General features: G+C 34.4%; 3 protein-coding genes and 1 long non-coding RNA gene across 8 annotated transcripts; all 4 read right to left on the bottom strand.

Annotated features, from left to right (window-relative positions):
* Window positions 1-23,689: 23,689 nt before the first annotated feature.
* Window positions 23,690-37,501, bottom strand: LOC123710681 (cytochrome P450 CYP12A2-like). Of its 3 annotated transcripts, XM_045662757.1 has the most exons (11): window positions 37,386-37,496; window positions 37,154-37,261; window positions 36,463-36,581; window positions 33,537-33,664; window positions 32,210-32,322; window positions 31,854-31,970; window positions 30,648-30,926; window positions 29,714-29,870; window positions 29,075-29,287; window positions 24,467-24,638; window positions 23,690-23,887 (listed from the first exon to the last, which is right to left on the bottom strand). In XM_045662757.1, exons 2-11 carry the CDS (start codon window positions 37,204-37,206, stop codon window positions 23,736-23,738), a joined length of 1,503 nt encoding a protein of 500 aa, XP_045518713.1. In that variant the 5' UTR covers window positions 37,207-37,261; window positions 37,386-37,496; the 3' UTR covers window positions 23,690-23,735. The 3 variants fall into 3 exon arrangements, with proteins under 3 accessions (XP_045518713.1, XP_045518712.1, XP_045518714.1); XM_045662756.1 differs by having other exon boundaries at window positions 37,154-37,498; XM_045662758.1 differs by lacking the exon at window positions 33,537-33,664 and having other exon boundaries at window positions 37,154-37,501.
* Window positions 37,502-37,847: 346 nt separating this feature from the next.
* On the bottom strand, window positions 37,848-44,932 carry LOC123710682. The gene is made up of 7 exons (XR_006753852.1): window positions 43,872-44,932; window positions 42,981-43,108; window positions 41,101-42,439; window positions 40,338-40,483; window positions 39,342-39,555; window positions 38,442-38,612; window positions 37,848-37,942 (listed from the first exon to the last, which is right to left on the bottom strand). It is a non-coding gene; the product is annotated as an uncharacterized LOC123710682 (long non-coding RNA).
* Window positions 44,933-46,137: 1,205 nt separating this feature from the next.
* On the bottom strand, window positions 46,138-52,516 carry LOC123710680 (cytochrome P450 CYP12A2-like). 2 transcript variants are annotated; one of them, XM_045662753.1, is made up of 10 exons: window positions 52,413-52,516; window positions 52,049-52,167; window positions 51,349-51,479; window positions 50,386-50,510; window positions 49,836-49,952; window positions 49,286-49,561; window positions 48,973-49,129; window positions 47,471-47,683; window positions 47,018-47,189; window positions 46,138-46,417 (listed from the first exon to the last, which is right to left on the bottom strand). In XM_045662753.1, exons 1-10 carry the CDS (start codon window positions 52,469-52,471, stop codon window positions 46,257-46,259), a joined length of 1,530 nt encoding a protein of 509 aa, XP_045518709.1. In that variant the 5' UTR covers window positions 52,472-52,516; the 3' UTR covers window positions 46,138-46,256. The 2 variants fall into 2 exon arrangements, with proteins under 2 accessions (XP_045518709.1, XP_045518710.1); XM_045662754.1 differs by lacking the exon at window positions 52,049-52,167 and having other exon boundaries at window positions 52,413-52,496.
* Window positions 52,517-62,476: 9,960 nt separating this feature from the next.
* LOC123711092 (carboxypeptidase Q-like) lies at window positions 62,477-64,491 on the bottom strand. 2 transcript variants are annotated; one of them, XM_045663502.1, is made up of 3 exons: window positions 64,263-64,491; window positions 64,070-64,199; window positions 62,477-63,986 (listed from the first exon to the last, which is right to left on the bottom strand). In XM_045663502.1, the coding sequence occupies exons 1-3, from the start codon at window positions 64,448-64,450 to the stop codon at window positions 62,898-62,900; spliced, it is 1,407 nt and encodes a 468-aa protein (XP_045519458.1). In that variant the 5' UTR covers window positions 64,451-64,491; the 3' UTR covers window positions 62,477-62,897. The 2 variants fall into 2 exon arrangements, with proteins under 2 accessions (XP_045519458.1, XP_045519459.1); XM_045663503.1 differs by having other exon boundaries at window positions 64,070-64,191.
* Between the last annotated feature and the right edge of the window lie 7,374 nt (window positions 64,492-71,865).

Genomic DNA, 71,865 nt, shown 5'->3' with positions numbered 1-71,865 from the left:
TGTGTGTGCTTGACTGCGATAACAATTAATAAATCAAAAACATGATATTGTCAAAATAACCTTTTTTTTGTCCGATTATAAAATAATTTGATTAACCCATAACACGTAGGCAGTGTGAAGACATGTTGTGTTTAAATAAAACTAATTTACATAACGCGTCTCGCAGATTTTCGTCAATCGCGGTTAGCGAGATATATATTATGGTGTAATTAGAAATAGTTTAATATTGATATATATTATTACGCTTATTTTTGGCATAGGGTAAGGCGTCGTATGAGATGAATTGAAAGAAATATAGAATACCAAGTCTCCTTTATATATTAATATATTTTGGTATGCTCCATGCATCAAAATAAATGTAGGTTCTTAAATATGTATATCATTTAATTTGATTATTTCGCGGAATGAGGTTTTATTTATGTTTTATGGTACTTTTGCGTTTTTTTTAATGTGACACTCCCACGCCTCATATGAGCAGGTAAAGCGGCAGGGTACACAGACTACATTGGTTCTACAAAGCGCATCGGGTGCCACATCATTGAACAAGAATCCTTTTACGTTTTGTGTGTGTGTGTTGACGTGTAACAGACAGTTGACGTCAGTGTCAGTCAGTGCATACAATCCGCTCCAAATGCTGCTTTGCTGACCACAACACTCAGGTGTGTTCTTGAGTTCGATCCCTGGCTGGTAGCCGATTAGAAATAAGAAATGTTTTTGTAAGGCACATAATTGTCAAAAGAAACAATAAAATATATTTCTACGCTCCATTTCTTTTATTACACACACAAATATTACAAATTTAAAGGTGTTTTGTTGTGAATATTTATTATATTGTAAAAATTTAATGGAATCACCAAAGTTATATTTGAAATTGTATAAGAAATGTACTATATTTGAAAATGTGTATGAAATGGTAAGGGCGAAATAGGTTTCCGGGTTTAAAGAAATCGAGGTTGCTGTTTATTTTCCTGCAATATAGTGGTCTGTGCCAACGCCCTTCAATCTTAGTCGCTTCAGTTCCTCTGGGAACTACTTGGGATAGGACTTAAGTTAAGTGATTTTCTATGTTATATTTCTAATCACTCATACACTGAGTTCATTACATACATATTGTTACGAAGACGGGTTGAAATGTTTCTCGATTTTTCCACAAGTTAGAGACGTTTTGTGATTTATGTAAGTAGTTTTTATAAAACTTATCGAACTTATATATGTATTTGTAATATAACGACGTAGATATACATACCGGCAACAGTGACAGCAGTGTGAGTGCAGTTTTATTAAATTACCTAGGAAACACATACACTCGGTTATCCCAACAAAAAGTGTATCAATACTTTATAAAGGTACTGTCAATCAACTACTTATATTGGAGATTCTTCCGACACATCCCAAATTACTGAGTAAACTAAAAATCTATCCGACACATTCTATGAATCATTTTTAAAATACCCTCACATTCTTTTGTCCACAAAAATAGAAACATTCAAACACGTCAGTCAACACCATTGTTAAAATTGATTTTTGGGAACTGACATCTGACTGCGGCACTATTGCCATACCTAGTAGACCTATTGGCTTGGATACAAGGATTTTGGACCTATTTATTTTAATATAATCTTTTGATATAATCCTACATTAGGTTTTCAGTAGAAACTATAATAATGGATTGCAGTAAGTGTTTAAAAATTGCACCTGATACGGAGAGCATCAAATGTACCTCCTGCCTAGCATGGTTGGGTCTCTAACAGTTGATCAATTGCTCGGTGGATCTGCGGCTGCCTCTGGCGTTACAAATAATGATCGATTCTACGTCAATCCTTGAAAAACAAAATACTTTTCAGTAAGGTCAGGCGACTTGCAAAGGAAAAAGTGGTACAAGTATGCATGGATAAAAAACTGTTGTATTTTTGTTTGAAGCTAAAGCCACCCAAGTGCGATCCAATGATGATCTAGCCAAAAAAGTATGACTATAATCCCGTTTTTATGGTTTACATATATTTTATATTGTATTCAAATATTCTTAATTTTTTGTTAGTATCTTGATCTTTATATATTAATTTACCTAATCTCATCTGGTCATCCTCTCCAGATACCTTACTACAATCTGCAAATACTGAATCATCTAAAAAGTTGTTGCATACCATGTCTTTTATGAATTTGAAACAAAATAATGTTATCCACAATAACATTGGGCGGCTCCTGGACTTAGTCCTAAAAACACTTCCCGGGTGTATTGATTTCTCCGATGAGCCTTTGCTTGGTCCTGTTCCTCATGACCCGCCTTTAGATATTCTTAGTACTGTTAATAGGTTAACTGTCATGACATCAGCCATTTTCAATCAAATAATTTTTTTTAAATTCAGATTATGACTTAATAAATCATCCTATCGATAAGGTAGATTATAGATTATATTAGTAGACACTACTAGCCTCGTCCCATTCTGAAGATGCTGTTACCGTCTTTTACTAAAAAATAAATCCAATTATTGCTGCTTACGTACCATTCTCTGAACCTAAATTCTGAGTATCCAGTTTTGTTTAGCTGAGCGTTGATTAGAGCTCTTAATCGTAAGGAGAAACTCTGATGTCGGAAGACCTACAAAGGCTTGCTCGACTATCAAGAGTTTTCTGTATTAAGGGCGCGTGTTAAAAGTTTTATGAATCTATATATAGTCTTTGTTATAATCGCTTCATAGAAGGGATTGAACTATCCCTAAAATGTAATGTCAAACATTTTTGGAAATACACGTCTACTCAAAAACAAAGTAATTTAGGATACCCTAAACTAATGAAATATGGCAGCATTTCATTCAACGATCCCAAACATATAGTTGAGTTGTTTTCACATTTGAACCTCAAACTGTCTCGGATGGAGACGCCGCACTCTGTACAAAGTTGAAGAGAGCCTTTCCAGTGACTCTCAGATCTTTGTGCATAATTTGTATTTCGATGAAGACGAGATCAGCAAGGAACTATATTTGCTTGATCCAAGTAAAGGTACTGGTCCAGATCAAATTAGACCAGTTTTTCTGAAGCATACACATCGTTCATTGTGTGTCCCTTTACAGATTATATTCAATAAGTGTATATCCAGTGGCACTTTTCCTGATTGCTGGAAATTATCATATATAACGCCCATCTTTAAGACTGGTGAAAGGATTTCGAAAATTACCGACCGATTTCAATACTTTCTGCAATCTGTAAGGTCTTGGAAAGATTAGTTCCTTCCTTGGGCCGTTGCTCTTTTCTTTATTTATCAATGACATATCTAAATGTTTTTTACACTGCAAGTACTGTTATACGCAGACGACTTTAAGTTATGTAAAACGGTAGTTGCACTTTCTGACGTGGAACTTATTCAGGAAGATCTCGATAGGCTAGATGACTACTGCAAAATAAACAAATTATTCTTAAAATACAGTAAATTTCAGCATATCGTGTTTACAAGGAAAATACAATCACGGTCAACTTCAACCTTGGATACCATTCCCATGAACGTGTGGGCTCTGTAAGGGATCTTGGAGTCCTGCTTGACTCCAAATTATCCCTAGATAAGCACATAGGCTTGATTATTAATAAAGCCTACCGTATGTTGGGTTTCATAACGCACCAAACCCTTCAAAGACAAAACCACATACATTCACCTCTATGAGACGCTTGTGCAGTCTCAGTTGGAATACGCCTGTCCAATCTGGAATCCCTACTACGCTATATATGTCACACAACTAGAGGCTGTATAAAAGAATTTTTTACGTTTTTTAAATTGTTGCATGAATGGTGGTACAAGGTACTTTAAAAAAAATATAATTTACTTTCTAAGAGTACTAGGCGTAATTTGATAGATTGTGTCACTATAAGAAAAATATGCGTACATGAACTAACTTTTTCAGATCTTCTCGAACCCATAACATTAAATGTTCCTGCCAGATCTCTACGCTCGCACAGAACCTTTAACCTTCCGACTCCCAGAACCAACATTGGGTTCCGCGAGCCTCTTCACAGGATGTGTTCTACTTTGGATTCTGCTACTAATATCGATCTTTTTAGCACTCCCCTACTGCCTCATTTAAGAATAGGTTAAAACAACTATGAAAGTCTCTAACCCGTGTATCTTTCTTCTTTATTATGGCTCTAGAAGCCATGTATGTTTGTTGTTCTCCTATTTATTCTATTTTAAATTTTGTATTGTAATGTCTACTTAAATATTTTGTATTGTACTGTCTACTTAAATAACATTCTACTGTCATGTTTTGTTTTGTTTTCCTTTATATCTTATTCTTTTATCAGTGAAACTTTTAGTGAATATATCCAATGTGTTAATTTTATGTTTTATTTTTTGTTTTTTACTTTTACGGATTTATCTGTTTTGTTTGCTAAATTAATAAATAAATAAAATAAATAGGTGTTAGCGAAAATTATTGTGCACACCTACGATTTTCCATTCCCACAAAATATAATTTCATTAAAGAGAAGTGTCAGCCAAGCAGTTACATGCGGTTTTCAATCTTGAGACTTTTAAACGAAACTAGTACAAGGAAATCGACATGTGGTCGCGCCAAAAATATACATATACATATAGGCATATATATAATATATAGACTAAAGATTTACCAATAGCTTGTTTGCTAAACTAATGTTATCAACCAAAATCAAACAGCGTGCCCCTCCGCTCCTCTCGACTATTTTTAATACTAAAATATGAAGTATAAACCTTTAAATGTTAATTTCTTAAGTCGAAATTTTGTACAACGATTTAAAGCGAACAAAACTCTCAGTATTTCGGCATAATTTCAACCCTTTCGTATTTAACTTTACGGAGAATTTAAATAGAAATTATTCAAAGCCATTTATAACGTTTATCAATAACGAAATGCCAACAAAAATATGTTCTAACTTCTAGAATTTGAATAAAATAAGCTAATCCTTTAAGCAAATGCGAAAAGTATTTATTTTATTTAAAGGTATTTTAAAAAACCTCAAAAAATGAGAAAAGCTAATGTACAATTATATAAAAATGACAGATTCCAAATTCAAATTTATATTTTGTTAATTTTCAATTGTAACAGCATTTATGGTTAGACTAAGTATAGTTATAGTAGTATGTATATTATGTATAGTATGTATTACAAGTCTTTTTTCGTTATTTGATGTTGGTCATGGTCATTACAACATATCTTGTTGTGTTGTTGTTTCCATTTCGGTTAGAAACGTCGCGTATTAATTATTGCGACCGAATAAGTGCAACGCGCTGACGCAGCGCCGCGATCGCGTTACGATGAATCGTTGACCTAATATTTGTTATTGTGTAATAAATAAAGGCGAGGTTTTGTCTTTATAATTTTAATTATTATATTAAATTTATGATGTCATCTCCAAGTGTTTTTGAAATTATAACCCAAAACGAGCAATTTCTAGTGGCTGAACTGAAAAAGGAAAGAGCCCGATGCTCGGACCTGGAAACTATTGTCTATCAACTGAAGGAACGAATAGCTCAGCTCGAGAAAAAAATAGAGCAGCCCTTAACACAAAGGGACGAGGCAGCCGCTGAATCAATTCAGTATGAGACGGACGAAGAAGAACTGGCTAAAGAAACGGAATGGGTGCGACAAAAAACCAGAAAGAAAAGGAAACTAAATACCTCCCCATGAAAGAAGTTACTTGTAATAAAGTAACCAAAGAAAAGCCTAAAAAGGAACCCCTTCCACCCCCGATTATTGTCGAAAATGTAATTGAATACCAATCATTCTACGATTCCTTACTTAAAAAAGAATTGAATAAAGACTCGTTCACAGTAAAAATGCTTAGAAATGGATCGGTGAAGATTAACACCAATAGTGAAGCTACCTACAGAGTGATCACAAAACATCTTAAAGAAGAAGATGCCTCGTGGTTCTCTTACGAAAACAAGCAGAGCAGGCCAATAAGAGTAATGGCAAAAAATCTTCATGCTTCTTGCAAGCCTGAAAGGATAGTTGAAGACCTTACTCGCCAAGGATTTAAAATTTTAGACGCAGCCGTCAAATATAGCTGGAAAACCAAAGAACCGCTTAACATGTTTATTCTGTCTTTCCACCATCAGGAAAACATAAAAAATATCTACGAAATAAAATCCATACTTGGCTGCAAAATTGATGTACAGCCACTGAAATCACCGAAATTGATTCCCCAATGCAAGAGGTGTCAGGCTTATGGGCATACACAGAAATACTGCTCCAAGGAGCCGAGGTGTGTGAAATGCACTGCAAAGCATCTCACAGTCGATTGTAACAAGCCACAAGACGCGAAACCGAAGTGTGTTCACTGTGGTGAGTCACATCCAGTTAATTACAGAGGCTGTGTAGTAGCAAAAGAATTACAGAAAATGAGAAATGTCTTAAAATCAAAATCAATGATAGAAACGGACAAATCGGTAAAACCAGCAAAATTAGTTTCCAAAACTGTTTCCTTTGCCCAGGTAACTAAAGGTCCTAAGACTCCATCCCCAACACAACAAAATGAGATAGCTAGCACAGGCATGGATGAAAAGATTAACACCATACTTTCATTATTGACATCCTTTGATGAAAGACTTAAAACACTAGAAAGCGGCACCAAAATAGCTGCTCCCAAACGTCTTAAGCAATAATGGCTTTAAAAATAATGGCATGGAATGCTAATGGGCTTTTAAAACACCAAAGAGAACTTCAAATAATTCTTAAACATGAAAACATTGACATCTGCTTGGTATCGGAAACACATTTTACCAGGGAGTCATACATTCAATTTAAAGGATATAATGCCTACCATGCCCTTCACCCAAGTAATAAATCCAGTGGGGGAAGTACAGTTATAATAAAGGATAGCTTAAAACACCATGAGGTCTTTAAATATGAAAAAGAGCATATACAGGCTGTGGCTGTGAGCCTATCAATGAAGCGGTATCCATTAACAATATCATCTATTTACTGCCCACCAAGACATGCACTTAAGTACGACCAGTACAAAACCCTGCTAGAAAGTCTTGGAAATAGATTTGTGTTGGGAGGCGACTTCAATGCAAAACATACCTACTGGGGATCAAGATTAATATAGACCAAAGGAAAAGAACTGTTCAATGCTATGAAAAATTTGAGATGTGATGCAATTTCCACAGGAAGGCCCACATACTGGCCAACAGACAAGAATAAAATACCAGATCTTATAGATTTCTTCATATTTAGAGAAGTATCACCAAATGTTCTCCAAATAGAGGAAGCCTATGATATGAACTCAGATCACTCACCAATCTTACTCACAATTGACGAAGACCCTATAAAGCGAAAACTGAATCCATCTCTCGTGAACACGCATACGGACTGGGACAGCTTCAAAATTTATCTTGTCAATATGGTAGACCTTAGAGTACCTTTAAAGACTGAGGAACAATTAGATTTAGAAGTCAATAGATTTACAAAGAACATCCAACAAGCTGCTTGGAGTAATACTCCAAAATTTAAGAAAAAGGTACAAAACAACTACTTCCCAAAAGAGATTAAAAATTTGATAAAGACAAAATGAACTCAAAGAAAAAGGTGGCATTCCACAAGATGTCCAGAAGACAAAAAACATCTGAATAACCTCACTAAACAACTGAGGAGAGAGATTAAAATACATAAAGATACTTCAATAAAGAGATACCTAAACCAATTAACTTCTGATGGTTCCACCGATTACTCCATCTGGAAAGCGATAAGAAATATCAAAAAACCTACAACACATATTCCTCCCTTACGAGAGTCTAATGGGAATTGGGCTGCAAGTAACATACAAAAAGTTAAGAGGTTTGCTGATCATCTAGAAAATATATTTCAAATCGATGAAGAAGATTTACTTAACTTCGAAGAAATAACGTCAGAAGAGCTGAACATCCGTCTAGTCACACCAAAAGAGGTTTTAAGTGAAATTAAATGTCTAACTAAAAAGAAGGCACCAGGTTTTGATCTAATTACGGGTGAAGTCCTTCAGCATCTCCCCCGTAAAGCCGTAGTTAAATTGACAACCTTAATTAATGCCTCATTTCGACTTCAATATGTTCCCAATATGTGGAAAGTTGCGGAAGTTATAATGATTCCCAAGCCAGGAAAACCTCCACACGAAGTCACGTCTTACAGGCCAATCTCACTGTTACCTGTTATAGCAAAGCTATTTGAGAAAATCTTTCTCAAACGTCTTAACCCTATTATTGTCAAAAAGCAGCTCATACCAGATTACCAATTCGGTTTTAGAGAAAAACATTCTACCATAGAGCAAGTACATAGAATCACAAATAATATTGAAAAAGCACTAGAAGAACAAAAAGTCTGCTCCACTGTCTTTCTGGATGTAGCTCAAGCATTTGATAAAGTGTGGCATCGAGGACTTGTTCATAAATTAAGGAAATTACTGCCTCGTCAATTTTCAAATATCCTTGAGTCATATTTAACACAAAGAATGTTTAGAGTACGACAAGATGATGATTATTCAGAACTAAAAGAAATAAAAGCTGGGGTGCCGCAAGGGAGTGTATTAGGTCCGGTCCTGTACCTCTTATACACATGCGATATTCCTGATCTAAAAGATAACGTTATCGCGACCTTTGCCGATGATACTGCTATCATGTCTACGGCGACTACTGAAAAGGAAGCGGTAGTAAAATTACAAAAAGCCATAAATATTGTTGGCTTGTGGACCAAAAAATGGGGGATAAAAATAAATCAGTCTAAATCAGTTCACATAAACTTTTCCAACAAAACATCAAATTACCTGCCAGTATATATTGATAACGTCAAAGTGCCGTTCCAAAATTCAGCTAAGTACCTAAGTATGACGCTAGACACCAAACTCCGATGGAAGGTCCATGTTAAAAAGAAACGCGAAGAGTTGGATCTCCGTTACTCTAAATTGTACTGGTTGCTCGGAAGGCATTCCACGTTATCAGTACAAAATAAATTATTGATCTACAAACAAGTCCTGACACCTGTATGGACTTAAGGTTGCCAGCTGTGGGGCTGTACCAGTAATAGTAATATCTAAGTAATCCAACGATTCCAAAACAAAGTGCTCAGGGGAATAGTCAATGCTCCCTGGTACATTCGCAATTACGACCTCCATCGGGACCTTAATGTAGAGGACGTCACCACATTAATAAAAAAGGCTGCTGGAGCACACGAACATAGGCTCCACCATCACGTGAATGTCGAGGCTATTCAACTCCTTGATACCACTGACCTAGTGAGAAGATTGAAAAGGATAAAACCATTTGAGCTAGTGAATTAGTGTTAGTGTACTTTAATATTAAGTGCTAAACAGTGAATGAAAAAATGAAAACACAAGAACAGAGTGTCTTCCCTTTAATAGAGACTATAAGTAGCGTTATTGGACACTTACTTATTACAATCCTTTTTAGTAAATTAGGTTAGACTTAAATTACTTATTAGTCTTAAATTAGGCTAGATTGTAATGTTCCATGATGTCGTAGTAAAGACACATGTATAAAAAAAAAATATCTTGTAAAAATATGGTGCTAGACCTTAAATTGATGGTGTATAGCATGTTTAATAAGCCATTGAATCCAGCATTCGTTAATAAGAGTTATCCGCGAGGGTCGTCTTGACCCTATCAAAACTAGAAGTTATTATAAAGTAATTCTGGTCCGAAATACCCATCAATATAGTATTGACGAAGTTGCAGGCAACTTTAATTGGATCCTGACTTCTCGCGCCCTCGGGTCACGCCAAACTTACAACTTGAGAAATGTATCCAAAAACTTTTAATGTAATTTCAACGTTTTTGTAACATTTATTTAAGACAAACAAGTGATACAAATCAATATTTCTCTGAAATTTTTACTAAATTTTGCCAAGATAGGTGTTACAATAAATCTTAAATTTAAATAAATATAAAACAGTAAAAATCTTTTCAAATAAATTTAATGTTTTTTGTAAAATTTTCGGTTTTCTCTATTAAATATTGTTATCACCTAAAAGTACATCATAAATATTCAATGACAAACCTCAATAATAATATATTTAAAAAAATATGTTATATTTTTTTTAGACTGTGGCACAGTTTTAGCGCATGCGCGATGTTGTGTTAAGTTTTGGCGCAAATCATAGATTTATCCTTTGTAATTGGTTTTCTAGTAGAGTTTTTTTAGTCTTTATTTTACTATATTAGTTGAAGAAACTGATCGAATAATGGGATTGATTTCAGGGCTAGGTTGCGGTGGTAAAATAATTTCGTAGGTAAGCGAAAAATAAGATTATTGAAAAGAAACAACATTCATAAAAAATCTACCTGAACTATTTAGCAATTATGCGAAAGTAATTCAACTAAATCGTTTAAGTCGAAGTTCTCAACACGTTCTATATTTATTGCGGTTTAAATACTAAATGGAACTAAGTTTGCGTTTAATGATAATTGCCTATATGAAACTTTAAAAGTCCTTGCTATATTTAAAGTACCTACTTTTGCTTGCAATTCATGTTCTACTTTCATTAAAACAATTTTTTAAAATTTTATTCATTATGACATTTGAGAAAATGCTTATAATGATTAAATTGCTTCGGTATTGAGTATAGTTTTAAGTGTTAGGTTATATAGAACCGTATACTATATTTAGTATCATGAAATGTCAAACCATTTTTACAAGTCAAGTGTGAACTGAGTTCGTTGTGAATGCAGTGGAATGTATAGGACATATTTATTCAAAGTATTATATATTATTTTGACATAAATTAAAGCGATCTAGATATTGAATCTTGTTGGATAATCTATAGACAATTACGAGAAACATAGATAACAAATATGTTTTTTTACTTGCCTTTCTGCTTTGTATGACGTGTAATTTTCTTTGAAACTTTTACTTAATATAACCTATATACCAAAATTTGTTTCCTAATTAAACACTAATATGAATAACATAGTGTGGATGAAGTGGGCTCAGTACTCCATTTATCTGTTGACAGGGCTTCACTGTTTGCGGTGTGATCCAAATTTCCATTATTCAGTGTTTGGTTACACGAACCCTATCGCCTCGCATAATTATAATAAACCAGCGAATAATACCAAACATATCTTTGAATAATAAAATAATTATAAACTTCGTCATATATGTACCGATTACTTGTTATATTATATTTATTGATTATTATAATAGATACAGAGTGATAGAAAGTTTAATCTCAAATCAAGGGCATTTAACGAAAGAGAAGAACTGGCAGTAAATGTAAATTTAGACGCATTATTTTTCACTGACGTACATAAGTATAATGACGTTCGTAATATAATTTACCCATTATGAATTAAACTAAAAAATATATTTTGATCGGATTTTTTAATTAAAAGTTAAGCAAAACTGGGATAAATAAATATTACATTTGATTTCCCTTTAATTTGACTACGTGAAAATATCATTTTTATTATTATAAATGTTTTAACTGCTTTAAATTAAAAAAAGCAATCGCCTCTTAGGTAAAATTGAGTTCACGCTGGAATAAGACAAGATATATTTTTGAATAAATTCATAATTCGTACACATATTATGACCGCCTATAATTACTTAAAGTATACATAAAGACGATACTAGTTTGAGGATCAAACCTCTCAGTCTCATTCGCCTCGCGATCCACGATCGAGTTCAACATAATACGCAATTCCGTGAAATTGCCATTCGCCTTTGACAGTAACTACATCGGGCTTAATGTCAAGTAGAATCGTGAACTTATTTGCTTTCCGCACGTCGGGTAATGGGATCTGGAATAAGCCGTTCCGCGTACTCATAAGCTTCATCCCTTATATCCATTTAGCTTAAATATGGCTTATGTAGCTGACGACTGATTTCATATTATTTCAACATATTGTTAAAATAGGTGACGTTCGACTTTAGGATGCTTCAGTCAGTAATCTAAAGCATTCGCAGAGGTATATATGTCGCAGCCAACTAGCTTAATTAGCCGTTCAATTACCAGCCTAGCCGCTTAACTAAACGGCGCCGTTTAACTAGCGGCCTGAAAGATTGGACAGTTGATCAAACAGTTAGGCAAATGACTTGGATCGAAGGCGTTTCATTACTTGCCTAGTCTGTTGACTATTCATTTAACTTTAATTCCCTGCCACTCTCAAACTCGAAACGAAACTCTTAAAACTGTCAATTTGGCGTCGGCGTATTGATGTTGTTTACCAAAGTTTCATGAAATACAAGAAGTACAATGGAAGAGTGTATTAGTTGTATTAGTTCATCTTTTTTATTTCTGCCAAATTATGACTCTATCATACGAATGGCATAAGAATTAGCCAGCCTAGTACAAACACTACGGCGGAATATCTTTCAGGCCGTTAGTTAAACGGCGCCGTTTAGTTAAAAGACTAGGCTCTTAATTGAACGGCTAATTAAGCTAGTTGGCTGCGACATATAAATAGCAATTCTGTTCCTATATTTTCGTTGCTATATATTTATACAAATAGGGACCCCTACATCATAGCCTAACAGGCACGAAATCAGGCTGGCGTGTGACTGAAAAGCTAAGCAGCAGAGGAGTGGCGAAATCTCCCCTTTTCTAAAAAGGCACTTTGTTAACTTTAAGGTTTGGTGTCTCCCACTGGGCCCGGGCGACAACTACTCCCGAAATATCCTCATAATATTAATGGGCTTGTCGGGGCCCGCTACCCGGTGCTAAGCGTTACCTCCGCGTCAGATTTCGAACCCTAGACATTCGAGTTTATTTTATAGATTTAACTTTAATTCAAATATGTAAGAACTATCGATATACATAATTCCAAAGAAATAATAAATTTGTTACTGAGTACATAAACTTAAACAATCTTTAAAACATCTATGTACAACGATTATATAAGCATAACTTTATATTTTACGGAAAAAGCTTTTTGTTTTATTGTAAGAATCCGTTCTTGATCGAGTGGAAATTGTAACACATTGTCCACAATGTGGTAAAGATAGATTGTTAATAACGTTAAAAGCCGGTAGGCCTCGATAAATTCATTCTCAATTCCTACTCTATATTGATAACGCGTCGATTTTACCTTTGAAAGCACAAAAAACACAAAGAAAAATTACTTTCCCAAGCTTTTTAAAACAGTTTATGAGTTTATACAAAAAGTTCCCGAATAGTTCCTCCAGTTATAATTTTAAAAATATTTTTTATTCGTATACAGTTTCGCGGATGATGTTTTAACTACAATACGTATACAATTTTTTTTTAAATAAAATAACTAACTATCAGCATTAGTCACTTGTTAGTTCTGGAAGCGACTCTCATATACTATTATATTTAGATAAAGAGTACATCATATACTATCTTCAATTTAAGACGCTTTTAAGGAATAGGACATATCTTGTCCACATTGTGTAAAAACAAATGAAATTCTTCACGGAGCGGGAACATCGTATTGGCTGTTAGACAGTATTCACGTTTTATAGCTGAAAATGGGGATGTATTGAGGATACGTGGATAGTGCAAATCATGTAAAATACCGACCGTGTACTGGGTAATCTTGATAAACGTTATAGTGGATTTATAAAGAAATTTTTCAAACGAATTCTTACCCCAAAGATATTTACCGTCGCGTATATTACATTACTGAGATTCAAGTTAAGTTTCGCTCATAAAATTACTGACTTTACAGCAAATTAGAGTCAACTAGCGGGAATAAGATTAAGAAGATATTGTAAATACATATATTTATATTACAATCCAAAATTTTATAATTTATTCAATATTTCAATTAACATGTTTAACATGCAGTAAAAGTGGAAAACTGTACATAACGAACTTCCTTCCCTAAACTTCTTCTAGATTTTTATTCCCAAGTTATAGCATGAACATTTAATGTAAAATAATGAATCCTTTGATATCAAAAACACTTTACGAGCAATACATAGTAATTTTTCTACGGCGTAGCACATTGATAGCTTATGCATCGTAACATATTTAAATCAACCTTACTCTCCCATCTATGTCACCTTTTTGATAACAGACAATTTGAAAATGTATGCAATATGAAACATAAGAAAGGCGATATGTATTACCTTCAAACTCAATTTCATATGAAATGGAAACGGTTATGTAAAACTATTTAAGTATTGTACCCAAAAATCCCCTGGGTATAAGGGAAAGAATCAGTCCTGCTTAGTATGAATTGACATGGGGTCCCGAACAAATTCAATTTCTGCTTCGCTTTATTCATAATTCTGACATTTCTATTTCAATCGTTCCTTCGTGTTACTAAACACTACCCTACATAAGTGCGATTATTAAACAAAAAAGTGCGTTCGTACAAAGTACACGTGTCAGAAGTGAAACTTCTTTGTAAATTAATTATTACTAAGGTAAAAGCCCCAATAGATAATGATGTACCAGTATATGATCACTCCATGTATTTGTATATTTATATTCACATAGTTTACACACTGTGTACGTACTAATGATAAAATAAATAAATAAATCTGCGTTTAGTGTACAAGACGTTATGTGACAAAATTACCACCATAGAGTTCTAATATGTATACAAAACAACTACATCAACGCGACGTTCGCCCTTTTTCACTTTCTTTCAATCGGTCTCAGTAGCTCTCTCCCTCCCTCCCCGACAAAAACACTGCACATCTTCGTGACGCTAATATTAGCATTAATAATATTATTATTATTGTGTTTCATACGTAAAAAAATTACCCTCATGCGTCTAAAGAAGTTTCACTTCTAAAACGAAAGATAATACGATGACGTGTTGCGTTTGATTGTAATTGATTTCTTTTTTCGTGTATTCTTAGCGATTAAAAAGAGTGGCGGAAAGCTTCTTGCCAGTTCTTCTTGCCCGCTCTACGCCCTTGATTTGCGAACTGGTACGAACGAGTAAATGTAAATTTACAATTAATTTAACTTCTTTTCTGACATTCATAAGTGTACTTGTTTACCTATATGAATAACGTTATTTTGAGTTTGAGTTTGATTATTTTCAATAAAAAATAATAGGAAACCATGGTATCTTGAAAGCCGAAATTGAGCTCGGCTGAATATCACATTTTATGAAAGATACGAAACAAAAATCAAAATGGAAAATATTACAGCAGCGTTTACAAGACAAGCATAAAATAAATAAGAAAGAACATTTATATAACGTCTTGTAACACCTGGAAAAGGTAAGTTTAAATTACTTTTGAACTTTTATTTAATTTATTGAAAACGTTTGCATAATGTTGATTTCGTCTGGCGAATCCTGAACGGCTAAGTAATGAAATGCTTTTAGAATATTAGTCCCTTGTGTGAGTATTTTTAAGTAAAAGCCTTTTGTTATTTTAAATAAATTATGTTAAGACAAGTGGCACTACAATCTTTTAGGCCTCGGATTTCTAAATCTGTTTCGTGATTATTAATTTTTCTTTATAGACAAGTAGATGATCAGTCTACTGTACCTGACACACGCCGTCGTTTTTATTAGATCTAGGGCTTGACGGTTTCCTCGTGATGTTCTCCTTCACAGTACGAGCGAGTGTTAATGCGTACAATCCATTGGGGCCGGGAATCGAACTTACGACTTCAAGGATGAGAGTCGCACGCTAGATCTACTATATAATCTACAACACTCCTTGATTTGAATAATGATTCTTTACAAAAAAACGTATAGACACAACACGTAAAATTGCGTCTAGTAATTATATAGAAGCGGTATAAATGGAATACATAAATAACAGAGTAGCGAGCCACAACACCCATTTCGCCACGTACGATAAAGCACGAAACTAAGTACTGTACAATTACGGCAATAGTTTGTGAGATATTATGGAACTGTTAGAGATGAATGCAGTTGAGAACTTGAGAATAATAGGTATAATTTTGCTTGTATTTTTTAAGAGTCATTCGAGTCAGATAGCAATAACTGAAAAATAAAAAAAAACCCAAATCTTTGTGTCAGAAAGGTAAATATGCTACATGTACTTATACTATTTAAAAATTCTTATTTATAAGTTAAACAATTGTTATGTTTCTTAATTCTATATGTGTAAATGATAAGAATTTCTACACATATTTCTTTAGAGGAAAGTGTCGTTAAATTTAGGGTCATACATTATTTTATTAGGCTGTTGTTGACAACATACTATACTTGAGTATATATTAACATAATGATATTTTTTTTATTTTAAACAGCATATACCTTCGATATATATAAGTTTTGTAAAGATGTTCTTGTATCAAGCATTGCCTAATAATCAGCTATACACGGTCGTGTATTTTTTTACTCGAATGCCGTTTTTATTCAACGCAACAAAATCGGAATGGAGTATTAAAGTACTTTGAACTAGCAAATTTTATGCAAAGTTCACGATAGAAATAGTAACATTGTAACTGCGATGGGGCAGAAATAGCTTCTGTAGTTACGAGATTGTCTAACCCCTGTTGGTAAACTTTAGTTTTAATGGCCAATATTAACTTTAACAAGGTATTGGACACGGTTGAGAGAGGGATATTTGTTGAAAGGTCTTAGAGACTTTGGTCGCATTGTGCAACGTGGATTAAAAATATTTAATAAAAATTACTTAAATATCAATATAAAATATATAAATAATAATAAAATTAATAATGCTACAATGTTCATTTTTATACATCTTAGTTCATGGAAGACTATTTTGTTATTATTTCTTCATAGTAGTTACGACGTCTATATAAAATTACACACCTTGCCTCGAATTGGTTTCAAAAGCATATTTTTTATATATGTTCTTTCTTACACATACATTCCAATGTTTAAACTTATTCCAATTGAAGAATTACGTCAAAAATCGTAAAATTTACTACCGTGAATGACTATAACAGATTAAAATTTATTTAAACATTTAAAGAATTAACCTTTGAAAGGATTAAAAGATGAACTTAATTCAATTTAACCGACTAATCAACTGAAACCGCAACCATTAAGTCTATTATATAAAAGTTAGGCATCGTCGAACAAAGTTGGAATGAATACTTCATAAGCTTCGCTAAGCGAGATTACATTTTAGGGTAGGTGTGACATAAATCTCTGTTACGGTGCTTTTCGTTGGATAACTTATTACATATAGCTTTTGACTGTCTTGTTATAGTACGCCATACAACTACAATGTTTCTTTTGTTATTCCAAATACGTTACGCGATTCTTTTGTTTTAAAATTAAATGACAAACAGTTTGCTTTCAGATAAATGAGAAATGAATGAACTACGTCGAACATAATGTATAAACAAAAAAAACAAAAAAACGACGACACGGAAAGACGCTTCTTCCAAATTAATGACTTCCATTTTTAATAAACTCGAGATTTCCTTGTTGGATTTCAGACAATTTCATATCCCCGTAATGAAGAGGGTGGTTTATGATGCAATATTGATTTAATTCTCTTTGTGAATGGAATTCCTTTTATTTGAACTTGAAATGTTTGTTAAGGAAGTACGTGTCCCTGGAACCTCATGAAAAAGCCATAATGTATTCAGACTGTGGTTAACGACCTTAAGCGAGTGATTGTTAAATGATAACTTTATCTAAAATGTTTGGAGAATTTATGGTGTAGCTTTATGGCAAGTTTCTCAAAGCCAACGTCTACGTATAATGTATTCACATTTAACGCAGAACCAAAAATGTACAATGTATATACATTTTTGGTTATGCGACTTATGTAAATTTAAACATTTTAGTTAATATAATTATAAGTGCAAACCAATTTAGTTTTTTCTTTTAGATCAATCGTACTATAATATTCTCGTTTCCGATAATGTCCAATAGGTACACTTATATTCTTTATAAGTAACATAAGTGTCACTTAGATTTAAGAACCATACAAGTCTAGTAACTTATTTCAAATAGTCTAGTATCGCAACTAGAACACAACACAACAAAAACCGCCACCGAACATGACTAGCGTGTTTTTTTTTTCATATAGATATATTACCTTAGTGATCAATTTACCAAATTCATGTTAAAGTAAGCAAAAAATGTATGTTTGGGTAAGTAGAAACTCAAAGCTGATGATCTTTATGTCTATGCAAAGTGACCTGAAGCAGACGCTGAACTATTGCTCCGTTTGGTAGTATTGAAATTTGACACAAATCGATTGATGTATCAACTGAATAAAGATAATACTTCATACATTCATTTACGCTGCATTTATTTACGCTGATACAAGTAAGAGATAAGGGACTTAATAAAAAGAGCGGAAAAACTATATTATATTACGTAATTGAAAACCTGTATAAATCTATCCAAACGAAAATGATTATTCCACAAGCATGAAATCTCCCTTCAAAACCTTCGTTACGGCACTACAATAAACAAAGATTTTCCAGACAAGTTGTGATTATACGGCATTACTTGCTCTATAGCGTGATAACGTTACTTTGGGTATAACTATAACAGTTTTCCGAGCTCATGTCCATAAGTTAGAGGGCCATGTGCTCGTAAACAAGCCGCGCACGTAAGCAATAAAAGAGAACTTCGGCGTGTTTAAAGTTTTATTATGGTTGTTCAAAACTCACGTCTGCTATCTTCACGTTATAAATTTCACTCATGAAATTTATTTATGGCTATTGTTGTTGAATGGTCGAATTTAATGTAGCATGTTGTTAATATTTATTGATAATAAAAAGTAATTTGGCCACTTATAGTTGCTTGAGATATTGAGTAGCAATTAAACAGGTGATAAATTTAAGCGCCACCTAGTCGGTTTTGTTCATACAAATATCGTGCAAAGATTTGTAGCATTTGGTGATAAAATGGCTTCGTTTGTTGGTTTTGTTTAACTTGACTTATATAACATATGTTAAAAGTAAACTTCATTTTATACTTTTTATACTTCAATGAAAAATATGATGAGGTTTAAATAACTTTAAATACAGTGCTGCGACGCTGTTACTCAAAGCTTAATATAAAATTGAAAGTTATTATTTGTAAGATACAGATTATCTCGTAGTATTTTCATAGTACAGTAACTATAGCTCATGAACATTTCAGCGCCCTACGAAAATACCAAGCATGTTTTCTGAAGAAACAATTTTAAAGATATCTGAGACTATATGAGACTAGGGTCTGGCCCTAATGCACTAATGATATTAGTTTATGACATGTGTGCTATATGCACACAAAAATATATATAAAGAAAAATATTAGTTAATATTCACTTTCCCAAGACAATAACTTATAAACGTACCCATCACAATCAATTCTGATTGTTTCAATAAATTATTCAGACACACGTTACGAACGATATTTCCAAATGTCGAATATCAAAAATATCAAAGAATTCGAAAAAACATCGAGCGCGTATCTCGAAGACTGATTGGCCGAGAAAATGAGCGATTTCCCTCGGGGCCTACAACTTACGATCTATGTGAATTGGGTGTAATATATGGCTGACGCAAGGTTAGACCAATTAATGAATCGCGATTTTTAACGACTTTCTTTGTTTAATGTATTTCGCGGTGATTGAGTTTTTTAAGTTAGTTGGCTTCAGCTCATCAGCTCGGCGTCTCGTACTTTCTTTTCTTCTTCAGCGAAAATATAAGTGCTCCTTTCACGACAAGGACATTTGCGTTCTTTAGGTAATTGGTTAACGTTAGCAATAATTAATAATTACTAGAGAAAATGCGATGTGTTCCCAGTCTTTTAACTGACTTTGAAATAATTTTTACAAAGTTTAGTTCAGTTGAAAAAAAAAATTCTGAAGATAAGAGGCGAGTTTCAAGTAAAGTTTTGTAGAGTTATGAGAAATGTTTAAAGAAATTAAGTTTTGATCTCGAGAGAGTTAAGTGGGCAATTTATTAAAACTTCTGCATTCTCGACTTGTGAGACTTGGAAAAATTTGAAAGGATTCGTTTAATGGGGTAATAACTGATGTTTATCGTCTTGGATTCTAAATATATTACTGGACGATTTTAATGGTATCCAATGTTATGTAAAGAAAAACTAGTGACAGTATGATGTCCTAACAATTACTTTGTGAATTAACAATTACTGGTTGTTTACTTGTATTACATATTACGTAAATATCCAAAGTTGTATAAGGACACACATATATCGAAAATGTAAAAATAAAAAAAAAACGCTTTTTATAACTAAAATTTTTGAAATGAAAACAACAATTATATAAAGTTTAAAATATTCGTAGATTATTTGAATCATACTGACACCTTCACCGAAGTAGTTCTAAATAGGTGAAGTTTTCGCAGGATCATTTGAAGGAGGTTTCAAATCAAGACCCGAATATTTGACGGGTTTTGTTTGTCTATGCCAAATATTTGCCCGATGTCCGACATGATCGGATTCTCAGTTAGCAATTTCAACTATCTGTAAACTCCTAAAATGAGGTCATCCTTACTTAAATAACGTAGTATTTACTTAGATTGAAAATGTAATAACAACTCGTATCGTAATCTTTGAATTACGAACGTCATAAAGGTTCTTCAAGAACGTAATTTAGACACACACAAACACATCGATTTCACGAAGATCACCAAATTTTGTCCATTATTAGCTTTTGCTTTTGCTTTTGGAAAGTTTTTATTGACTATGTCACATTTAAAACCGTCATCGTGGCCACGTTCGCTTCTGTGTCATATATTTCGTCATCACTAGAGTTTATGTTATTATTATAGATACAGATATTTAGGGTTAAAATGAGACTATATCGAGTGTAATGACGTTAATTAGTATATTTTTTTTTAAACCAATAGCAATGCTAGGTATAAATTTCGTACCATTAATCCATATACTATGTACGGGTTTGTAGACTTAAAGACTTTTCGAAATTTATTGGCAACAGCTATACTACGAACACCTACAAGTAGAAAACGTAGTTGATTCATCGCAATAATTCCCAATTGATCTCGCAATTTGCAATTTGCATTGTAAAAGCTCGCTTTTCTTTGACAAATCCCGTGAGTTTTGAGCGATTAGATTGCATAAACAAGCAGCAATAAGTAATCTGGATGCAGATGTGGCTTGCGGAGCTCCTGGTCCCACAGATAATGCTATTTACATTGCAGATTTACCTTTTGTCTCTGTGATCGCAAAAATTTGCATATGGATTATTTATAGTATTTTAATGTACTTTATATTTATTCAGACTAACCTCGTAAATAATGTAAGAATCTTATGATACTTTAACATTAACATAGATCAATTAATCAGACCTTATGTAACTACCTAACCAAATACAGGTGTGCCAATTCTCACTTCAATGATTTTACAGAACAGCGATAAAGCAGCCAGGAGGCAGCCTTGATGTAAACTGATTCCGCCGTGGTCACTCTCAATTCCTCTTCCTTTAGCGAGTTCATTGAGTCCGCCTTTTAAGAATTATTACGCTCCTAATAATGCTAATAATTAACGAGGAAATAATAAACACAGCAAAATTTCTAGACGATTTTTCATAAGAATGATGTACTATTTATGTAAGGATGTAGATAGTATTGTCTTTTGTTAAAATAGCTTTTACACATTAAAAAAAACTCTTTTTGAACGGATTAAAGCAATGTATTATTATTAAAACTTATAATCAAAAAGTGTTTTTCTTAAGAATGTAGATATCTGATAACTTAAGAGTTCATTTCAGCTATCATTACAATAGAAGCTCTATCTAGTTTATACGAAAGACGCCATTAGTTGAATCTCGGACTAAATTGTTTATAAATGCTTCAAGTAGTTTAGATTTAAGAAAGTTTTATCATTATCTGTGTTCCGAGACCACAGTGTGTTTTGTGAAACAACACTATATGCATTGAATTAATTGAATGTTGATTAACTAAGTACGTGTTTAAAAAATAAACAAACGGTACAAACGATCTTAAAGGTCGGTCGTGAAAACATACCACACACCAATTTAGTCAATGGCTACGTAGCCGTTTTGAGAAAAAATATATCAAATAAATATGAGGCATCTAAGAAATCAGCAAGATCTTCGTAGATATGGCGATTATTATTATAGCAAGTACCATATAAACTTCAGTGAAGAGTAAATCACTGTCCATTATGAGGGCAATTCACTCTTTAAGAACTTGTTGAAAGGCTTTTTTGATCTTTAGCTTTTTCTTTTCATGCTTTATAAGTTTACATACTTTGTTGTTTTTGAGTGGTTTGAAATTTTCTCTCTACGAATGTTTGAGCGTTGTAGATATACCATAAATTTAATTGTTGCCAATCAAAAAAAGTATTCGAATTCAATAATTTTAGTGTATGACGTGCGTGTAACTTATAAAAATATCTGTTAAAACCTTTAGGATCAAAAAATACAAAAATATTGTAGACGCATTCAAGAAAGGTTGTAGTTCTTGAATAATCAGTTGAAAGCAGTTAATTTGAATATAATACACCTGGTATGAGCCAGAGATCATTCGCATATAGTAACATCTACTGCACTGCTAGGACTTCAAGGTAGAGAGTCGCACACCTTGCCCTACATTATTTATTTTTTTGGTTATATTTTTTCTACAAGGCTTATTAAAACTCAACTATATTTCTTATTCTTGTTTACATTTTCCACAAAAGAAGATATCTTGTAATTTTAGTCTTACATGGGAATTAAAGAGGGTCCCTTTACGTGCCGGGTTTACAAATTTAGGGATTCTCTATTCAAAGGTTAGAAAAAGTGGTATTTTAAAGGCCTTTTCAAAGAAAAGTGTAAGCCCGAATTTTCCACGTTTTATAAGTCTCTCTATATAAATTCAATTACTACACCTTTTGAAAATAATGTTGTACTGTACTTGTTGTTGTCGTGTACTGTGTGTGTCTTCTTTTCAATCTTATGATTCATTTTTTTCTTTATGAAGGGTTTCGTTCAATCGTTTAGAGTAAACTAATTTCTACTTAATATTAAATAAGTGTTAGAATTTCATACTGCGGTTTACGGCTCAGCAATACAATATTATTAGATAATATTTACATGATACTACTAAAATGTCGCTTAAAGAGTCTAATTTTCTATATACCATCATTATTAGTTTATTTGTAAGAAAGTATTGATTTAAATAATATTGTTAATTCTAATATTGTTACTGGAAAACACATAATGCTCTGTTCACATGAGAATTTATTAGCAATAATTCACACTTGGTTACAGGATTTCCTTTAATTTATATCCCAATCGCGCAGCATATGCGAATTTCCACCCACGAAGATCTAGGTCAAATAATCAATTACCTTATACTGATTTATTGTTTACTTCCGGTAATTCTCTGCGAGTACGGATTTTAATTATTATTTTGTTACGTAGATTTTAGGCACATGGATGCAATTTTTTTGTTACTTAAATATCTTTATTAAAAAAACCCAACGAACAATTGTGAAATCTAATACAAAGATTAATAGTTATCAACGAATACACGAGACGTTGATTTGTTTAACATATTTGTAACTGACGAAATTGTAATATAAATTTACCAGATGCGGAAATGGACACCAATTAAGTTTCCATATAATATTTGTTTTCCAATATGAAATGCAGTCTGTATATTATGAATGCAATTTCAAGATAAATTATTGATGAGACAAGCAATGCGTTTTTTTTATTTCTTTTAAAGTTTCTTTGTACATTGTCACCACTCTTGTACTTTCCTGAAATAGTATAGTCAACGAAACGGACATAGAAATATGTTTTTCCCGTTCGTCATTGGGTGGGACAAAGGTACCATAATTTATTTTGAAAAGTAGTATAGTAACAGGTTTATATAAAAAGTATATTGCCACAAAAATATTGAAATTTAAACATCTTTAAAAATGAAGTTAAAAGGTTCCACGATGTAGTTCAGAGAGGCTGGACGCACATTGAGCTCCCCTCCCGACCACTCTATTTGAAAGTTTTCTATGGTCTTCGAGAGGAAGGTTTCTATTTCTAACTCTGCTATACGCCGACCTGGAAAAATCACATAGGGTAGGTAAAAAGCACCAAGATAGGTTTTATAGTTCAATGTTTAAGTTAATTATATACAGCATGTTCTTTACTTATTATCTGGAAATGATACTGAATTGAATGAAAAAAAAATCTATCATTCTACAACTATAACTTTAAATGTAACTGCACTCAGAAATATGAAGTCCCAATACGGGACTTACGTATTATTACGTATTACGTTACTATCTGATATCTGTTTAGAAGTAGTAGATTCACATATATACAGATTAATTAAATCTTAGATATTAAGCAAAACCAGGCAACGTTGTGCAGAGCAATTGATAAAATTAGTTTTGTACTTCTTGCCCCTTATTTAATGTATTTTTTCTATAAAAGATTGACAGGAAAGCGGAAAGACCGCCTGTTGTCCTCCTTATTATGTAATTATTTATAATTTGTACTGATTTGCATGAAAGTCGTAAATACCTACGTAAATATATTACGTTTCATAAAACTCCGCCCTTGAAATCACTGAATGTATGTACACAGATTGGAAGTCATTCAATTCAAAGATGTTATATTTATAAACAAGAATATTACCAATACAACTTCTAACTCCAAAGCCGAATGGATTATATGCAAACGGATGGGCGTTCCTATAGTGAAGTGGGTCAGTCTTATCAACAAGCCAGCGTTCTGGAATGTATTCCTTCGCTCTCGGGAAATGATCCTCAGATATTGATAGGAATTGGTGTCCAAATGTCACAAACATCTGAAAGTTAAAGTTATAATTCATTTTTGCGATCCTTTTTAGGTCTGCACCTCCGACTTCTGTATCTGTTTCATGATCATTTGTGAATCTAATGCGCAAGCTATGTAATCAAAAGACAATACTATGAAAAAAACTACTTAATTAAATCTTAATCATACTTAATTAATGTTTAATAAGTTATCTATACAACTTTTTAATTATTTAGTGTGAAAATCTTAGGTTAAATAAACAATATTAAGGTTTATGTTTTATGTCTAATTGTAATGAATTCTACCGAGTTTCTACCGATTTAATTAATTATTTACTTATGTGTTTTCAGAAACTCGTTGTTTTATTTAAAACAAATACTGAACCGATTTTGATGAAACTTTGACTGTTGATTTTGGAAAATAGATATGATATTTTATTCCTGAGAAATTTGTAAACAAACGTACATGCATTTACGAAATTATTTTTTTTTTTTTTTTTATGAAGGAGGTAGAAATGCACAGCTGCAGGCCCGCGAGCGCATGCAGTCGCTATCGCGGGGACTGTGGGGATGGTTAACTCTTATCCCTCTGCTAATCAGAGGGGAGAAACCCGACCCACTAAAATTTCCTCCTGAGCCCTCCATATCGCCTGCTATGCCGGACACATTCATTCTGAATGAATGACGTCTGGCACCGCATTGAGTCCCCCGGGGGTCGCACTAGGCATTCAACCCAGGGAACTCAGGCGAATATGACTGCATACGGACTCAGCGACGGCGCAGGGGGATACTGTTGGGCAAACGCTCCTCGCGTCTTGCCCCCGCACCCCCGCCTCGCCGCCGCCGAGCACAACCCCTTCGGCCATCGCCACGCACCTCCCTCTGACGCTCGGCAGCCTCCTTCTGCAGCAGGACATGCTCACAGAAGAAGGCCACCGCACGCCATGCCTCTTGGCTACCAAGCATTGCTGCAACAACGCTCGGTAGCGAGAGGTCCGTCCCGACGACCGACACTAGGTCATGGCGTTGCCTCGACCAAGTGGCACAATCGGCCAGGGTGTGCTCCGCCGTGTCCTCTGGGGCACCACAATGGTGGCAGATGGGAAGGGTTTCCCGCCTCGCCACCCTGTGCAGATACCGCCCAAAGCACCCATGCCCAGACAGTATCTGCGCCATCCGAAAGGACACGGCTCCACTCGGGCGATTCACCCATTCCCGTAGGCATGGGCGAATCGCCTCCACGGTGCGTACTCCCGCCCTAGGCATAGCCAGATCATGGGCCCATCTATTAAAGGTGGCCTCCCTGGCTTGCCTCCTTGCCGGTCCGACCAGTTCAGCCCATCGGCCACCTGCCCTAGTCTCACACTTGAGACGATACAGGTCGCCTAGGGCCAACGCCTCTAACTCCCAGGGGGGAGTCCCCGCCAACAGGCACGCCGCCTCGAACGAGACGGTCCGGTAGCATCGAGCCGCCCGAACCGCCATCACTCGCTGTGGCCTCCTGAGTAGGGTGCGGTTCCTCGCCCTCAGCCTATCATCCCATACAGGGGCCCCATACAATGCCATACTGCGTATGATTCCGCAGTACAGCCTCCGCACACTCTGCTTAGGGCCCCCAATATTCGGCAATAGCCTTGCAAGCGCCCCCGCCGCCCCTACAACCTTCCCCCCGAGAGCTTCAAAGTGGGCCTCGAAGTTCCAGCGACCATCCAAGACGAGACCAAGGTACTTCATCTTGGACGCCACCGGAACCCCCACTCCTTCCACCATCAAGACCGCCCCAGGAGGTGGACCATTCCTAGGGCCATGGAACAATAGGGCGTCCGTTTTTTCAAGAGACACCCTAAGGCCCAGGGCCCTTATCCGTCTCACAACAAGAGAGGTGCCGACCGTTGCGAGTCGAGCCACCTCCCCATAACTTGCCCCGTTGGCCACTACGAGGGTGTCGTCTGCATAGCAGAAGACGCGCAATCCCGGAAGAAGCGCGCCCCTCAACACCCAATCGTAGGCCATGTCCCACAGAAGCGGCCCAAGGACTGAGCCTTGAGGAACCCCACACCGCACAGGGTGGTAGGAGATCGTGCCCTCCATGTTGGAGTACACGATCCATCTTTCCGCAAAATAGTCCCCCACTATTTGGCGCAGATACAGTGGGACCTCGAAAAACTCAAGTGCCTCTCTGACCACACCAAAAGGGAGACTATTGAAGGCATTCGCAATATCTAACGATACTGCCAATGCCCTCCCCCCCCGTCCACCACCCCACTTGTGTGGGACCTCAGGTCCCAAAGAGCATCAAGCGTCGACCGTCCCGCTCGGAAGCCGTACTGCGCCTCGCTCAGATCTGGCCCCTCAGCAGAGAGGTGCCGGCACAATCGAGACGCCACAACCCACTCCAGCGCCTTGCCCGCCTCATCCAAGAGGACGATAGGGCGGTAAGCCGCCGAACTGTCTGCCGAGCGCCCCTCCTTACGCACTAGACACAGTCGTCCCGTCTTCCAAGCCACCGGGAACCGTCCACTGCGTAAGCATGCAGTGTACAGCTCCCGGACGGAGACCTCCATATGAGGGAGGACTACTGCCAGGACACGCGCATGTACACCATCCGGGCCAGGAGCTTTCTTGCGGGCCTTGAGACGGGTCAAGATAGCCTCCATCTCTATGTCAGAGACTTCCGGAGCCATCTCTCCGGCCGCTTCCACTACAGTCGCCGCCATACACGGAGGGACAATGTCGGGAGGCAAAGGAAACAGGTCCGCCACCACTCTGTCCAGAAAGGCCGGCTCCAGACTCTCCACAAGAGGCATTCCCGCACCTTTCAGCCTTTTACGAGCTGATCGGTAGGGGCGCCCCCACGGATCATCATCCAGTCCCCGGAGTACCTCCTGATGGGCCCTTTCCTTTGCCTCACAGATAGCGCCCCGGAGAGCCCTCTTGCGATCATTATAGATAGAGCGAAGGCCCTCCGTGACATCGGGACCATCTCTCCTCCTCCTCTGACTCCTGTAGTAGGCCCTTCTGGCCTCGCTACATGCGCCACGGAGATTGCCAATCTCCGACGTCCACCAGTAGACCGCTCTCCTCCCCTTCGGCGGCCTCCATTTGGGCATTGCCGCATTCGACACCCTTCGGAGACTCAGACCCAGTTCGCCAGCTCCTTCATCCACATCCACAACACTAGTGGGCGCACACCATCCCTCTATAATGGCCATCTCCTCCGCAATCTGGCGGTCCAGTCGACGTACCGACCAGCGGGGGAAGCTCTTCCGACTCTGGGGAGTCTGGCCCCGCACTCCCCACCTCATCGAAGTAGAGACCCACAACCGGATATATCGGTGATCCGATAGGGTCTCCACTTCGTCCAGAACGCTCCACGCCGTCGTAACTCGGGCCGCCGCCGCAGAAGCAAGGGTCACATCGACCCTTGAACTGCCCTGCGGGCGGACGCAGGTGGGCTCCGTTCCCTCATTTAGGAAAACGAGGCCCAACTCCGCCGCCCACTCCTCCAGAACCGGGCCCCTCCGACACGACACCCTGTCACCCCAAGTGGGAGACCTCGCATTTAGGTCTCCCATGAGGATAAGGGGGCGCGGAAGTGCCCTCTGTACGGCCAAGCCCATGGCGTCAAGGAAATCCTCGAAATGGCTTAGACGCTGATTGGGGGAAAAATACGCTCCAACAAGCGTCCAGTCCCCCCAATCAGCAAGAACAAACCCGGAACCTCTCTCTCTTAGAGAGAGAGGAGGTCCATGCGGCTGAGCAATCACAGCCGCATCACCTCGAAGGTCCCCCACCCACGAGTTCTGCCGCGACACATAATAAGGCTCAGTGACGACGGCAGCCATCACACCCCACTCCGCCATCGACTGCAGGAACAAGTCCTGAGCCGCAGCGGAGCGTCTTAAATTCCCTTGTAAGAGGCTAGTGTCGCTGTCAACCATTTTATTTGTTTGACAGCTCCAGACCAACCTCCATGGGAGTGTTCCTTACCACCGTGCTGGACGCTTTAAGGGCATACGGGGCCCTCCTGAGCCTTGGAGGGTTGCAGGCCCTACCTGCCATTTTGTGGTCCGCCGGCTTCCCAGCCTCTGAACAAACCACACAATGCAACTCTTTTGAGCTGCATTCATTGGCCTTATGGCCCGCAGTCCCACAATTTACGAAATTATAACCCAGGCTAAAATAACATACCCTAATGATATCCGACTCCAACGATATCACGTACACATTGGTCAATTTGAAAGGACAAGGTAACCAAAAATGCAAACAAAAAATGGAATAGGGGTTCAACGGGCTAACCTGATGTAAAGTGATACTACTCCGCCGCCCATGGACATTCTCAATGCGCAAGGACCTGAGAGTGCGTTGCCGGCTTTTTAAGAATTGGTCCGCTCTTTTCTTGAAGGACCTTAAGTCGTCACTTATACTAATTTAAGACTTATTACTATTAAATATGTAATGTACTTACATCTTTAGGAATTCTATATCCCAAAATATCATACTCCTTTGATGTTGCCCTCAAATTTCCAGAAACTACGGGCATAACTCTGAGCGATTCTTTAATGCAAGCCTTCAAGTATGGCTTTTGTTCTGAACGGGATAAAATCTCTTCTCTTAATTTGTTTTGCTTCTCGGTATTTTTCGCAAGTAGGTAGAACGTCGCTAGCATTGTGTTCGCGGCCTTTTATAGAAAAAAATATTTAGTAGTAGTAGGGTAGTTATAAAATGCATTAACGAATTTAATTCAATAATTAATAAACACACACACTAACTAATATAAAAAAAAGAAAATTTCTGTCTTTCAAGTCCATTTTTTTTAAATACTTTTTTGACCTATTTTAGGCATATTTGAAGGCCTATAATATTTCATACTGCTGCGGGATTCGCGAAAAGCGCCACTTATCCGATAATATTAAATATTTACAGGCAAAAGCACCATTTCCCGCGGCTCTCGTTTCACCCTCCTATTAATACATTTCACGGATTTAACCATATTTTTCGCAGAAACCTTCCAGGTGCGTACCTGAATGTCTTTAATACGTTAGAAAATAGCGAAAGATTTATCCTTGTAATTAATAAAATCCACGTTCTCCATTACAACACATACCGTATCAACACCAGCGAGTAACATGTCACTCGCCATTATAGTAGCAACATTCTCGTCAATTTCTAGAAGTTTCTCAAGGATTCCTTTTTCATCATTCGATTGACTGTCCTTAGTTTTATATTGTTCTCGTGCTTGATTGATAAAGTATCGACTCAAACTGAAATAATTGACTAATTGAACGAGGATGTCGAAATCATCATTCGTCAAGATGAAGTGAGAGTGGTTTGTCAGGAGCAAAAGGAGATGCGAGCGGATTCGAGACCAAGTGAATGTAATAAATAAATAAAACTAGTTAGTTTTTTTCCTATCCTAAGGCTAGATCAAGGGTTATTAAAAATATTCAGAGCAAGACGAAGAATGCTGTGTGCATTGACAGTTCAGCTCTGGCTGTTTTGATGAGCGTAGCTCGACTGAATAGACATTTTCCCGTGACAAGGGCAAGGGCGTCTCCTGCGAGACTCGGACCTTAGCTTGGCCTGTTGCGCGTTAAAGGACAGGACGGAAGCTCAGTGGAGTGAGCGAAGTACGAAGTGGGAGGGACCTGACCTTTCCCGACGATTACTGGCCTGGCCTTCCTGGTGACGGTGGTTTTTTGCCCTAATATAGTTTGGCTTTACCGCGCGGACGGCTTTTAATTTGGGATTAGCTATCGTGATTGGATCATCCGGATCCGTTTTTTGTTGGGGTAGTAAGGATGTAGTTTACCATTGTCTAAGCCAAATTCATACATTCATGTGGACGCCAAATTCATACAGTGGGATATGGTAGGGCACAACTACTTTTATATTCTATACCCTACTTTGGCTTGACCACTTCGGAATCGAGAATACTTTATATATATAATTAGATGTTTTTTTAAAAATTTTGTATTAAAAATGTGTGTATAGAACAACGTCTGTCGAGTCCATATATATCAATATATACGAAAACTTACTTTGTTTGATCTTCATAGCACTTCATGGCTTTGTAGTAATTTGGAGTACCGATGTACCGCCACAAACTTGGCTTAAAGTCTAATTTGTCAGCCATTTTGAAAATATCATGAACAGTCTGTATGAGTTTTCGTGCTGGTGAGTCTTCAGGTAAATTTGGGTCTAAGCAATTTAGCCGACCTCCTAAAGCAACCACGCCAATGGATTCTAATGCCCATAGATTCATTTCAATATCGAGTTTTCCATCTATAGTATTATCTTGTTTACGTAAGTGTCTCATTCTGTAAGGCGAATAAATCAGCTACAATATTATTAGAGTCGTTTTAACTTTTTTTAAGCAAAGATGGACTACAGTTAATTATTTTTTTATTCATTGCGATTGTTATACTTAGCTCTATAATATACTGCGAAGTCTAAGGTGAAACGGTATTTGAGCTCCTCAAATACTGTTTCAATACATTAATACATAACTTTTACCTAATTTGGAGCGAGTCTATACAACAGCTTATTTCATCAGATAGGGGAAGTAGTAGGAGTGGACCCGTTTCGAATACGCCTGCGAATATTTTTGGTAGAATCTCTAATGCAGGAACAGCGTACCGCTTGTGTGGCGTGATATATTTTACTTTTTATGTTTTTTTTATATCTTTTTTCCACATATGACCCTAAAGATTAATTGAGAATAAACTTATTTAAAACTAATTCTGTTATGTATTAAAATTAAATATTCATAATTTTAAGATCCTGCCAAAATTACTTTACGCACAACGGACTGAGTACGAGTCTAAGTGCGGACACTGAGTCCACCAATTATAACCTGCCAAAACGCAAGATGCAAGATGGCGTCGTATGACGTGACTTGTAAACAAACATTATGTTTTTAGTGCGTAATTTTCATTAGGACATGTATACTTTACGGCATCGTCGATTGTATGACGTATAAATATCAATGTGTTAATGCTTTAAAAAAAGATCAGAGGAGATTACACATTTAACGTGTAATTTTTTAAAGCCAAGTACTTAAGAGTTATAATTGACAGCTATTATGATATATGAGCGATTTTAGTAATGTTTTTTTTGTTTAATAAATAAATAAAATTAATTTTGCTTAATGCGAGGTCTCAACAAGTGGTTTTATTTAATTAATTTGTAAGTCACTGTAAAAGCAATAAAAAGTTTCAGTACAGTAAAAAGTTATAGTTACAGACCTGGCAATCATGTCTTCCGCAACTTCTTCTAAAATTTTGCTATACAGTTTTATGGTTTTTGTATGCAGCAAAATCGGATTCACCGTTGTGCGGAACTTCCTCCAAGCCTCGCCATGACTGAAAGAAATATTTATGAATTATACTGTACATATTTTCATAGTGATGAATCAAATTAGTTTCCTTCTCTCTACAAAAAACACGAATCTAGCTAGCACTTTAAGAAACATTAAAAAAATTTAGAAAAAGTCGGCAATTTATCATATTTATAAAGGTAATATGTTCATAAACGCATTCAATAAATAGCTGAAAATAAATGTAAGTATGTGTTTAATAAATGTATGATGATGAATAAATACTCTGTCAAAAGGCCAGTCGGCTCGTCCGGTTTATTGTTGTTCTTCCGCTTTCTGTAGTGTTCAAAACTGGCAAAGCCCGGGCGAACAGGCATCCAATTTTCGTTCCGTAAAATCTGTGATAAAAATTGTTAATTGTAATTGCATAAATATTTAAATAATTTAATTATTTTACATATACACACTCAAAGCTGTTATTGTATTCCTACTGGGTCCGGTCATGCAATAGACATAGGGCCATATTCGTATAAAAATTATATATATTACATATTAAAACCAGATTCAAGTTTGATTGACGTTACGTATGGGATACACTATACTTTGTATGGGAACGATCTTTCAATGTGACAAAATGTTGGGGTTTAGGAAGGGGGTCTAAGGAAACATTTTTTTCTATATAGTGTTAAGTTGATGTCGGTAGTATTGGAATTACTTCAGTTGGGCACTTTTGTTTACACTTTTCTTCACTGATTCAATATTCACTTTAAAATTTTAGTAATTAAACCGGGTGCGCCAGCGCAGCTTGTTTTTATATCCTTTTCCCTACTTCGACACGATCCCCTCCGGGCTGACTATGAGGTCAGTTCCGTAAAAGCACAGAGTAAGTAAACTGAACAACTGTGACACATGCGCTTTTACCTTAATAGTATGATTATATTTCTTTAACTAAAATTAGCAGGGTTTATATTATTAAAAAGTTAACAATAGTAAACATTTTCTTTTCACTAAAAGAAACGGAAATAACACTTCAGCAGGTATATCTCATATCAGTTCGTTCATTATGCTTATAAAAAGGGTATTCGAAAAGTGAAAAGCAGTATTCTTTGAAGTTCACTATGATATTCAGTTAGACGTTTAAAATATCTTTGTAGGCTTTTATGAGTAAAATGACAAGATCAGCATAATTTGCTGCAATTTAAACTATTATTACGTGGTGAATAAATGTTTTCTTGTATACATCGTTTTATGTCTAACACAAAAAACGTGTCATTCAGATAAACAATGGAAGGGACAGTAAATCTTGAAAATCATGACGTGAGTCGTTCCCCAATGTTGTTTAAGGCCGCAGCACGGTTTTATGTGGAACAAGCTGCCCACTTAAGTATTTCCGAACCATTTTGACTTAAGGTCTATCAAGAAAAGAGTGTAGCAATTCTTAAAAGGCCGTAATGCACTTATGAGCCGTCTGGCATTGAGATTGTCCATGGGCGGCGGTATCACTTAACATCAGGTGGGCCTTTCCGTTAGCTCCTTTAAAATCTTTTAAAAATTGAATCGAAAGAAAATCTCGTTTCATATATAACAATACATTACCGAAACACTATATTACCTGGGCAGAAGCTTCGGCATCTAGCAAGAAAATGAGAGTTGGAGAACCAAATCTTCCATCGAACTTGACAATTGGACCGTACTTTTCGTAAAGCACCTCTGGAATTTTTATTGGATCAGCGAGCATTCCTGAAAAGAATGAATATTTGTTTTATAGAGGAAATCTGTCATTTGTTATCATTATACAGCATATTTAGATAAAATGTGGTATGGATATTGCAGCACTGAGGATATAAAAGTTTCTCGGTTGGTTTTATTGGCATAAGTAACCCTTTAGATAAGTAAGAACTTTACGATAGTTTATATCAAGATAATGACAGTTTTTGACAGATCGGACGAATAGATTTATGACATAATTTACATATTTTACTATTGGGACGGTGTTCAATATACAGTTTAGTTTCAAACACTCGACAGATCACTGCTAAAACTTTTAATATAATATATTGTGACGAACTAAATATTATTCGTGCTAGATATGCTTCACGCTAGGGAACGTCTACTAGCACCACTTGGAAAAAGTTAGTGTTAGTATATTGGGCGGATTTGGAAATTATTCTTCATCACATATTGAATAGATGTATACTGTAATTCGTAAAGAAAACGTTTTAATCAACAAAGACATCGGTGACAAACATTTTATGAAAACATTACAGACACAATAAACTGCGCTCGACTCAATTTAAAAACAGATTCTGTACAAGTAAAAACGTGCGAAAGTCCAAGTCGAAATCAAAGACAATTTATTGATATTGGTAACACAATGTACTCTTATGAACGTCAAAAAGAGAAATATATATTTTTACTACCTTTTCTCAAATCAAGGGCGCAGAACGGAAGAAAAAAATAAACTCAATAAACTCTCCGTCACTCTCTTTCAAATCGCCAAGTGTTTGTTTTACACAACGTTTGTAAGGAGCTGCAACCATTATACCATCACATCAGCACCACATGACATCTTAAGTAATTATTAATAATAAAATAAATTAAAAACAAAACGCATTCTTTTGTCATAGTCATTGTGAACAGGTCATCGCCGAAACCGAAACCTAATTTAAGGCTAAAGACAAATCGTACTAAAATTGTATTGCCGTTATAATCGTTGTATCGCTCTCGCAGGCAAGCCCCCTTGATATTTATTATGAACTTATTCGGATCTAAGACAATGCAGTGACACAAAGTAATTCACTATATCAGTGAATAAGGTAATGAGTTAAATATAAACGTAATTATTATTTCACATATAGTATTACGGAATCGTGTCGTACTTTATACTGTATATTTTTATAAATTTAATGGGAACTATAAGTATCGTGAGTTTAAAATATTTAGTTAAATGCTAATTCAATGGCAAAAGTCGACCATTTTTCAACGCCTGCAGTTAAATGAAACGACCGCTCGTTTCGCTGTGACTTTTCTTTTCCCATATTGTATTTAATCTATGTACGTACATTATCTTTATAAATAAAAATGATTCGCAAAATATGTTGCTAAGCGCGAAACTCGAAAGCGGCTAGACCACTTCGAGTATTATAAAAAATATTCTTTGGACTCTGAAGACGGTTTTTTATGGATAAAAAATGAAAAACATATAAAAAATTTAGTTTTATTTAGTACTTAGTCTCTATGGGGTATCATAGCGAAATGTTGGTACTAAAAAGGTAGGCTAAGTAAAAAAAATATATTAGGGCGGAACGAAGTTCGCAGCTAGTCTATAATAAAATAAGATATGTTCATGTCACGTACGGTAGCAAGGTCTGTATGATCAAGGACAGACGTCACGCACATACACTTGTAAATAGCAATTATGCATAATAGAAATGATACCTAATAATCTGCGCAACAGGACATGCACTCGGACAATTATTATCATTACCTAAGTACAGGTGATCTTGATAATATGTATATATTTAGAATAATTTTTATCATTTTCAAAAGTAATATGTTGATTAAATTTTTAATAAACGTTATTAGGATTTATAAAGTAACTGAAATTCAGTCATTTTTGGTTGGTAACACTTTGAAGTCCATTAAGTGTTCAGATTTTCGAGGCCTATACAATATCTGGTTTTCTCTCTAATAAAAAATATAGTAGGAACAAGTGATAAAACAGAGTTATAACATCGACCCATTCGGGTCCAATGGGATTTGAGGGGTAAAAAATATGATAGCGTATCTGATATAAAAATTTTGGACCGACAAATTTCAGCAGGATTTTAACTCAAAGCATTCTTATGTTATCGTTTAATTATATTTTTATCGCCATTAAACAAATTTATAATATTCTATTCATCGTATTGTTAAGAAAGAAACTATCGTGAGCGTAGACGTAGAAAATGTTTATATGTTCTCCCGAAGATAAAGTTTTAAATTTAGAATTTTATAAAATACTAGAGAGTTATGTAACCTAAGTAAGTTACATTTATATATTTTGGTTAATAATTAGAAGCGAAACAAAATGTAAACAAACATCGCACACTTGAAGCCAATATGAACTCTTTCGTTTTTACCAGCACTTAGATTTATAAAGTCTTCAATAAGTCAAGTTTTTTGTTGTTCCTAATGTTATTAGGAATAGTGGTATTAGTTATAAGCCAATGTTTTAAACTATTAAAGCCTGTTATGCTTCAAACAAAGTGTTTTATTTGAACCTATCCATACAACACCAACACCGAACTTAATTCGTGGGAAACGTTATTTTCACAAATAAAGATTATTGGCAATTTACAAAAGATATGAAATAAAATCCAAATAAAAAAATGCCATAGAACAGCCTTGTCACTGTAGTACATATAAAAAATTGTTGACCTATTCTTAGTCCTACCGAAAATACAGAAATTTCATACCGATTACGTATCAAATTAAATGACAGTTCAATATATATATCGATCCAGAGACAAATTTGTAAAACTAATAAAGATATTTACCTCCAGGGAAGAAATGAGGTAGTTGCCCCACAATTGGCCAAGGTTCCGGCCCCGGTATTGACGTCCATGGCTTTGATTGCGCATTCTCTGCTCTTATCGCACTGTTAATTGTCACTGTCCTGAAATCAGTTAGTTTTTTTATAGTATTATTTTTACCACTTCCTTGGTACACCCACCATGGAAGAACTGTCTTGTTAGTTTAGTCACCCTCATTACAGGCGCTGCCTGGTGTGAGGACTATCGTCAGATCAATTTTGTCTCAACCATATTTTGTTATGAATATTGAAGTAAAAAATCCATCATTTTTTGCTCCGTTTTGTTAACATGGCAGAAGCAAACGAACAATACAAAAAACCCAGATTATAAACCGGAAATTGTTGTCTATTACATCTTTTATTTTTCGTATTATTTTGTTGTACTGTCTAGTTAATATGGTGGAATACAAAAAATGCAAAACGTCTTAAACTATTGTATTTTTTAATTTTATTACTAAACAATATACACAACTTGAATGACCTGTTGTAATCCTAAATAAAATAAAGATTAAAATCACAAAGAGAATAAATTACATTTTAATATATTTTTTTATGCGATTTTTTTTGTTACGTATAAAAATTACTCTTTTGAAATCTATTAATGTAAAGATGATGCTGACAGTTAACCTTACTACTAAGAATAAAAAAAAACATACCTGTTCAAATTCTTTGTAACAGCGACACACACAGATTTCCTTAAAGACTGCATCACAATTCACAACTGACGCGCAATTCAATTCGCTTATCGAGTTTATCTCTGATATCTGACAAAACAGTCACAGATTGTTTATAACAAATTGGTATTTTGGTGGATAATTTATCTATTTAATTCACAAATATAATTACACAACGGATTGGAAACTATATTTTTAAAATTATCGATTTTACCATTTCGAACGATGTTATGCTCCTTCTTCTAACTCCGAACTAACTCTGAGGCGCTCCTAAATAAAATGACCTTCACTCATAGAAATTTAAATAAAGTTGTTTATCGCACTATCGGTGCATTTGGTTACATTCGTTTAAACTATTAAAAGGGATTCTGTTCTTAGATAATTTATTTTTCACTCAAAATTTATATAAAAAATCAATACAAATAATAATCATGATTGAAATTATTGTTCTGTTACAAAATTGTAAATACCAACCGCCGTTTTTCAAGCGTAAGTCTAGATATCGAAATATTGAGAAACAAAAGACAAACGTTAAATAGGCAATACAATAATCAAAACAAAAAATAAACGCATTATTTCATTTTAAAAGTGGAACTATAGAAGAGTTCCATTTTTGAACTTTGAAGTCGTCGAAGAGAAAATAATATGGTCCAACGACGTAGTTGATAACGTATACTTTGGTTTTAGCAGGTGATCCTATCCAATCCACTCTAAAGTTCTTCAGTATATTTGAAATTAGAATCTCCAGTTCTAACTAAGCAATTCGGCGACCTTAAAAATCACAACTATTATATAACATCTGTAGCTCGTATGAACTATAAAGAGGATATAGTCACAGATAATTTTAGAATGAGACATGTAGAATATAAAATTGTGTCCAATTTATTAATAGCAGTGTGTTGTTTTTTCGTTTCATTATATGTCGATTGTTACATTTCTAATGTTATGTACAACTAAATACTGTTAAATTGTTTCTCGTGTTACTTAAAAAGCATAATTTCCAGGAAAAAAATATAAACCGCTTTGGAGACATATTGTGGCCACCCAGACCTCCAGACTTAAATCCCAGCGAACTTTTTTGGGATTATCTCAAAGCAAGAGTTATTATTAGAGTTATTCCGTACAAAAAATCTGCACTAATATATTATAATTTATTGCAAGTATAATATTACAAATACAATTTGTTTTTTTTTAAATAAATATTTAAAGTATATAAACGGGGCTGAGAGGCCCATTTATTAACGAGTTAAACATCTTAAATTGTACTTACCTAAACGGCTCCTAACGCCGAAGCCAAAAGGGTTGTGCGCAAATAGGTGTGCCCTTCCACAATGTAAGGCATGAGTTTTTCAACCAGCCAACGTTCAGGAATGAATTCTTTTGAACGTAGAAAATGTTGCTCACTCGTTGACAAAAATTTATAAGTAAATGTTACTGAAGTCTGTAAACAGAAACGACAACAATATAACAGAAAATATATTAAAAATAATTATATGACTACTACGTAAGAAAAATGATTAAAATTTGGAATTCAAACATCAAAGAGGTCAATTACAAAATTGTATGAAAGTGAAATTGAATTGGCTGAAAAATATAATCTGTGCGGACTAAATAAATAAAAAAACTAAAAAATCGCGAAAGCCATTACTTTGTTATTCGTTGTTCAAATTCGTATTTTCTTTCGCTCCAGTATGCATTAAAAAAAAAACTATTTCAAGTCATTATCATTAACAACATTGTAAAAGTATCTACGTGCGCGGACGTATACCATACCATACTATATACACGCATAGATAGAAACAGATATTGCGTGGTGTTGTGTCTTTTATATTTGTAAACAAAACAAAAACGATAGAATAGCATTTAAACTCGTCAAATTATCAAATTAAAACTAGAAATCCTAAACCAGTTTTGTAATTGTTAATATATATTCCGAACGAAACGATCAAAATCATTTATTAAATGTTAAAAATGATGGCCACAAATGATCATAGAAACACATCAGAAGTCTTAAGCCAAGAACAATAAGCATTTTTTTTAATATGTGGAAGCTTGCGCTTCAGCACTGAGCCCTTTTACCGGTCACTTACCGCGCTTTTCTCTTTATGTCTAATTCTTTGCATTAAATTTAATAAGCTTACGTGCCTATAATAGATATAGGTATACTTACGTTTTTCGGGAAAATTATAAGCTAAAATATTATAATCTTTATTGGTCATCCTCAGATTTCCAGCCACAATAGGCATTACACGTAAGGATTCTTTATTGCAGTCTTTCAAGTAGGGTTTCATCTCGTTCTGAGACATTATTTCGTCTCTTAGTTTTTCTTGATTATCTTTATTTTTCGCTAGTAGGTATAATGTTGCTAACATTGTGTGTGCAGACTGAAAGTACAAAACAATGATAAATGTTAAGTGCTGTATGGGAAATAATCAGGGGCTAAGGAAAACTTCAAGTAAACGAGAATTATATGATGACTTCATGTACATTTGATTACCTATCATTTAAGGCTTAAAAAGTCTTATTTAAGTAATGCCTATAGAAAAGCCTTCCCTTAAGAATGCGAATAATATTTTATTCTTAAAATAATTTTTTTTGCAATCGGTGAATTACAGGGCGTCTGGCTATTATCATTCCACTGGAAAGATACGTTGAGTCAAGGACAATAGGTATATGTTAGGGTATAATATTTTGAAACCAAAAACAAAATCTAGACGAAAGACGAAACCATGCATTTGTGATAGGGCAAAGTACAAACGGACGTCCTTGACGTACACACGTGTACAAGTGCGTTAGACTAGAGCTATTGACAAATTAGAATTAAACAGAACATTCTGTGTAAACCTTATATTCAAACTCTCGAAAAAAGTGGAAGCGTTGGCTTTTTGCATTGTCGTTGGTTAGTTAAAAATATATAACTATCATAGAAAACTAATATATCACTCTTTAAATGAATAATTAAAAAAAAATTTTTAATTATTAGTTTTTTTTAATTATTATAATAAGCTAGAAATCGAGTGAAAATGTGAGTGAGTTGTGTCTTGCGTCAGCAAGAAAAATCAGTTTCATCACTGACAAATTTATCTTTACAAATTTATTTTTCTGTCACACAAATCGCTTGTAACAGTGCGAGACTATATTAGTATATATATATCATAATACTAACTGTGTCCACACCAGCAAATAGCAAGTCTGTCGCCATGATGACGGCCACTTCCTCATCTATTTCCAAAAGTTTCTCAAGAACGCTTTTCTCTTCATCATCTTTGTTTCCCTTAGATTTATATTCTTCAATCGCCTTACTCGCTTATGCTGAAACATTTTCATACTTTTATATAAATAGCGAATAATATCATCTTCATAACTGAGACTCTTATTATCCGTATTCTAGAACGCCGATCTAGTTTCCAGACTAGTCAAAACATTTTTCGGTACGAAGTTTGCCATATTTAAGTACTGAAGACCAGATTGCAATTTCAGATACGTAATGGAATGCAGAGCTTAGTAAGAAATTGATTAGATACATTATTTTGAACTAACTTTTTGAATCCCTTTATAGCCGCTGCATGAAGACTACGTCTTTTGATAATTTTCAGCTTCAGCTTATATGATGTCAAAATGAGACATTTAATAGTAGAACAGGTCAGCAAACAGATTTCAGATTTGCAGATTAATTAATTTGCTTTGGGCTATAAGGACTAAACTAGAAAAAATTATAGGCTAACACAGTCTGCGTTTAATAATCCACAATAAACATTCTGGACTCTAATGCCGGCCCAAATCCTGCAGCGGAATCTTGAAGGAGCGGATCATTGACTCCCTTCAACTACATCGATGTGTCTGTAAGCATCCAGACTTTGCACGATGTAGTCCGCCCAGAAGACCATGAAAATTTAATAATAATAAAAATTGATTTAAAACAATGTTACCTTTTTTGCTCAGCATAACAATTCATTAGCTTTTTATAGTTCCGTGTTAAAATGTATCGCCATAAACTTGGTCTAAAGGCCAATTTGTTTATCAGAACAAATATATCATTGGCAATTTGAGTCTTCGGGCGGGAGAATCTTCTGGTAGATTTAGATCAAGACAGTTTATTCAACCACCAAGAGCCACTACACTAATCGTTTCCAAAGCCCATAACGATATTACAACACCGAAAAATATACAGTCGTTTTTAAATATTTGTCGTTGTCGTCATACCTATGGTATTATTGTAGGTCTATGACTTTGAAATAGTGTTATTTAATTTTACTATTATCTGTCGGTTACTGAAAAAAATTAAATCTACGAGTATATGGACATTTTTTTGAGTATTTTTAGAACTCATCAGATTTTGGTGTCACTTGGTGTGTGTCACAAGTGATTTTTAATTCTTACTTTTGTAATATGAATTCTGAAATAAATATCGGTTTGATTTCTTTATTATTATTTATGTTCAAGACATTGATAACTAGGTGAATCTACATTTTGACAAGCAATTATTACCTTGTAACTATATCATCTGACACTTCGTTCAATATTTTGCTGTACAGTTAAATAGTTTTCGAATGCATCATTATTGGGTTTACTATTGAATGGAATTTTTTCAATGGTTCACCATGATTGTAAAATTGTTCATTATTATTTTTTGTCTTTGAATACGCGGCAGATCTTTCTAGATTTATTTCAATGTATTAAATAATGTGAATTCAGTTTTAAAACTTTAAATGCCTTACCAGTGTCCTGCATTTGAATCTAGGCAATGCATACATTGGAATCTGCGAAACAACATAGGCACTCCTACGGTGAAGTAATACTAACAGGTTCAGTATCCGTACTCTGTAACTCTCCAATGATGGAACCAACTTTGAAGTTTTTAATTGACAGAATTAAATATCACCCTGGGTTTTGAAATAAATGGAAACAGACAACGCGCTTGACACATGGTCAAGCTAACGAATGCATATATAATTAATAAGATATAAAAGAAATTAATAATTTTATGCCATACCCGCATACCCTCCAGGTAACGGTAATTTTTACAAATAAAGAAAATATAAATCTTGTACTATAATTAAGCTTGATTACATCAATATCCGTTTAAAACAACAAGTTTCGACCAACTTCCGGTACAATGAAGTTTCAGCTGTAAAGGATTGTAAACGGTTAAGATTCTTACTCAGTTAAAAGGCCCGTTAATTGATCAGAATTGCAGGGAATAATTTTCTTCCTGTATTAACTCCTAAATCCGGGACGAACCGGCATCCAGTTTTCGCTTCTTAATATCTATAAAAATAATAATAATTTTCTTTCTTTAAATGGAAATCGTCAATTATTTAGAACATGTAATCCGATAACAATTATTTATACTTGTATTGTTGTTTTGTAAAGTATGGTTTAAATATATGAACTCTTTTAAATTATACCAAAAATCAGACGCAATACGTCACACTCTAAGCCAAATGCTATGAAAATTGCATATACGAGCACAATAATTAGCATCTTCACATTTAAAAAGTTTTTATCAAAGTTAAAATTAATTAAAAGGCGTTACTGTGGTTTTATTTTCTAAATTATTACTATACTGAGGACTTCCATAGTTGGTTTTACAGTACCTTTATACTATATTTTGGAGGCTAAACTTAAATTGTAACTAAAAATTTCATAAGACTTAATAATTATATTTGTAACAAATATGAATTATAATAGTTGTTCTTGTGTAATCAAAGAAGTTAATTTAAATATGAAATTAATGGAGTACGTAAATATTATTTTTAATTTATTTATACCCTTCAAATGTATGTAACTCTTATTGAACTGAACTTACAAGCGCAGCGGCCTCTGCATCTAAAATGAATATCAGTGTTGGCGCTCTCAATTTTCCTTCCAATCGTACAATAGGTCCAAATTGATCGAAAAGCGTATTCAGCGTTAATTCACGATTCGCGAGCCATCCTAAAATTATAACGCATTATTACTTTTTGTTAGTATGCCTGTTATGCATTCATGACGATTCTATGAGCAGCCTTTTTGAAGTGAAACTTTTTTATTGGCGTTGGAAAAAAATTACTGTCACATTTTTCGGTTACGCGTCAAATTTTTCCGTTACGCGCCATCTATTTCTTGTTCCTACCACGGTTGATTCCAAGAGTTTCGAAGCCATTAATAACAAAAATATATAATAACGATAACAATGATAGTAATCATTCTATTACAATTTATGAAATTCTGTAGTAATCTTAGTAGTAATAAGGTAAAATGAAATAATTATATTATTTGTGTATATATATCATTTTTCGGAAAATAAGGTCATAAAGAAGTTTCACTTTTTACGTGTGTACACTAGTATACGGACCCCTTTTTTATGTAAGGGTTAACAAATTTGGATTCTTTCTCCTATTATAAACGAATAAATGAACGGAGTGGTTTGTCGCTTTCATGAAGTAATATTTGCGTTAAACTCCATTGTGTTTAATTGCCATTAAATACATTTCTTAAACAATATCAAAATGCGATAGATCGTAATTAAGACAACGGTTTTCAGAGTAGAAATTATGTTCCTCATGTCTGGAATTCCTAAGATAAAATGAATATATATGTATCTAAGAATCATTGTGTAAACATGAGGTACAAAAATCGGTCTAGAACTTAAATAAATTAAATTATTTAGAAAAAAAATACAGTACAATTTTAAATGATGACAAGAATTACTGCTTACCTTAAAGTCTTACTTCTTGTCTACCTATTAGTCTTATAGGTAGTAATTCATAATCTACATAAATAGTTTATTATATTAAACCATGCATATACGGAGGTCTAGGCTCCGAATACGATTTTGTCACATTCGGTGTCGAGCCCCTAGGTCCGTGGGGTCATAGCGCCCATCACAGGAGACCGAAGAGCTGGCAGTTACCTCGGACAAAACATTAGTCTAGCTATTCAAAGGAGAAACGGTACCAGTATCATTGGAAACTTGCCTAAATGGGGCTCCTTTTAAAGTATATTTTAGTTATTATATTTCAAGTTAGTTATTGTTTTTGTTTGTTTTTTGTTATATTAATTTAGTCTTCTCTCTAATTCTCTATATCTAAGTTCTCTATTACTTTGATTTTGTTCAGATTCACACCAATGCTTTTAAATAAATACATTACATGTATTAACTTTACATTTACGCAGAGTACATCTAATCATACACAGATAACACGTTAAAAATTGATAACGTTTCATGTCAGCTGTTAACCTTGACTTTGAAAACCACTAAGTCCGTGACCTTTAAAATTTGTCGGCGTTTAAATACGTGTTTGTGTTTTGTTCACACTATGTGCTTGCTTCTATTTCGACCGCTCATGCTAAGCGTTTGCTAGTTTATTATTTTTACATTTACCGTGATACTTGACGCAATAGTTACAGTTCCTTAAAATTTTCTTGTGATTAAAAGGGTATCGTTATCTATCGAAATAAAAATGGAAGACAGATGAACCAATTCGAGTAATGTTACGTATGTTGCTATATAACTACAAAGAAGGTAGTCTAAGTAAAAAATCTTAAGGGGAGACGAAGTTTGCGGGTGCTGCTGATACGTAGAATAGAGTAGATAATATAAAAACGTAACGTATCGAATAGATAGTAGACTACCAATGTATATTCATTAAGTCAGTCAGTCAGTCATAGAAGAACATACTAATGTTCTTCTCGCATGTCCCAATTTATATTAACATTCATAAGTGTTTCTTGTTACCGATACGATTAAATAAGTTTTTTATTTGATTTAGCGATGAAACATTCATCTATTTCTTTTCATTATTGATTTATATTGTAAAAAAAATCTACGTGTATTTTTTTACAATAATAATCAATGACTCTTATCGGTAAAATTGTTGATTTTATTTCATATAATCATAATATAACCAGTACTGAATTTGCGGAGTATACTTATAGTTGCAATTTGTTACGACTATTATTATTAATATTATTATATTAGTGTGCCTTCCATGCTTGTTAATAAAACTGTTACATTAAGCAGGACTCTTTAGAAACTCAGCTTATTTAAAATACTTAATTTTGTTTAGCAAAATCTAAGTTTGCTGTCATACTAATATTGAACCATTGTTTTTTTAAATTGAAAATAAATTAATGATTTCCTAAGAAATATTGTCGAATATACTATTATTTATACAGAATCATTTGTTCGAACCATTTAGAACAAATTGGAAGGTAGTATGAATTGGAAATAAAATACCTGCAAATTACGTTTCTAGCTTCAAAATTTCTATTACAATAGACTTCATTATACACAACATAAAAAAATACTGTAATGCTATGCCTTTAAATTAAAATTCTTACCTTAAACAACTATTAGATTAACCTAAGACTGGCAATAACTTTCTTAATAGCATGTTTTTAACAGCTATAATGTGTTTTATTGATTGTTGAAACTAAAATGTAAAAAATAAATATTCCAATACTTTTAGCGGAAAAGACAGTGTATGGTTAAAGATGTTTAGTATTCGTTTTGGCGCGAATCTGTAAGATTTACGGATGACAGTACTATTCTCAATAGACAATTCTATTGTCTTTGGTTTTTTCTATCGGTAGACGATCTGTCATCTATATTCATTTTACTGTTTTCTTTATCTATATCTACCATTATTTTTTTACCTTTAAATTAATTTGGCTCGAACGCATGTAAAATTATAAAAAAAATTGTATTTGGTATAATTGTAAATGATAAAAAATTATTCATCATAGAATCTAACATCATTATATTTATAAAACCTAATAAATATGTTTAATTACGCTTTTAGCTAACGTGATCATTCGTCTTCTGTCATATTGTATTTAGACAATGATGTAAAGAGACAGTAATCTGTGATGAGTTACAATAAGAAAGGAAGGCAATGAAAAAATATGTTTCTTGTAATTACTTCGGTTTTAATTAGTTTCAAATCCAGAAATATTATAAAGCTTTTATCTAAGAAAAATATTAGAAATTTGTTACCTCAGAACGTAATTTTATTTTGTCAAAATTTAAAGTGAATTAAATTAAAACCCCATTGGGTTCATAGTGTTCATCTAAAATAAAACTGTAGTTCAAAAAATATTTTCAATTCTTGTAAACATTTTTGAAAACAAAAGGTAAGTCCCCTTTAATATATATACTTATGGCCACTTCTACTTCGGCTGGAGGTCCATCCCAGGACACTTCGAAGTTTTTTATCATTTGCGATGTAAATGACTCGAGTTGTAACTGGGCTATTCTTCTTCCTGAAAATATGTATTTACATTTTCTTACTAGAGACACCAATATTCGTAAGTTTGATTCCGGTGAAATAAATGGATACGTGGTAAACATGATGTGTACAGTCCCCATCCCAGACAGAAGTTACCGTACTTTAGAAAATATATCAACTCCATTAAAAATGGGTTTATGTAAGTAAAAAAAAGATCTAAAAATCAATTTGAAAACTATGTCTTAATACAATATTTAATTAATTAATCATTAAAATCCACAGTAGTCCGATTTGTTCCGTTAATTAATATAATTAAATATTTTTTTGACTTTTAAGGAAATAAGATAAAGACTTATTGTTAAATAAACGTCTAATATAATACAATACCGCGTTAAAATGTCGCCTGTATATAATGTCAAATTATTAAACACAAGTTTAAAACAATGTGTTTAAGTAGATTATGTGGAAAACCGTAATTTAAATGAAAGTGCTGACCTAATATTCCGTATATGCGATGTGCGTATAAAACGCGTTCTTTAAGATACGTACTCGTTATAATACCTACGACAAGCGCTCATCACGTGTCAAATTATTTTCGTTGTATTTTATTCTTTACTAGCATTATGAAACTTACCAATACAACTTCTGGTTCCAAAACCAAATGGATTATATACAAATGGATGAGCATTTCCATAATATAGGGGGTCAGTCTTATCAACAATCCATCTTTCTGGAATGAACTCGTTCGGTCTTGGGAAATGTTGCTCAGTCTTACCGAGAACTTCGTGATTTAATATTACAAAACTCTGGAACCGATTTATTAACTTTAACAGTACGTAACACGCTTTACATATTTTTTTATCGTGTATTGATCATATGCACATGATAAAAAAAATATTTACGAATCTGTTCGCTTGTGTTTTATGCACTAAGTTCTTCTTAAATCTTTATAATGTAAACATCGTAAAGTACCGGCATATCTCAAACACAAAAATCGATAGACAAAGAGGGCTGATCACTTAGTAGTCTATAAAGTATATAAGGACAATGAATGTGGTTGAAGCACTGGATTATTACTATTACTTACATCCTTAGGTATTCTGTATCCAAGTACATCATAATCTTTCGAAACTTTTCTTAGATTCGCTGGTACTACTGGTATAATTCTTAATGTTTCTTTTATGCAAGCTTTTAGGTAAGTTTGTTTTGGGTTTTCCGATATAAGCTCCTCTCTTAGCTTTTTCTGTTTATCTGGATTTCTAGCTAAGAGGTACAATATTGAAGTCACTACGTTACCAGCCTGAGGAAAATAAAATCTACATATATAAAAATCCCTATTTCCCTTGGTCACGGCATCACGCGTGAGCGACTGGACCAATTTTGCTAATTATTTTTTTGTTGTATTTGTTATTCCCGGAGAGAAGGTTTTTAAACAAGAAAAAAATTCCGAAAACTTAAAAAAATTAAGAATCTTAGCCACCATATTATGTTATCCTGACTTTTGTTACGATATCAGTTTTTGTTTTCATTTCATTCAACTTTTTGATGTAACCTTTTGGCGTTTGAAATAACATGACAGAATACGTGCTGCAATTATCGACAAAGAGGATGTAAGAAAATTAAATATCTATAAATACATATAAAATAATCTTTTTGTTAAAATAAATATAAAATAATTAATTTATGATTTCTAACAAGAAATGAACCACCGTTAGTTCAAATGTAATATTAAAAGTTCAATTTAATATAGAGTTTAGGGAAGTATGAATATTTTTTTTGTTAATTATACCAATTCGAAATCAATATTCATAGTTGAGACAGGGCAACGTCTGTCGGGTCCGCTAGTAATAGATAATTATAAAGTAAAATTATGTAATTAATACATTGTAATGACAGGTGTGTCCTAAGTACCGTTATATACCGAGGTGGCCCATTATACTTTAGATGAAAGTCGTCCTACGAAACACTTTTTTCCGTGTTTTTTGTGGTAAACAATCTCATTGCGCGGCGTTGATTCACCCCCGCCACGGCCCAAGCCGAGGTCCAAGTCTCACATGAGACACCCTTGTGCTAGCCAAAGGGGTAAACGCCAATTCAGGCCGAGCTGAGCTGTAAAGGCCCTTAAGGCCAGCGAGATTCCATTCGAAAAAAAATGAGACTTTGTGCGGAACGTATGTTTGACTACCCTACCTTTAGTAAATTTTAAGTATAAAGTACCTACGTGTTCTTATCTTTTGATTGTTGTTTTTTTGTGTAAATTAAATTCCGTGTGTATTCTTTTGTTTTTAAATTAAATCCGCTTCTGTTATCTAATAATATTGTAAAATTAATTGCCCATTCATATTTACGTTTTTATGGCTCAAATTAATGACTTTTAGGCTATAAGTTATTTATTAAAATATTTCTCACAAATATATCACATAATATTTATTATATTATTCTTGTAGACTGTAATAATGTCTGTGGTGACGCATCAATACACAATAAATTAGAGTAATTTTGTCTCACTTTCGTCGTTTCGTTTGTTTGGCACAAACTCCAAGAACTTGTTTGACTCAATTATTTCAAAACTAACTGAATTATTATTACCGTATCTACACCAGCAAATAGAGAATCACCAGCCATAAGAACGGCAGTTCGTTCATCAATGTTCACCAGTTTCTCAAGAATACTTTTTTCGTCATCGGGTCTATTTGTTTCCTTTTTAAGATTTACCATGCTTTGTTGCACAAAATATTTGCTAAGTCTGAAAGTTTTTAAAAGAGTTTTATTAATGATTACTGCTAGGTGCCACAGTTTTTCTAATAGAGTGTCAAACGCTTCGATAAACAAATCAAACATTTGTAGGGCCTCGGCTGTTAGTTTTAATCCTAGAACATATAGACTACGTAACTTTACTCACTCCCATTGTTCAGCATAAGTCTTCATTGCCTTTCTAAATAGCGGCGTAGAGATGTATCTCCACAGACTTGGTTTCAAGTCCAAGTTTTGCGCTATATAAAAAACTTCATGTATATTCTTTGTGAGTTTTCGTGCTGGGGAATCCTCCGGTAAATTTGGATCGAAAAGGTTCAACCGTTGTCCTAGAGAAACAACCGCTACCGATTCTAACGACCACATCGTAATTTCATGCCTTACATTATTGACCATATGTTTTTCATCAAGTAGAAATTGTATTCTAAAACAACAGCATTAGGTCAATGACAGTCACTTTATACTGCCAAAAACAACCAATTCATTGCGGTGAGACATAAATACCGTAGGTATTTATATGTATATTAATATTCTTTATTAATGTATATATCAATTTACTATATAATAATAATCCTATTTATCATGGTAAACAAGATACATATTGGGATTTTCGAACAGAATAGACGTTTGAAATCTATTATTTTTATGGTTTATTTAGATATTAAAATTTTGAAAAATACTAATTGACTGTACGTTACCTTGAAACCATATCTTCCGCTACTTTATATAATGGTTTATTATAAACTTTTACACCCTTGGGTTGCAGCATTATGGGATTGACTTTAGATCTTAAACTCTTCCAATTATCCCCATGCCTGTAATATAATTTAAACATTGTTGATAATACAAAGGCTACTTAAATATATATATATATAATATAACATTGAATTTGAAACTCTCATTGGGCTTAAATGTAGTTTTCTTAATAGACAAAGTTATTTAAGAGAAAGGTTGTATTTTATGTTTTATTTAGTTTTTTCTGTTATCAAACAAACTTTGTTATGCAGCCTCTTAAGTATTTTGTGCTTTTTTATTTTAAACCACTAAATAAAGTTCAGCATTTTTTTTTTGATCCTTTTGGAAATCACATATTTTTATTATAAAAGCAGCGAGCCGTCAGGCAGTTTAAGGGTCCAAGGGCTTTATCACCTAATATCACATGAGCCTTTGGCCCGTTTGTTGTACATAATAAAAGACAAATATTATTTGAGTTGAAAAATGTTTGTTACTTAATTATTGTGTATTTACTCTGTAATAAGGCCAGTAGACTCAGATTCAGAATTTGGATTATCACTTTTAAGGTAATTCTTTCTATAATATTGTAAGGATTGAAAAGCTGGTCGGTCAGGAAGAATATCTTCCTCACGTAGAATCTGGAAAATAAATTAATAATAATGATTTGTATTTTTTTCGACTGGCATTGAAATAAGTAGTTTAGACACAACAAAAAAAAATATTTGATTTTATAGTAACAATAACAGCGGAAATTTTACTTATATTATTTTAAGGGTAAGACAAAGTCGAGACTTACTACGAATTATGGTGACTCCCTTATATGAAAAAGGTAATACATTTAATGGTAACAGGAGTTACTACAATAACATGAAAATACTAAAGTACCTATACATTAAAAGCTAACACAGCATGCATTGTAGTAGTTTAAAAAGTACGATTATTTGAAAGTCTTATTTATAAAATTGTCACGGTGTTTGCAATTAAACTTCTTCGAAATGGCTTGACCGATTATCATGAAAGTGTGCATATTGGTTAGTTCTGCGAATCGGACTGCTATTTTTCCTCTACATGGTAACGGTATTTTTTATGATACAGAATACTAAAATACATACAACCCTTAATTTTCAACCAACTAAAATTAACCCGTATTTTTAATTTGTATATTAAAAACTTATGACTTTCCTCTGAGGTTTATATAGAGAAAAATTTAAAGAGAACCCTAAAAGTTTTCATTTCGGAAAACAGAAGTCTCGGGGGTAGTATAGCAAAATGTGACATGATAGAATATTCTATAAACGTAAGCTAAGTAAAATCATATTAAGGAGAAACGAAGTTTGCGGGGGCAGCTAGTAGTAAAGTGCGATAAGGAAAAAGGACATAATATGCAATATAGCATATATATAGCTCTAATATTTCAGCTGTTTGACCAAATAACACTTTCCTATGCAAACTTAAAGTAGAAAACTAAAATATTACCTTTTCAATAGCGCCAGGATCGTATAAGTTTATTATTAGAAATGGGACACCTAATATCTTCATTTTCACTATTGGACCGTACCTTTTGTACAGTGTATCGTATAAAGCATGTTTCACGTTATACAAAGATCCTGAAAAACTGTATTTCTTAATTTTTTACTAAACACTACACTTTATAACAAATCTTATTACTAGTCTTTTTTATACACAACAGTTAATAGAAAATTAACTGTTTATAAATTCTTTTACAACTGCTATTTTATTTCAAAGCAAACATTCTAGTATTCTTTTTAAATGCAATGATAATTATTATAATAGACGTTTACACAATATCCTACTCAACTAAGGTTAAGTGACGGCTAAGAGTGGATTTGAAACCGCCTGCTAGTCCCAAAAAACTACGGCGTGTCTTCGGTAAGAATGCAAACATACAGAAAAAAAAAACCGAGAAACAGCTACAGCTAAGGCCAAATGTACACAAGATTTAACTTTTACACACTACCCTTAAAAAGAGTATACAAATTATGATTTTTTTTATAAAAACATTAACTGCGACAAGTATCAATTAAATACGCACTGTAATAAAACATTTGACGTCCTTTACTATCGGCTTTTATGTTATATCATAGCTAAGCTTTAAAACGACGAAGACGGAAGATGCTATTCTTTTAACATAGTAGATATTTAAGTATAAACATACCACCAGGTAGAAAGTGATGCAGTTGCCCTATAACAGGTAATGAAGATGGACCTGGTATTTCTTGCCATGTTTTGATATAGTTTCTTTTATCGACGAGAGTCGAACTTACACCTAACAACCTGATAAGCAAATAACATTTAGAAGGTATGGCTTAAAACTATTTGGTAGGTTACAACTATACATATCAACATAATTAAATTCGACATTTATATTTTAACATATAACAGTAGTAGTAAACAACAACTAAAATGTCTCACTCAACAAAGTAATTGAAAATTAATCGTTAAACATAGAACATATAAACAAACGTAACTTTTATCTTATTAATTTTATTAAATAATAACGATAAATAAAAGTTGATTACCTTGTGCTTCTTGCATTAAAAATGTAAATTGTATTTATCCTTCTACGGAGAGATAGCATTTTATCTTTTACGATACGATGCACGACCGCTCACACACAATTTACTTCGTAAATGATAGAATTCCGAGGCCAATTTATTTTAAGTCGAAATCTTTAATATGACTCATGATCGTATATTAAAAGGTTGATAATCGCAATTGCATTTAAATACACATATGAAGACACTACAATATTTATTTAATACACAAATTAAATAAAACTTATTATTTGTGTCAAGACCTCAAGCTATTATATATTATATATAGGCTACAAACATAATAGGTAGGGGAATAAGTTTCTTCGCCTTTTTTAAGAAAATTCACAACTTTTTTTAATATATGTTTACATGTAACTAAAGTATGTCGGTACCATTTTGTTCGATAACTTTTTGCCATCTTATAGGTAGGGACATGATCCCATTGCTATATATGTTTTGGGGCTTCTGATCAAAATACCGCGATAATTGGTTTTGGCAATACTCTCGTGATGTTAACCTGACACTGCCTAAAGAATTCTGAAGAAACCGAAACAGGTGGAAATCTGATGTTGCAAAGTCAGGACTATACGGCGGATGTATTACCACCTCCCAGCCAAGCTTTGGTTAAAGACGTGTGAGGTCTAGCGTTATCATGATGAAAAACCACACCCAATCTGTGGATTAATTCCGGCCGCTTTCTCTCAACTTCTCGCTTTAATCTCATCAGTTCGCAGTGGAGTTTAGAATCGATGGTTCTGCCTGGTGGTAACAGCACATAATGAATAATGCTCTTCCAATCCCACCACACACGCAGCACCACCTTGTTGCGAGTTAATCCGGGTTTCGCCACGGTCTGTGAATCCTGGCCGGGCTTTGACCTTTTTCGCACGTTCTTGTCGTACGTAAAATACTTTTCATCGGCAGTTATCAGCTTCTTCAGAAATCGTTCGGTATCATTACGTCGTACTAAAGAATCACAAATGAGTACACGGCTCATTAAGTTTATTTTAGTGAGCTCGTGAGGTACCCAAATATCGAGCCTTTTTGTGTACCCTTTTTTTTTAAATTTCGCCAAAACTATTTTGTGATCACTTCCCAGTTCTTCAGCTACGTCGTGACTACTGATATGGCATCCATTTTATACTTAATGGGGCGACCAGAGCGAAGTACATATTTGACATCAAAACTTCCGGATTGAAAACGCTTCAACCAAATTTGTGCTACTCTCACAGACACTGAACTGGTCGCAAATTGATTTCGCAGCTTGCGTTGCATTTTTACCTCTTTTGTTGTAAATTTTTTTAATGTATCGAATATATTCATAAGATTCACTCATCTTGACAGTACAATAAATAAAAATCACACATTTCCCTCATTTGAATTTGGAATTATCTTCTTTAAAATTTAAACTTTTATTTATAACCAGCCAGATACAAATAGTATAGCCAAAGAGATTTTATTACAAGTTCATATATACAATAATATGAAAAGACTTTTTTCCCAACCTAATGTGATCTTGTATATATGTTATATACTAATATATATACATATGTATATAAATATAAGCATTTGTGGGAACTAAATTGAGCAAATATACCTACCAACTTAAGATCTAAAAACGGCTAAGATGTTTATTAATTATACTAGTTTATGTCCTTACAATTTAGGAGGTGTATAGACGGGTAGACCAGAGTAAGGAAACAACAGGTGGTAGATGGCAGTGAATGTACAGTACGGACAAGAATGGCGGGATTTGGGGAGGCTTTTGTCAAAAAAGGGCAAACATATATCTGAAAAGAATGAGATGATAGAAATATAAATTTATTTAAGTGTAAAAAAATAAAAATAAAAAGCGATTATTATTAATATATTCTCCACACGAATTCACAAATTCAAAAATTTACATTATATAATATTCATATAAACATTGGGCACATATATTTTTGACATTAAAGAAAAATTTAAAATTATGTTAAATGATTATAAGTTTATACATGGCTTAAATCCCGTAAAAAAGTGTTTTCTTTCAATGAGTATAAGCTATGTTAACAAAAGACAATACTATTTTTGACATTATCAATAATCCATATTGAATATGCAAGAGATAATACACTCATACTTATAATCTGATTTCTATGAAGTTTAATATGTGTGTTATTTATAAGAGGTATTACAATATAATATATTGTTAAATATAGTAAAAACATGCTATCAGTCCTGTTTATCTTATTGCAATATTTTGCGTACAAATGATTTTGTACATGCAATTCTCGGTGTCAAGACAGATTTTCAAAATTACCTGTATAAACATATGGGCCAGTACAAGATTTATGTTTAGGTTGTAGACAGACCCGCCGTGGTGCATATGGGTTATATGCTCCACGGTGGGTGGTCCACCCACCCTCTCCAATTAAACATTGATATTGCTATTAAATTGAATAGCTTTATAATAATAGGTAAGATTTATAGTACGTAATCTCCCGATTAAATCAAGACTAGATATAATTCAAAACATTTTACCATTTTCTAATATAATACAATACTACGAGGTAACAACTATTTATCATTTACACTTTGTTCTTAAAACGTCATATTCATATTAAATTCATATTTTCTGTACTTGCAAATAGCCTTCGAATCTCTTGGGACTACGGCATGCCGGCTTTTTCAGGATGTACTTCTTCACCATACAACCGAGTGTTCATTGCGCAATTAGTTAGTCAGTCTATGAGTGCACAACCGGGGTTCGAATGTGCGACCACAAGGATGAGAGACGCACCTTAAAGCCGCTAGGCCAAACCTAAATCCAGTCATATTAAAAAATACTTAAAAATGTATACTTAAAAAGCAAGATTAAAGTGGAGAAATCTATCTAAAGTTAAATTTAGAATGGGAAAACTGTTGCACGACCGACACGACGAGATATATTAAATGCAAATACCTGCGAGTGAGTATTTCAATGCAAACTGAAGAAATTAATAGTCAGTACTTTTACGTATAGACACAGATTAATGACGTTCTTAGTCGGGAAAATGTAAGGGATTTGCTCCACTAATTAGTTGGTCATTTGGAGGTAATCTATCTAAATCCAGAGAAATGGACTAACCGTAAGTAACGTATATGCGATAGAGTCAAACGTTTACCATTTATCTGTGGTTTCATTACTATAAATTATCGCATAAAATAGTAATGTATAAAAAAAAGGAAAAAGGAAGGGTACGAAAACTGAATACTAAACTGAAAAACTTTTGAAATATAGCTTCAAAAGCTTGTCTGCTTGAAAAAAATATTTAATAGCTTTTACGACACCGACTCAAAACCTACTTGGCCTAGAACTGATATAAATAGAAGGCGATATGTGATCAATGTAGATTTAAGACATTTTAGTATAATTGGGATGTGCAAAAACAAAAGCGAACAAGAGTACGATTGGGTTCATATAAAAAGAATTAGTGAGGTTTGTTTATGACAGCGTTTACAACCGTCTAGAGTCTAGACAAACTACAATCATGCGACACGTAGCCAATTCCTTTATTTAAGCATTCCAACCGAGACAGGTCACTTCTGCGGAAGCTGTACTAGAAATTTAAGCTGAATTAGATAGAATATTATCGGGTTTCTTCAAGCATCCCATTAAGTTTCAATACTCGTCTAATTTGAATAGATATGGTTGTGAAATTCATATCCGGTTTCACAATGGCTTTGTGAAATTGAAATTTAGATATAGCGGAAACCTTTTAGTGATATTGAAAGGAATCTTAGCTTTACGTTAAACAATTTCATAATTATCACATGAATCTGATTAAAAATGTGTGGTACCTGTTTGTTAATTTATTAATTGAATAGTTTCTAGATTAGAGGATTAAAGACATATATAAACATACTTTCTTTTTTGCTCTTCAACTTGGGTTTTAACTAACTGTGCGTAAACTTTTATGACAGTGTAGTCAGAGCGTACAAAGAAATGACGAAGATTCTGCCCGCCTTCCACTGCGAGCGGAACGGACCCATTACGGATTTTCATACATGTGCTTCCACCAAAACGGAGACGAGCGGAGCGGAGTGAGCGAGTTGAAAGAGTCACATACGGTGCTAGCGAGTTGGGCGAGTTTCCCACGGACTCCGTACGAAACTAGCTGAACTAGTTTTATTATATTTCATCCATTTACTTCCACTGCAAAAGAGTAAAGCAGAGCGGAGGAAGCGAGGAAAGCGGAGTCAGCTGCGTAAGATCTTGAAAACGAGTTTTGAACGGAGTCGTCTTGCAAATAGTTGTACATTCGTAATATATCTCCTTTTGCGGGCCTGCCTCGAATGTAATAATTGATTCAAAAACCTTGATTTGCGCTGGATATGTTTCTTTTTATAGTGATACAGTTGTAAGATTTTATTTACCATATTATATATATATATAATCATCGTCACTAGAAGAATCTGATATAGTGAAATTCGCAAAAACGTCTTGATGCTACGAAGGGCTGCCCAATGCTGGTGCTCTGGTGCGCTGGTGCTGGTCCCCGCTCGTAAAAGGTATGCGACCTCGCTGGATGGAGCGAGAAGTAGGCAGAAAATGAACGGAGTAGTCGTTCATTTCACGCTTCCCGCACCGCCTAGTTGACCTCGTTGTCAGTGGACGGCGAAGTAAATTATTTTAAAAACTCTTTCTTGGTGGAAGGCGGGCATCAGAGTTTCATGACATGTCATGCGGCACAGCAAAGTCATAATAACAGATAACACCGACTTGTGGAATAAAGTGCAGATGTTTTTCGTTGAGTGTTAAAGAATTTCATTTGCTTTTTTTCCTTAAGAAAATTGTTACAAAATAAAAATAAAAACAATACAAGTATGCTATGTATGAAAGCTTGTCTATGCTAGTTTACTGATCATAGGTTATAGGTGTTCGTATAGAGTATGCTTTATCTTCAAACTTCCAATTTCATTTTATCATAGATTTTAATTCTCTTTTTAAAAAAAAATCTCAAGAAGGGACTTGATATAGAAAATAGCATTACTGGCCGTTGCTGTCCGCTGTCGCGAATGCTAGATCCGAACCCTAGTTCCACTTATTCATATCACTGTCAAATGCTCATGCATTTTATTTCTACGCTAAATAACTTTTAAGATCTGAAATAAAGTTAATGAAATGACTTCAAACTTGTAAAGTTTTATTTCATATAGTTTCCATGGAAGCATTCAACTATTCCCTCGAGAAACTGACTCGGGTTTCATGTGGTGTGGCGCCTGAAGCCTTTTGTTGTGTAGATTTAAACTTTCCCGTTTTGCTCTAGAATTTATTGCGATAGATAAAACAAATATATTAAAGAAGAAAATTCAACGGAATTTTTAATTTTCCTTTGAGTGCTATCTTGATACAAGGAGCTTTGTTTTATACTATATTGTGCTTTATTTTTTAATGATCTGATGAAGAAAAAACTAAAGTATCTTAATGGATTTTGGATGGATTTTTTTATTAATTTTAAATTAAGGTAACGTACTGAAAGTAGTATGCAACCCACGTGTATATTCTAAGAACTTTGATTCTTAGTACTTATGGTATATTTGCGACGGCGAAGGCCTAGGTTATTTACGATACCAAAGGCAAGTACTAGTCTGCAAGGATCGTCGTTACCCAAGACAATGCGCCAACTGAATGCCGTCTTCGACACTATCGACATGTGTGTATGTTCGCAGAGTGAATTCTCAGTAGCGATATTGTGTAATGTTTTTAATATTTTGTATGTAACTTATTATATTTTATTTAATGTTTCTCGACATTTTCGTATTCACATAGTCTGTAAGGATAATGTATGTATTTCTGTGATAAATAATAATGTGAATATAAAAAAAGGATAATAAGTATACTTATTATACTTTTTTATATATTCGAGCCTAAATATACTGTCTCCGTGGCTAAGTGGTTCACGTATGTGGTATAGCCCCGAGGTGGTATATTTATTACTGTAGAAAATGTAGTATTCCAAGATTAGGTTTACTAGAATCAAAACAGCTTGAGCAATAAGTCCTGCGAGGTCCAAAAATGTTTGTTGTTTTGTTTATAACGTATTAGATATTAAAATTTTATTTAATTTTAAATTCTTTTAAATATGAATACAATGTAGGTACCAAATTGGTTTCTTAAGTCTGACCTTCGAGTTGAGTTCGTCGTATATTAAATAAGCCTGAAACAACTTAAAATCATATTGCCAGAAGGACCGGTTTCCAAATTGTCGTTATTGAAACTTTATGAGCCGTATCTAGGATTTAACCCTTTCGCTTTGAACCCGATGAGTATCATTCATATTTCATACTATCAGCTATACAGTATATTTCGTACAGTAGGTTAGGTTAATAATAGAGTATTCCGAAAAAAATATTCATAAAACAACACGCCAAATGGTTTATTAGACATTAGGTATACTTAATGTGACCAGAAATCCCGTTTTCAATAGGACTGTCCCTCTTTCCAATTACGAGTCCCGGTGTCCCCGGAATGAACTGTGAGACGCAAAATTGTCCCGTTTTTACAAACCACGCGACACTTTGAGCAGAAGAATGTTGAAACAATCGTTCAAAGACTTTTATTTATATTTGAAATCGTCACCAGCTATATTAAAACAAATTTGTTCTTCTGATAAATATGAATACTACTAAACAGTTTGGATGGGTACCCATATTTTGTGATAACATTTAAGCCCACTAACTTTTTCTAAATAAATAACGTTGCGTTTTTTTTTAATTGACTACTTCTTTTTTGACCTATATTAAACCAATGTCCCGTTTTGTGCCATTTTAGGTATACTGTATCTTTACATTTTATTTGTTAACAAAATTGGGTTTAAAGTACTAAATTAGAAATTATTTTGTCGTTCTATTGAATTAGTTAAATGTTAAGAGAGAATAATGATGTGTAATAAGTAAATAAATAAAAGTTTTTTGTCCAATCTGTAAATAATTCGCGTCATTACAAAACAATTTTTTTTTTGTTAAAGTATCTTTGGGTTTTTCATTTTCTTCTTAATTGTGTCAGACACAATTTAATATTACGAATTAACCTGACTTAACACTTATATATAATTTAAAACTAACATAATTTACTAAAAAGCATATTTACCACATTAAAGTGTCTAATAACACTACACACAACATTTGCGTCATCCGGCAAACCATTTTTTTTATTCAAACTCAAACTCAAAATATCTAATTATATTATTTATTCATATAGGTAAACAAGCACACTTATGAACGTCAAAAAGAAGTTAAATTAATTGTAAATTTACATTTACTACCAGTTCAAAAGTGTCTTTGGGTAAATATAAAAGAAAATAATCTAAAGCTTATTAATCTAGATATGATATGGATTTCCGAGATAATTGAAATAATTGTTCAGATTAATCATGTAGTCTTAAAAAAGAAACGCGTCTCTCCCATGCTCGATTGGAGTGTTATTTTTTTATTTAATTCACTAGAGTTACTGGTTATATTACACTGCGTCAAAACTCATACGCCAGATGTCGTTAGTTCTGCATCGTTACGCGTCTCATCCATGTCATTTGCCTTTAATATTTCTAAAATGACATTATTATATATAGACTGTTAACATACGCTTAAAAACAAATTTACATGAAATATCTTGCATATTTGTATTAAGGAAGCTTTGCTTGTCTTGTATATAAGGCGTTTTCTAGTACATATTTTGCACACTGCGTTAAAAAATTATAATGGAGATTTATTATACCGTTCATTAATATATTACTATCATATTTACAATTATGCTACGATCAACTTGCTAAGACAATTTCTAAATTGATGAATGATTCTTTCGATTCGTAACAAAAACTCTTAAACATATAATAATAACAAAAGCCTTTTATTTAAGATATTTTTACTTTTAAACACACTTATATTTCCATCTACTCTGTGTTGGAAAAGGCATCCACTCACACATTCTTTTATCTATTTCACAATGTTCGTTTTGCTTTGGCCGGAAGTGCAGTAGCCCATCGATGATGATAACATTATTCACCTATTACGTCGAAGCAAACATATTTTACTGTAGTAATTTTTTACGAATTCTTTGACTTGTTGACGAGCACATTACGTGGTTGCCGCCGGAGGTCTCGAAAAAAAAAAAAGAATTTAATTAAGATTAAACTTTTAATTTAATTATAAAATGTGGCAGCTCGATGCTGTGCACGTTTTGGTTCTTTCATGCCTACGAGTAGATTGCATGTTAATTCTAAGTAATTTATACTTACGTGTCCCATGGTTTTCAGTACGCCGAGTTGCACAATTTTCCACTAGGTAACATGGAACGAGTATTTAGTATGACTAGGCCTACATATAACAACAAACAATTCATTGTTGTTGTTGCTTGTTGTTAATACAAAGGCAAAGCATATTATTTTTGAATGAAAAACTGACATGCAATGAATAAACCGATATATTGATCCCGTTTGATTTATAACAAAGCTTATAGTTATTTGAGCATCGTTCATAAATAAAGATCATATTCTGTGTATTCAGCCCTCATGTAATTGAATGTTTCAAACATATCTCTCTGAAAATTTTGGCATTTATAATATGATTTACGAAAGTTGGTAAATGTTGGTGACACTCAACAAGGTGAAGAGCTTTTAATATTGAATAAGGAGATTTTTACTAAAAGCTAATATATAATTAAATAACTTTTTATTTACAAATGAAAAATTCTTTTTGAGGCTACACTTCTACGTTAGCCTTGCACGTATTATAAGCTACTAGTATTTATTCCATAATTGAGCCTTTAGAGATGTTAAAGCTTCAATAGGTGCTTTGGCACGCAAACTAGCGCTAATTTGTTGAATCGATACAGCTTTGTAAAATTAGCAGGGGATATTTGAATTAATTGCAATGCAGTAGTTTCTGATTATAGGTTTGTATATAAAATTATCTATTAACAATTTGTTTTAAAGAATATGGTACAAAAGTATTGTGCTGGTACAATTTAAACTTTGCATATTTTGCCACATGTTACTTGGAAATTTCTCTCACATAATTAAAAGTAGTTACTTATTACACTACAAAACATTATTAAAATTAATTATAATGTTTCAATCAAATTTTTTTATAAAAGTAATAAATTAATTCAATTTTTTATAGTAGGAAGTTCTTTCATTTTTTTTAGGTAAATACCATATAAATAGTGTTTTTCTAATACAGTTCCAGGTTAATTTTTGGATGGATATATTTAATACAATGGTAGACAACTGTCCATTCCCGTCGACTTAAAAAGATTTATGTTTTTGTAAACGCTTAGTCACGTTACATTCAATTTTATAATAGTTGCAGTGATTGACTACCAGGGATTTTAGCATATAAATAGCTTTTAATGGTACATATATGTATTCTCAAAATCTCATTATCGTATCTCAACATACGTTTTTTTTTAGAAATTCATTTGCAAATGTGTGAATAAGTGAGTGTGTCAGTAAGTGAATGAATAAAGTCTGTAACTACATACTAGGCCTCAGAAGAAGCTCTAACTCTGCATAGGGTACGTTCATGAGCCAGTCCTTTAGTCGTATTTTTAGATTTTAGACGGTGAGCGGGTATAAGTTAAGCAGCTATTTAAGTTATTATAGATGTAATCTGCTTGCATATTGCGTCTGGCGAAGTAAGTCCTTACGGTCTGACCGACGACAACATCCCTATTTATTTTTAAGAACAGCCTACTATAAAATGGTAGCGCTCTGTGTGATTTTAAAATTAGACTCAGGACATACAGCTTCCTAACGGAAAGTAATTGGCTTATTTAGATGATGTGAACATGATCCAAAATGTAATTCTATTAAATTAAAACTATTTAACTACTGATTCATTTTAGTAGGTAAGCATAAAATGATGGTTATTTAATTTGTAAAACAGAAATTAAAATTGTTTCGCTGGGTCATCATACCCAGGTCCTGTGACGTCACCCCCCTATTTAATATAGACAGTATGCGGATTCAAGATGTATCTTGGTTGTACACAATGCCATTTAAAACCATTTTACCACAAAATAAAACTCCGTATAAAAATATTAAACTTAGTATTGAAAACACGAATCAAAGATATCAAAGTCATCGTTTTTGCTCTCTGCAACATATTCCGAATCAATTGGAAACCTGAAAGGTTTTGAAAATACATTTTTCCTAGAACGTGCAATTCCGCGCCAAGAATGCTTTTGCATCCAAACTTTGCACTGTTTCAGAAAGCGCTATCATTATTTTTCCTAACTTTAAACTATTTGTGATTTAGTGCTTTTCCAATAGTTTGTAGGGTTTTAGTATAAAAGTACTCTGATACAAAAGTGTTTTTCTTTTTAGCAATTACTTCTCAGGTTCTATATTAAATTATGTCTTCTTATTTATTCTTAGTCTTTAGCCTTACATATTAATTAGTTTCTTTAAAAGAATAATACAAGGATTTTACTCGTAGGGTATTACTAAATAATCATTGGCGAGGTATATCAACGGATATATCAGCAATAACATAAGATACAGCAGCCCAAAATGCAGCACAGTTGACAACATCATCAATATTCTCCACATCCATTGTATCGGCTTCTGAGTGATGATAGCGAAAATATTTATCATTTTTATTCATCAACGACGCTCCAGGTATCCCTTCATTTATAAAAAGTATTATATCGGAACCAGGATTTTTAGATACCTTCAAGTTATCGATTGGTGTAAATAATTTCAATATCTCAGCAATTATGCACACCGCATCTTTTGACCCGCCTACTTCTAAACCTAATGGCTCAAACGTTCCTTCATCGGATTCCATAATAAAAATTATTTTATCGAGCTCTTTAATATGACGTTTTAAATATTGGGCAGCACCTACTAAACCCGGCTCCTCGGCAGTCCATAAAATAGCACGTACAGTTCTTTTAGGATGAAGTTGAAAATGGTTAAGTATGACCGGAGCAAACCAACTTATCATCATACCACCACCATCGTCCATTGCACCCTGACCGACATCCCAACTATCTATATGTCCAGAAACTATAACATACTTATCAGGATCTACAGCTCCTTTTAAATCTATGATCGTATTTCGAGATTTTTGCGTATCATACGTACTTTCCATCTTTAATTTCAAAACAATCTTATTTTTACGAATGAACAATCTTCTGAGTAAATGCGAATCCTCCACGGTTATTGCTGCTGTTGGTATTCTAGGGACATCGTCATCATAATGTTGGGAGCCAGTGTGGGTGGTGTACAAGGAATATGGAGTGACGCTTCGAATAAGTGAAGCTACCGCACCCTTATGGGCGGCTTTTGATGCAGCTTGAACCCTGTAAATAACGGTTTCCCCATATGAAGTATAGTGCTCATCAAACAAAATGATTTTGCCTCGAACATCTTCTTTATTTAAACTATCCAGTTCTTTGAAAGTTTTCACAACAAGTAATTCAGCCGTAATGCCTTCACTTGGAGTAGAAATTGATGGACCTAGGCCGATAATTGCAACTTTTTTGTAGCGAGGTTGTAGCATCTCTAAAGTCTCAGTACCTCGCACCCAGTGAGGTACCTGCAACAAAATAAGTTATTAGATTTGTACTAAGAATATTTCTTATTTTCAAGAGAGACCCTGTATTTTGTGTATTTTCATACCTCTACTTCTTCGGTAGTAACATCGTTAAGTCCGGAGCCAATAGTAAGGTTAACCATGTGATCTATTGAATCTTCCAAAATCTTACTACCGGATGGTCGTGCTCCGTATTTGTCTATAAATTCTGAAAACCTGTTACAATGAACCCAACACTTTATTTTTATAACAAAACTTATCTATAATCAAAAAACTTACAAATTATACATTCTTGATCCTAATTCATTCTTTATATCCTTGATAATTTTGTCTGTAATATTTTTATAACTTGCAATTTCTTTAACTAATGCGTCGTCCAAATCACAATTGTCATTATGCATTGAATAAGAACAAACAAAAGTACAATAAACAATTAGAATTATGCAAATTTTATATTTATTTGTCATTGTTGCGCGTTTGTTATTGGGATCACTTGTATAAACTATGACAAATGTGTAATAAGTGTGGTTATTATCTCTTCTTATCTCTAGTCACTCAATTTCGAACCCGTTATGCTTAATCAAAGGTCAAATAGTAATAAATAACTAGTTGTAGTATAATAGGGATACAATGCGTTATGGTTATAATGAGAATAACATGATATAATTCTTGCATAGAAGTCAGACACAGTAAAAGTACACATTATATATTTGAAAACATGCGAAATTGTTTGTTATCACAGTTAATTTTATAAAAATTACATAACTAGTTCAATTTTTTTAAAATAGTTTGCATTTATTTATTTATTTCATTTTTAATTTATTTTTATTTGTTGTTGATGTTGGTACTATAGTTAATGTTTTAGTTGTACTAAGTAAAATGAATCTGTGTTATCTAAATTGAATAAATTATAATTATTATTACCGTTTAACACAAAGCAAAACTCATTAGAATTTACAAAAATATAGTGACATCAATCGATTTCATTGCTACCCTTGAAAAACGTCTTCTACGTATCACGTAACTCATTTGTATTAATTATTAACAGGAATTTATAAAAAGGTTAGACAGTGATATAAGTCAAAATCGGTGCCATAAACTCAAGAAATATATTGTTTATGACGTGTAATAAGCACTAAATTAAACGTACATATTGAAAAACATGTCTGCGCTGTGTACGCTGTTTTAAATAGAATAATTCAATTACTATAGAAAAAATTGAGATATAACCATGTAAACCAAATAAAACCTATTAAGAAATGTAGAACTATAGATAATTATCTGATGATAATGATCTATTATGTGGTGATCAGTAGTATATGCTTGACACACGTCGTCGTCGATAAGACATGGTTCACGATGATTTCCTACACTGTGCGAGTTAGTAATAATTACGCATATAAATGGAACTAAAGCTTATGTACGCTAACCATTTTTTTGACTGTGATTCTGTGCCTACACTTAGAATCAGCCAGAGGAGTACACAGCTTCTACCGACTGATATTCTCAGTCCGCACATGTTTCTAAAATTGGTGATCTCAAGACATTAAACCCAAGGGAGTTGACATAGGCCCTATTGAAGACGAAGAGATTGCAGTTTTGGATCTTGCATCTTCCTACCAGAGGGCTCATAAAAATTAACCACTCTTCCCTTTGCATCTCTTTCTGATAGATACGCTGTAATGTAAAGAGACAGGCGAGCACTCTAGTTATAACAGTGCAATTATATTGTTTTTTATGAATAGGTATTACTAGGGCGCTACAAGCAGTTACCTCATATTAGTTAGTACTGGAGAGGCGAGTGCAACAGTCACATTGAAAGTCGACAAGCGTGTAATGTTAATACATCCCCACTAGTATGCTCAATAACGAGTCCCATATAACGCTTCCGCAATAAGCAGTTGCGCCGCGGAAAAGTATGCAGAATGCATTTCCACGAGTAAAAAAAAAAAAAAAATTACTCCTGGTAATTTTGAGTCGTGAAGTCATATAACAATTTATACACTAGTTTATAGTTATTATGTTCTGGGGTGAATTGGCAATGTACGTGTTTGTATATTTTGATGGAATTCCTGATGTTTACAATTAATATTAGTTTTTTGTTTATTTATTGTTTACTTCAAATTCTTATGTTGACTCTATATTGGTACTTTCATCGAATATTTTTTTGTAAATATTGTCTTTGATTTAGCGTATACTATATATTTAAATTGATAATTTACGACGTCCTTCCACTGCTGTAAAGCAGTCGAAACGATATGTTAATAACGTAATTAGTGTGCTGTTTAATCGTAAATAAGCTATATTTTGATGTGTGTTTCGACAACAAATTTGTCGATTTTCAGACCCGTCTGTCTTCAGTTTGTTACCAAAGGATCCTGTTTATTTGGACTTATAGCCCCGATAGAGAAGGAGGTTATGATGACCGGCAGAGTGGAAGGATGCCAAGACCGATCCCCTAATCGCTTAATGTCACACAGCTACAGTTTTCCAAAGACATGGGGGAATGGAGGAAAATATGCCACCAACACGACCTTCAGTAATGAAGATCGCGACGAAAGTAGAAAGTGTTAATACTTAACAGCTATTGCCTGGTATAGTTGAAAACACATTGTATGTGTGTATTTTTCATTCGTGACATGTGTTAGCTTCTAATATTTATTTAATTAAATTCTAAACATTTTTATGAAACATATTCTTAAGAATCTTGCTACAAGTGCGCATGTGCAATAGTTATTCATTTGACTCGTTCGGTTGTTTACGAGTTGTTACGAATTGACTCGACCATCGTCGAAGTGGGATGGTCGAGTCGGAGGAGGGAGTTGTGATTATAAAAGAGGATGTGACACTTGCGCACGGGCCCCCATCTGATATGTCTACTAGTGTCCATTTTCAATTGCCTCCTTGAAAACTGCACCTTCCCGGCGCAGTGGAAAGAGGCCATTGTCATTGGAATTTACAAACCAGGCAAACCCCGTAACAACCCCACCAGTTACCGCCCTATCAGCCTTCTCAATACGCTTAGCAAGCTTTACGAGAAGGTACTTAAAAAGCGCCTCCTACACTTTGCCCTAGATAAGGGGCTCATTCCCGATGAGCAGTTTGGCTTCAGGCCGGCCCACTCGTGCGTTCATCAAGTCCATCGAATCACGGAGCACATCCTCTCCGAGATGAATAGCTCCCTGAAACCGAGAGCCACGGGTGCGCTCTTCTTCGACATAGCGAAAGCTTTCGACAAGGTCTGGCACAACGGCTTGGTTTACAAGCTCTACCACCTTAATGTGCCACTAAGACTCGTGCGTATCGTACACGACTTCTTGTCCGACCGCTCAATGCGCTATCTTGTAGAAGGAACGTTATCGTCTCCTCGCCCCATCATGGCCGGAGTCCCTTAGGGCTCGGTCCTCTCGCCCCTTCTGTTCACGCTGTATACCTGCGACATCCCTAGGGCTCCCAATGTGGAGCTAGCCCTCTATGCTGATGACACCGCTCTCTATACCACCCACAAAGATAGAGGTGTCATTGTGGACAGACTCCAGACCGCTACCACGTCGCTAGGCGAAATATCTAGGAGACACGCTCGATAGCGGCATGTCTTTCCGTAAGCACATAGCCGCCGTTCGCAAGAAGGCCTACTTTGTCCTCTCTCGCCTCCATTTCCTCCTAAATAAAAGGAGTATGTCTCTCAGACACAAGGTGACCCTGTACCAGGCCTGCATCCGACCGTGCATGACATACGCTAGCGTAGTCTTTGCGCATTGTGCCCCCTCCTATATTCACCGGCTACAGGTGCTTCAGTCGCGATTCATGAGAATCGCGACCGGTGCGCCCTTTTATGTGAGAAACGTCGATCTCCACCACGACCTGGAGCTCCCTATCATAGCCCAATGGATGAAGTTGGCGTCCACACGCCACTTTGACAAGGCTAAACACCATCCCAATCCGCTGGTGCGTAATAGCATCAACTATTACCCCTTCCCGACAAAAAAGGCTCGTAGGAGGCCCCGACATATACTAACGGATCCGGATGATCCAATTACCGTAGCAAACGATAAATTAAAAGCCGCCCGTGCGGCCAAAAATAATAAAAATCACAGATTAGGGTAAAAAACCGCCTTCACCGGGGAAGGCGAGGACCTTTACTTCGCACTTCGCTCACTCCAGTGAGCTTCCGTCCTGCCCTTCAGGCGATTGACCATCCCGCGACGGCCCAAGCCGAGGTTCGAGTCTCACAGCAGACGCCCTTGCGCTAGCCGCGGGATAAAACGCCATTCTGGCCGAGCTACGCTCGCCAAAACAGCCCGAGCTGAGCTGTAAAGGCCCTTAAGGCCAACAGCGAGATTCCATTCTCAAAAAAAAAAAATAAAGCGCACGGGCCTTTTCTTTGTACAAGTTTGAAGTTGTACAGTTCACGTAAAATCAGTGAAGTAAATTATAGTGAATTAAGTCATAATTGAAGTGTTTAATTTCCTACCCTAAGAACTAGATCAACCACCACTAACACATGGGTGAAATTTTACTAACCAATAAGAAAATGTATAACCGAAACAGACAGGAATGTTTCTACCATTTAGCTTGATCACTTAAAATTATATTTTATAGCCTCTAAAATATTATTCATATTTCTAGATATAGTATACAGATGTACGTTACAAAGTAGCATTTCCAAGAACTGATCCGTTTTTCGATTACGATTTTCAAAATTCGTGGCACGTAAGACAAAATAGAATGTATTTGCGAGCAAATTGCGGGTGTTGGAACCTACGATCGATATGTCTATGTGGCTCTTCATATGATGATAAATTGTATTTTTTATATTGGTGGTAAAAATATATTAAACTATATAGTGTAATATTGTATAATTTTATTACTATTGTGCCATTGCGATTTCAATGCTTTGAAATACTTCCAGTGCCAGTTAAACCGAATGAAGGATATACATGTTAACATGAATTTAGTGTTAAATGTTTAACTCGTTTAATCTAAACAAAATTACACAGTAATAAATATACATTATTTTTAAAGCCGCATGCGTAAACCAGTTAAAAACTGATCAGTTACAGTTGTAGCTTCCTTATAACGAGTCCTTTCCTATGACCTTAATTTATTGCAGCAGTGATGTTGATGGCTAGGCGCGTCTCTCAACGCTTGGTTGTTTGTTCTCAGCTCAGCTACGACGGATTTCTGGAAAACGTGACTAATTATAATAAATAAATAAAAATGTCTTTATTCATTATGAGTACATATGTATTACAATGTGTACGATTTGGGAACCCTTTTAACCAAAAAATATCTGTGTCAGGGTTCCCAGCTCTTCCATAACAAACTTAATTATACATTCCTTAAAATATATTGATATGTAATTTAATTACGTCCTTTATTTTATTTTTGTTTTTAATTTTTCAACTGTTATCAACGCGTGAATGAGTGTGTGTGTGTGTGAACTCACTTAGAGTTAGTGAGACAGTGCGTGAATGAATAAAGTGTGTAACTACATACTACTTAGAAGAAGCTCTCACACGTACGGTGTGTAGGGTGTGTTCTTAAGCCAGCCATTTCGTCGTATTTTTAGATTGTAGACGGTGAGCGGGCAGATATTAAGCAGCCTATTTAATTTATTATGGATATAGTCTGCTTGCATATTGCGTTTGGCAAAGTCAGTCTTTACTAACGGTCAGACCGACGACAACATCCCTATTTCTTTTTAAGAACAGACTACTATCAAATGGTAACGCTCTGTGTGTTTTTAAAATTAGACTCAAGACATACAGCTTAATGGAAAGTACTTGGCTGAGATGATGTATAGTATATTATAGTTATATTATATGTTTTATAAAAATTTGGCGTTTGCTGTAAATATATTTATAACAATGACCAAGGAAACAGATACAGCAATCTGAAGAAAAGTCATCATTTCTTTTTTAAGCTGTAAAAATTGTTTTCCGGTACAATAGTACCGTATACCGCTTGCTTATTTATGTTACAGCGCACAATATCAACGGAAATAGGCGATTCTTCCATTGAATGCTTGAATTAATGTTAACTACGAACCATTGTACGAGCAAATGGAGTTTTTATTGTTATAGCCGTTCATATGACATCGTTTACGCATTGATTTTAATTTCCAATGCTATGGCCTCGATCGTTTTATATGTAGAGGAGTGGAGTGTTGGCGAGATAAAACCAATATCGAAATAGTAAGATTTGTTATCATTACATAATGTTAATAACTACAAAACATACTCTTCAAATTTGTAGCAACTCCTACAATCTTTGATTACAATACGTGCGATGACGTCACACCCTAAACTGCGAAATGTTTCTAAATGCAACATTTCGACAGCACTGCTCGACAAATATTCCGGGCTGGGGCTGTCAATACTATTCAGATAGAGAGCATCTATTTCTAAACAAAATCACCCATCAGGGCCAGCCAGTCACTGGTTAGACTGGTCGAGTATCCTTTAAGCGGGAGACTAATTTGTTTGGTTAATTAGAGTTAACGATATCTAATAGGCGGGATTTAAAATGTAATTTAAAAAATCTTTTACATAATTATGCAGTTCAGTTAGAATTTGGATTAAGTGGCAATTGGTATAATACTAGTAATTGGTTCTATAAAATTAGAATTCAGTTTCTTCTTCAAAACTTTATAATCAAAAGTAAGATATAAGATTCGTTTGGTTAGAATTTTGTAGTAAAAAGTGTGGGCACTACCCACCTAGCGCGCTGCGTCTATCAACACATGCTAAGTATAACTTTTATTTTTTTATATAATTCGTATTAAATATCGTTGTAATATGTGTGTTTAAATTCTAACATAAAGTAACGAGTACATTTAATGTTTAGTGCATATACCTAATGTGAGCAGGGGCCTAGTGGCTTCAGCGTGCGACTCTCATCCCTGAGGTCGTAGGTTCGATCCCCGGCTGTGCTCCAATGGACTTTCTTTCTATGTGCGCATTTAACATTCGCTCGAACGGTGATGGAAAAAATCGTGACTTGCCTATTCGATTAACAAATGATCGCGAAACATATACAGAAATCTGAGTCCCAGACCTAAAAAGCTTGAAGCGCTATTGTTTTTTTATATACCTAATGCAAGTAAATTACTGTATCAACAGCTACATTACAACTATATTAATAAATTAGAGTAACAAAAGGCGTTTCAACTTAAATATGTAAAGTATTTTTAAATAACTATTAGGTCCTTACATATGAAATTGGCGTTTTGTATGGGAGGAACCAAAAGGCGAATATTTTTAAATATAATATATTTGATTAATCAAATTATGAACCATTGTTTTCTATGCACTTTCGCCATCTCATAGGTAGTTCATTGATCCCTTTACTAAAAAAAACAGTCGGACGGGAATCAATAAAATCTGTGAAGGCGATTTGGACTGCCCCATCAGACTTAATTTTTTTCACTTGCAAGAAGTAGTCCAAATTTCGAAAAAAATGGTATTCTGTTGAAGCAAGGTCCGGAGAGTACGATGGGGAGTGGATGTCTTAGACATTCCAATTGAAGCTCTTCTAATTTGGTAGCCGTCTGTTGTGCAGTGTGTGGTCTAGCGTTGTCGTGAAGTAGCAGTGAAACGCTTACAAGTAACTTTTTTGGGGTTAATTTTCGCTTGGGGCAGGATTTGGCTGGCTGGCCAGAATCCAAGCATTGCGCTGAGCGCTTCCGATTATCGTAAAGAATCCATTTTTCATCACAGGTAATGATTCGGTTTAAAATACCTTCATTATTGGTTGGTATTGGCCGGTTCAGTAATGTAACGCAGCAGTCGACGCGCGTTTGCCGGTTTGCTTCAGTCAATTCGTGAGGTACCCACCTTTCAAGCTTTTTAATCTTCCCAATTTGTTTCAAGTGAATAAA

This window comes from Pieris brassicae, chromosome 6 (assembly GCF_905147105.1).
Source record: "Pieris brassicae chromosome 6, ilPieBrab1.1, whole genome shotgun sequence".
NCBI classification, from domain to species: Eukaryota; Metazoa; Arthropoda; class Insecta; order Lepidoptera; family Pieridae; genus Pieris; species Pieris brassicae.
This window is presented reverse-complemented; position numbering and strand designations above follow the sequence as displayed.

Excerpts from the sequence above, each read along its gene's own strand:
- LOC123710681 (XM_045662756.1), bottom strand. The coding sequence starts at position 37,206 with ATGCAGTCTTTAAGGAAATCTGTGTGTGTCGCTGTTACAAAGAATTTG. Across the intron at positions 31,971-32,209 it reads CCGACTGGCCTTTTGACAGA|TCATGGCGAGGCTTGGAGGA; the intron begins GTATTTATTCAT and ends TATTTCTTTCAG. Across the intron at positions 24,639-29,074 it reads GATATAGAATTCCTAAAGAT|ATGTTTGTGACATTTGGACA; the intron begins GTAAGTACATTA and ends TTTAACTTTCAG.
- LOC123710680 (XM_045662753.1), bottom strand. The coding sequence starts at position 52,471 with ATGCTATCTCTCCGTAGAAGGATAAATACAATTTACATTTTTAATGCA. Across the intron at positions 52,168-52,412 it reads TTTAATGCAAGAAGCACAAG|GTTGTTAGGTGTAAGTTCGA; the intron begins GTAATCAACTTT and ends TTTGCTTATCAG. Across the intron at positions 47,190-47,470 it reads GATACAGAATACCTAAGGAT|AGTTTTGTAATATTAAATCA; the intron begins GTAAGTAATAGT and ends AATCGGTTCCAG.
- LOC123711092 (XM_045663502.1), bottom strand. The coding sequence starts at position 64,450 with ATGACAAATAAATATAAAATTTGCATAATTCTAATTGTTTATTGTACT. Across the intron at positions 64,200-64,262 it reads GGATCAAGAATGTATAATTT|GTTTTCAGAATTTATAGACA; the intron begins GTAAGTTTTTTG and ends TCATTGTAACAG. Across the intron at positions 63,987-64,069 it reads TTACTACCGAAGAAGTAGAG|GTACCTCACTGGGTGCGAGG; the intron begins GTATGAAAATAC and ends ATTTTGTTGCAG.